This window comes from Triticum aestivum, chromosome 6B (genome assembly GCF_018294505.1).
Source record: "Triticum aestivum cultivar Chinese Spring chromosome 6B, IWGSC CS RefSeq v2.1, whole genome shotgun sequence".
Classification (NCBI taxonomy): Eukaryota; Viridiplantae; Streptophyta; class Magnoliopsida; order Poales; family Poaceae; genus Triticum; species Triticum aestivum.
In genome coordinates, this window is record NC_057810.1 from 211045952 (window position 1) to 211118040 (window position 72089).

At 48.8% G+C, this 72089-nt stretch overlaps 2 protein-coding genes across 2 annotated transcripts; one reads left to right on the forward strand and one right to left on the reverse strand.

Annotated features, from left to right (window-relative positions):
• The first annotated feature begins 23522 nt into the window (after positions 1-23522).
• LOC123136619 (serine/threonine-protein kinase STY13) lies at positions 23523-26489 on the forward strand. The gene is made up of 3 exons (XM_044556045.1): positions 23523-23737; positions 24163-25170; positions 25880-26489. Exons 2-3 carry the CDS (start codon positions 24254-24256, stop codon positions 26217-26219), a joined length of 1257 nt encoding a protein of 418 aa, XP_044411980.1. The 5' UTR covers positions 23523-23737; positions 24163-24253; the 3' UTR covers positions 26220-26489.
• A 586-nt stretch (positions 26490-27075) lies between these two features.
• On the reverse strand, positions 27076-31342 carry LOC123136620 (squamosa promoter-binding-like protein 4). Its single transcript, XM_044556046.1, has 4 exons — positions 30869-31342; positions 30020-30159; positions 29499-29720; positions 27076-27647 (listed from the first exon to the last, which is right to left on the reverse strand). Exons 1-4 carry the CDS (start codon positions 31183-31185, stop codon positions 27343-27345), a joined length of 984 nt encoding a protein of 327 aa, XP_044411981.1. The 5' UTR covers positions 31186-31342; the 3' UTR covers positions 27076-27342.
• Positions 31343-72089: the final 40747 nt, after the last annotated feature.

Genomic DNA, 72089 nt, shown 5'->3' on the forward strand with positions numbered 1-72089 from the left:
TGACAGCTAGGACCCATCGCTTTATCTTCGGATGGAAGGAACTGCCTTCTTACCCCCTGACAACTAGGACCCACCAGGTTGAAGCGAAGGTAGCGTTATCTGTTCGGCCACGAACGTGTATGTACATAGCGATCGATTGGTCTCTCTACAGCGATGTACCATGGTCGAGTAAGGAGTAGCACGTGTTGAAGTAGAGGCGCCGACGTAGCATGTCATGCAGTCTCGTCTATATCGTGTACACATACGTACGGCCACGCTTCAAGATAGTAAATACGGCTACATACGTACGTATGGGCGGGGTCTCTAACGCGTACAACGACTAATCATGTTCATCGGCAGCCAACCGGCTGGGTTGGAACGGAGTAAACAGCGTCGTGTGTTCAATCGGGAGCCAACCAGCTTGGACGAAACAGCCGAAACGAGGTATGGCGTACCGCAGAACAGAGAAAACGGCCTTCTGTTCGGCCGTATACGGTCGATACGGGGTCATGTTCATCGGGAAGGGTCTGGCGTACCGCAAAACGGAGGAAACAGACTTCTGTTCGAGTGCCTACGGTCAAAACGGGGTGCTGTTGATCGGGAGGGGTGTGGCATACCGCAAAACAGATAAAACGGACTTGTGTTGGAGCGCCTACGGTCGAAACGGGGTCATGTTCATTGGGAGGGGTGTCGCGTACCGCAAAATGGGACTCCACGGGCTATTGTTCTTCCACCGTCGACTTCCTCCAACCTCCACCTATTACTGTTCATCCACCATTGACTTCCTCCAGCCTCCACCAGCTAACGTTCATGCACAGGATCTAGTTCATCTAGCCTCCACTGGCTACTATTCATCCAGCCCTCCACAGGGTCCTATTCAACCAGCCCTCCACGGGGTCCCTCCACCGGCTACTATTCATCCACCCCCACCTCCTCGATCGGGGTCCTGTTCATACAGCGGCAACGGCCTCTACTACCACAGGATCCTGTTTATCCAATCCCCACCGGGAACTGTTCATCCAACCCCCACCGGGAACTGTTCATCAAGAGGCAGCTTCGACCAGCTTCAGTTAGCAGCAGTAGCTAAGGAATCACTCGGGTTCAGTTAACAGCAAGGGATCGATCAGGGTTCAGTAACATAGCTAGTGCAATCGCTTGGGTTAAATTAGAGCCCAACGCCTCGCTCGGGTTCAGTTAGAGTGCAACACCTCGCACACATGTGCGCACGTGTACGAGAGAAATGCACAATCCTCCGTGCATCGCTCGGCCCCGACCACCCACCGTAACCGCGAACTCCCCGAAATTTTCCTCGCCCTTGCTTCTACCATGATTTTTTCCGTCATGGATGGCCCAAGGAATGCCATGCAGGTGCGTCTCCGGCCCGCCCAGGACAAAAAGCCCATTTTCTATCATGATTTTTTGTCACAAAAGTAGGAGGCCACCACATCTATGATGATATCGGGTTTTGTCACTATTATCGTCATAGAAGTGTCATAAGCATGACAGGAAAAAAATTCGTTCGGCCCAAAATGTCACGGATGTGTCTTTTTTTCTAGTGGTGATCAGGTCCAAGAAAGGTTCTGACCTGTTGACTGACCTCGCCGAGACTTTCACAAACCTGCGGCGATAAGACATCAAGATGAATCCAATGAAGTGCACTTTCGAGGTGTTGGGGGGTAAATTACTCAGATTCCTAATTTCTGAACAGGGAATAGATGCCAACCCTGAAAAGATTATCGCGATAGTCCGAATGAAGCGTCCCGCATGCCTTCATGACTGATTGCTTGTATCTGTGTTGGGTTTTCCCTAGAATAGGAAAGGGTGATGCAGCACAACAACGGTAAGAATTTCATCAATTATGAAACCAAGATTATCAATCCAGTAGGAGAACCAAGCAACACAATGTAAACGGTACCTACACACAAAGAACAAATACTTGCAACCCAATGGATAAGAGAGGTTGTCAATCCCTCCACAGTAAAAAAGATAGATTAAATTGTATAATATTGGATAAATAGATCTTGCAAAAACACAAAATAAAATAAATAAATAAAAAGTGCAGAAAGGTATTTTTGTTTCTTTGGAATAATAGCTCTGAAAAAATATGATAAAAAATAGACTAGGGGCCATAGGTTTCACTAGTGGCTTCTCTCAAGAAATAGCAAACGGTGGGTAAACAAACTACTATTGGGCAATTGATAGAAGAGCAAATAATTATGACGATATCCAAGGCAATGATCGTGTACATAGGCATCACGTCCAAGATTAGTAGACCGACTCCTGCCGGCATCTACTACTATTACTCCACACATCAACCACTATCCAGCATGCATCTAGTGTATTAAGTTCATGGAGAAACAGAGTAATGCAATAAGAATGATGACATTATGTAGGCAAGATCTATTCATATAGGAATAGACCCCATCTTGTTATCCTTAATAGCAATGATACATGTGTGCCTCGCTACCCCTTCTGTCATTAGGTGAGGACACCGCAAGATCGAACCCATCACAAAGCACCTATTCCCATTGCAAGAAAAATCAATCTAGTTGGCCAAACCAAACCAAAGTTTCGGACAGGAAATATGAGGCTATAATAATCATGCATATAAGAGATCAAAGAAGACTCAAATAATATTCATGGATAGATCTGATCATAAACTCACAATTCATCGGATCCCAACAAACACACTGCAAAAATTCATTACATCAAATAGATCTCCAAGAACATCGAGGAGAACATTGTATTGAGAATCAAAAAGAGAGAAGAATCCATGTAGCTACTGCCTACAAACCCGTAGGTCTGTGGTGAACTACTCATGCATCATCGAAAGAGCACCAATGAGGATGATGAACCCTCTGTGATCGTGTTCCCCTCCGAGAAGGTGCCGGAATAGGGCTCTAGATTGGATCTCATGGTTCTGGAACTTGCGGCGGTTGGAATTGTGTTTTGTTGACTCCCCTAGGGTTTCTGGAATATTTGGGGATTTATAGAGCTGAGAGACGGTGGAGGAGATTCCCATGGGCCCCACCACCCATCTAGGCGCGTCAGGGGCCTCTGGCACGCCCTGGTGGGTGGTGGGGCCCACGGGCCTCCCCCTGGTACTTCCTTTTGGCTTCCAAGTTTTCTTCTGGTCCAAAAAATCACCCAAAAGTTTTGTGGCATTTGGACTTCATTTGGTACTGATATTCTGAAAAAACAAGCAAAAAACAACAACTGGCACTAGGCACTATGTCAATAGGTTAGTCCCAAAAAATGATATGAGTTGCTATAAAATGATTGTAAAACAAACATCCCAGAATGATAATATAACAACATGGAACAATCAAAAATTATAGATACGTTGGAGACCTATCAATGATGTGCAGAAGCTCACAAGTTGCCTTGCAGCCTTGAGTCAGTTCATCTCCCGCCTCGGTGAGAAGGCACTGCCCCTGTATGATTGATGAAGAAGTATGATTCGTTTGAGTGGACTCTTAAAGTCCAGGCAGTGTTTGTTGAACTCAAAGCCCTGTTTTCCACCCAGCCAGTGCTTGCTGCTCCGAACAGCAAACAACCATTTCTCTTGCAAATTGTGGCCACAAGTCAAGTTGTCAGCATCGTCCTCACCGTGGAGCGGGAAGAAGAGGGCAAAGCTTACAAAGTTCAGTGTCCAGTTTACTACATTACTGAAGTTCTGGCTCCGCCCAAGTAGAGATATCCTCATTAACAGAAGCTCGTCTATGTTATCTACCTGCCTGCGAAGGAAATAGCTCGTTACTTCCAAGAGCACACTGTATCAGTCATCAGTGATGCCTCACTGTCTGAGATCATGAACAATCGGGATGCAACTGGTCGAGTGGCGAAGTGGGCTATCGAGCTCTTGCCCCTAGCCATAAAAAATTCGAGGCAAAAAAGCAATCAAGTCCCAAGCATTAGCAGATTTCCTGGCCGAATGGACAAAGCAGCAGCAACCGACTCAAAGTCACCCGGAACACTGGACCATGTTCATTGACGGTTCCAAGATGCTGAATGGTTCAGGTGCTGGAGTAGTCTTGGTGTCTCCAAAAGGAGATCGGCTTAGTTATGTCCTATAGATCCACTTCTGTGCATCCAACAATGAGGCCGAGTATGAAGCACTCCTCTATGGATTACGTATGGCCATCTCACTCGGTGTCCATCGCTTGATGGTCTACGGTGATTTGGATCTCATTGTGAATCAAGTGATGAAAGAATGGGACATCAGAAGCCCTGCCATGACGGGATATTGCAACACCGTGAGAAAGTTGGAGAAGAAATTTGAGGGCCTGGAGCTTCATCACATCCCTTGAACCAAGAACCAAGTAGCTGACGATCTGGCAAAGATCGGCTCCACTCGGCAGTTCATACCCAGCAACATGTTCCTCGAGCGTCTTCATTCCCTGATGGTGAAAGAAGACCCTTTCACCGAAGAGCCCCCGTAGGTAGTCGGTCCCTCCGATTCGACTGAAATTGGGGTCCCTGTAGTTATTAACCTGGTCATGGAGATTTTGGTGATCACGCCCGATTGGACAGTGATGTTGCTACTTCTTGAGCTTGCGTTGGTTTTTCCCTTGAAGAGGAAAGAGTGATGCAGCAAAGTAGAGATAAGTATTTCCCTCAGTTTGAGAACCAAGGTATCAATCCAGTAGGAGACAACACATAAATTACCGAATACCTGCACAAAGAATCAAACAAACTTGCATCCAATGCGATAAAGGGGTTCTCAATCCCTTCACGGTTACTTGCAAAAATGAGATCTGTTAGAGATAGATAAACGATAAAGTAAATATTTTTGGTATTTTTAGTTTATAGATCGGAAAGTAAAAGATTGCAAGAATAGTATATCGGAAACTAAAATTGTAGATCAAATACTTATATGATGGAAAATAGACTCAGGGGCCACATGTTTCACTAGATGCTTCTCTCAAGATAGAAAATAATACAGTGGGTGAACAAATTACTGTTGAGCAATTGATATAAAAGTGCAAAGTTATGACAATATCTAAGGCAATGATCATGAATATAGGCATCACGTCCGTATCAAGTAGACCGAAATGATTATGCATCTACTACTATTACTCCACACATCGACCGCTATCCAGCAAGCATATAGAGTACTAAGTTCATAAAGAACGGAGTAATGCATTAAGTAAGATGACATGATGTAGAGGAATTAACTCAAGCAATATGATGAAAACCCCATCTTTTTATCCTTGATGGCAACAATACAATACTAGCCTTGCTGCCCCTACTGTCACTGGGAAAGGACACCGCAAGATTGAACCCAAAGCTAAGCACTTCTCCCATTGCAAGAAAAACCAATCTAGTTGGCCAAACCAAACTGATAGTTCGAAGAGACTTGCAAAGATATCAAATAATGCATATAAGAATTCAGAGAAGATTCAAATAATATTCATAAATAAGCTGATCATAAATCCACAATTCATCGGATCTCGGCAAACACACCGCAAAAAAGTTTTACATCGAATAGATCTCCAAGAACATCTAGAATAACATGGTATTGAGAATCAAAGAGAGAGAAGAAGCCATCTAGCTACTAGCTATGGACCCGTAGGTCTGTAGTAAACTACTCACGCTTCATCAGAAGGGCAATGGTGTTGATGTAGGAGCCCTCCGTGATCGAATCCCCCTCTGGCAGGACGCCGAAAATGGTCCCTAGATGGGATCTCATGGGTACAGAAGGTTGCGGCAGCGGAAAATTGTTTTCGTGGATGCCTCTGTCGGTTTGGGGATATGTGGGAATATGTAGGCGAAAGAATTAGGTCAGCAGGTGCACGAGGGGCCTACAAGGGTGGGGGTGTGCCCTACCCCCCTTGGGCGCGCCCTTCGTCCTGGTGGCCGCCTCGTGGCTCCTCCGACTTCATCTCCAAGTCTCCTGATTGTCTTCTAGTCCAAGAAAAATCATCGCGAAGGTTTCATTCCATTTGGACTCCTTTGGTATTCCTTTTCTGTGAAACTCAAAAACAGGGGAAAACAGGAACTGGAACTAGGCTCTAGGTTAATAGGTTAGTCCCAAAAATAATATAAAATAGCATATTAATGCATATAAAATATCCAAAATAGATAATATAATAGCATGGAACAAAAGTTTAATATTCACATAAAAACAATAATACTTCAAGCATACTAACAAGGCAATTATGTCTTCTCAAAATAGCATGGCCAAAGAAAGTTATCCCTACAAAATCATATAGTCTGGCTATGCTCCATCTTCATCACACAAAATATTCAAATCATGCACAACGTCGATGACAAGCCAACCAATTGTTTCATAGTTTTTGTGTTCTCAAACTTTTTCAACTTTCACGCAATACATGAGCGTGAGCCATGGACATAGCACTATAGGTGGAATAGAATATGGTGGTTGTGGAGAAGACAAAAAAAGAGGGAGATAGCCTCACATCAACTAGGTGTATCAACGGGCTATGGAGATGCCCATCAATAGATATGAATGTGAGTGAGTAGGGATTGCCATGCAACAGATGCACTAGAGCTATAAGTTTATGAAATCTCAAAATAAAACTAAGTGGGTGTGCATCCAACTTGCTTGCTCACGAAGACCTAGGGCAATTTGAGGAAGCCCATCATTGGAATATATAAGCCAAGTTCTATAATCAAAAATTCCCACTAGTGCATACCCTTCCATATCTTATATGGTGTCATTTCAGCAGATTTAATTGCGCTCCTTTTTAGTGTAAAAGCCATAGTCTCTAAAGCATTACATCAAAAAGTATTTGGCAAATTGATTAATGTCACCTTTGATCTCACCATGTCATCTACTCAAAACATTCTATTTAGTAATGTTCTAGGAAGTGCAAGCTATAAAATTCTTTACACAGCTCAGCGGACATTCGCTAAATTTGTAACTCAAATATTTCTTTCTACAATCAACTACAGAAACACAATTTTTGTTACAGTAAATTCTACTTCATTCTGAAAACCTTTTGAAATATTTAAAAATATCCAGATTTATGTCTCATTAATTATGGATATCTACTTGAGTCATCTTTAAATATATATAAATCCATTGCTTGCACCACTTATTGCTCTACACACATCAATATGCATGTTTCCAATTATTTTGTTGCTCTTTCTTTATGACATGTGAACGGTATTTTAGTTACTTCACAATTTTGACGAACTTTGGAAATGTTAGATGATTCATAATCATATGGCTTCATAATCCATTACTTTGGAAGTTCTCCATGCGGGTTTCTCCAATATGACTAAATGCAATGCCACACATATGTGGTATTCTTTTAGTCTAGCGGCATTTACCATAAGTGTTTATAGATGTTTAATTTTATCATCAATATTCATAACATACATTCTATTCACAATAGGAGTATGACCTTTTAGTCATTCATAACAACGAAAAAATCTCTTATGAACAACCCTTTTGCAATGCATGTGCAATAGGCTAGTGTATACAAAACTCTAATGAATTATGAAAATAAACATAGAAGTAATACACTGATGGGAAGTATTATAACTTTCACAAATTTTCCATTATGTATTTCAACCTCATAATTTATTTGTCATTTAGGCCGCGGTAGTTCTTGCATTGATTTGCAACAACATGCAATCAAGTCGGTATCCTTGTGATTAAATTTTAACTACAATACCGGAAAAATTAGTGATCAGCAATTTAATCATCATTCCCAAGAACTACACTTACTTGACCAACTTCCTCTACATCTTATAACTTGTATGACATTCATACCTGAGCTGGACATTCCACTCTTTCTTTCTTTCTTTCTGCCTTTTACTTTTTATAGTTTTACTTCAATATTTCAATCATCTGGGCACGTCGTGCTGCCTTGCCGTCTCATCATCTGTCGTCTGGACTCCCCCCGAAGCTTCCAGGGTCTCTCTTGGTCCATAAAAAATTGTCAATTTTTTTTTGCACATTTGGAATTTGTTTGGTATGTGTCGTGGTTTTATCATGGCAGATGTCCTTGCGAGAAAACTAAGTGATGAGGCCATCGCAACAGGTGGTGACTTGAACGGGGTTGATCGGAAGCGAGGGACGCAAGTTTAGCCAGGTTCGGCCCCTCGCGGTGGAGGTAAAGACCTACTCGTACTTGATTTATATTGATGATTATCTTGATTACAATGATCTTCTTTCGCTACCTAGCTTTCGAGAGTTCTCAACCTTTACTTTGACGTCCCAGGAACCCCCCCCCTTATATAATAGGTTGGGCTCCTGGGTTACACATGATTCTGGGCCGTGCTCACACTCATGCCATACTCTAACTCTTACTAACTTTTCTTATCGCCCAAGTCATCTTCGGGTCTTTCTGGGAGCAGGCCCTGCACAACCATTTGTAAGCTGATGGCCATGGTTCAGGTCTCCTTCCTAGGCCCATGTCCCTTTTTCATTTGGCAAACTCCCTTGAGGCTTGGATTGTGTGAAACTCCTAACGCTGGGTCAGAACAACCAGGCTTATGGCCGGGTCACACCATGCCGGGTAACAATTACAAATTTTAATTATTGCTTAGCAATTTTAGGCAATATTGCAGAATATGAAAGTGAATCTAACAACTATGAAGATGATTCTAGTGCTAAGCAACTACAACAAGAGTAAGGTAAGCATGAACAATAGGATGAAAGTAAAGGTAAGACACAGGTGACCACAAGTAGGAAGCTATGGTTCGAGATAACCGCAACTCCGAGAGACGAGGATGTATGTTGATGTTCACTTCCTTGGAGGGAAGCTAGTCACTATTAGAGAGGTGGATGTTACCACGAAGGCACATGAACACCGCGAAGGCTCACCCCATTCTCCCTTTGAGACAACACCACGAACGCATTTCTCAACCACTAGTGGTAGACCTTGAGGTGGTCTCTAGACCTTCACAAACTTTCTGGGGGTAATCACAATCCTTGATTCCTCACTGAAGAACTCCTACTGCCTAGGGTCTCCAACCTCCAAGAGTAATAAGATCAAGGGGAAACACTCAATGTCGGTGTCAAAACCGGCGGATCTCGGGTAGGGGGTCCCAAACTGTGCGTCTAGGCGGATGGTAACAGGAGACAAGGGACACGATGTTTTTACCCATGTTCGGGCCCTCTCGGTGGAGGTAAAACCCTACTCCTGCTTAATTAATATTGATGATATGGGTAGTACAAGAGTAGATATACCATGAGATCAAGGAGGCTAAACCCTAGAAGCTAGCCTATGGTATGATTGTTGTTCGTCCAACGGACTAAAACCCTCCGGTTTATATAGACACCGGAGAGGGCTAGGGTTACACAGAGTCGGTTACAATGGTAGGAGATCTTCATATCCATATCGCCAAGCTTGCCTTCCACGCCAAGGAAAGTCCCATCCGGACACAGGACGGAGTCTTCAATCTTGTATCTTCATAGTCTTGGAGTCCGGCCAAAGATGATAGTTCGGCTATCCGGACACCCCCTAGTCCAGGACTCCCTCAGTAGCCCCTGAACCAGGCTTCAATGACGACGAGTCCGGCGCGCATATTGTCTTCGGCATTGCAAGGCGGGTTCCTCCTCCGAATAATTCATAGAAGATTTTGAACACCAGGATAGTGTCTGGCTCTGCAAAATAAGTTCCACATACTACTGTAGAGAGAATAATATTTACACAAGTTCAATCTGCTGATGTATTTCGTGGCATGATGTCACACCACGGCCAAGCCTTTATTCGAATTTTTTTATTGTGCCACCTCAGCGCGTTTAGCGAAGCGGTTTCCTTGGCATGTCTTGTCAAAGCAGAGATCGTGTCCCCTTATTCTGGGATTGTCATCAATACGGGCGTGGGTAACCCAACCGCGCCCATTGGCACGCCCCCTCTACCGAAGGCGAGTCCCAAACGGTCACGGGGAGGGCTCTTGGTATCCAACCTCTTTATAACGAGACCAAGGCCTGCTCCTTTCTTTCAATCTCAATCGAATCCGCCCCTCGCCTCGAGTTCCAACACCCAAGGCTCCAAATTCAGGCGCTTCGGACCATCGACAATGTCTGGCTCCGACCTGCGAGGCCGGTGGATGCCTTCCTCCGTCACGGAAGAAGACGTGCTAAAGCTGAGAGACGCCAGGTATCTAACCGGCGAAATTTCGCATAGGCTGCCTGCCCAAGGGCAAGTTATTCCTACTCCCGAGCCTGGTGAGAGCGTGGTGTTCGTGTCTCACTTCCGTCGGGGTTTAGGCTTCCCGACGGACCCCTTCATGAGGGGGCTCATGTTTTATTATGGGCTGGAATTCCACGACTTGGATCCGGAGTCCATCCTCCACATCTCATCGTTCATTGTTGTATGTGAAGCCTTCCTCCGCACTACCCCTCACTTCGGATTGTGGCTCAAGACCTTCAATGTGGAGCCGAAGATGATCGAGGGGCAGCAGGCAGAGTGCGGAGGGGCTGTTATAAGCAAGAGTGCTGACGCTCCCTGGCCCGAGGGCTCTTTTCAAGAGGAGCTTGGTTTGTGGCAACAAGAGTGGTTCTACATCACCGCTCCCAGGGGCACCAGATGGGTGGCGCCACCTGCCTTTCGCTCGGGCCCTCCACAACGGCTGGCGTCATGGGTCAACAAAGGGCTTGACTGGGGCGCGTCCAAGGACGTACCACTGTTGCAGGGCCGTATTCGAGACCTCCAAGAGAGGGAGATCAATCTGGTTGTAGTGGCGCAGGTCATGCTAATTCGGCGCCTTCTGCCCTGCAAATATCGCCCCCTCCGCCTGTGGGAATTCAATCCGGAGGGACCGCGAGCTCTCCAACACTTCATGGGTGTGACGCCCTTGGAGATGTATAAACTGTTCTTCGGATCACAAGAGATGTGTCCGAACTTGACCAAGGACGCAGGTCTGAGCTGCAATCGCCCGGATACTCAAGTAAGTAGTCATGTGCCTGGACACACTGTCCGTACATTTATCATAAACTTGCCCTTTAAAGAGTTGTCCCTTGAACAGGAGTGGATAGCAAAAGCAAAACTAATAAGGTGTCCGGCCCCCCTTCCTGAGACCACGCCGGATCCTGTGTTAACCAAGATGCTGGAGGCCGCGCCTTTGGAAGAGGGCGAAGGGGGAAACAGGAAAGCTACTGCCTCCGCTAAGGAGGCTCTCAAGAAAGAGGGGATCAAGAATCCCTCCCTCCAGGGGGGAAGAGGACCGCTTCTAAAGATCCGGAGGCCAAGGCCTCAAAGCGGGGGAAGAAATCGTCACCAGAGGGTCCGGCGCCGAGAGAAGCCCCGGCCGCACTATTTCCCCAAGGAAATCAGCCCTCTAGCGAGCCGTAAGTAGAAAGGGGAGTTTTGTAATAAGGGACATCCCTGTTTTTATTTCTGAAGATAAACGAAGTTTTACTTTGTAGTTCGGATCTCAGCCCTTCTCAATAGAGCTCATCTTCGGGGGATCTTCGTATGGAGATGATGGAGAGCGAAACGCCTCCATCTGCCGCACCGTCAGGCGGGGCGGACGACCCTGAGGTGTCGTCGCGGAGGGTTTCCCCGAGTCCGGCGGGGCCAGAAGGTTCAGCACCAACTGGTGTACGGTCGGCGGAGCTGAAGGATCTGCTCGGGCAAGCGTCTATCTCAGAAGATCACCGTACGTTAATGGGTACGGTGATTGAAAGGATTTCATCCGCTGAGAGCGGATTGCATGAAGCCGTCAGAAGTTTACTGACGGGGTTTGAGGTACGCAAAAATGATATACCTTCTGACAGTTTTGCATATAGAATGCGCCCTGTATAGATAATAGCCCCTGAGACTCGGTACGTTGTCAAAGGTGACAGCGTGCCGAGGATCATAATCTCAGTTGTAAGATGTCGCCCTTCCTATATAGGTGGCGGAGCGTTCGGTGGCCAGCCAGACTGATGGATTTGCCAAACTTAAGTGGCAACTTGACGTTGCGGATGCGGACATCACGCTAGTCAATAAGCGACTTGACGAGTCACAAGGTATGTGGCTTCTCCGCGGACACCTGGTAAGGGAGCTTGACGCCCGTGCCTTACAACATGTATGCTTAATGCAGATGGTGCTGCTGCTATGGAGGACCTTCGGGTGGAGCTCGCCCGAGCCAAGGAGCAAGCCAGAAAAAGTAATGCGGCTGCCTTGAAGGCGGCCGAAGAGCTAAGAGCCGAACAGGCTGCTCACTGCCGGAGCAGGGAGGAAATGGCCGAGATGGCCGTGAAGCTGAAGAATGCTACCGACCGCTGCGAGTTTCTTGAAAAAGAACACCGAGCGGAGCAAGAGGACCTGAAGAAGGCCACCGCCGAAGCCAAGGATGCCCGCTCCACGATGAGAGCTATAAAGGAGGAGCTACGTCAAGCCGGGGATATCGCGGCTGGAAAGCCCTTTCTGCTGCGGAGGAAGTTCACGGATCCGAAGTATGCTCAGTTGGGCCAGCTGTGGGGTGCGGAGGATGCTCATCTGGATTTGGCGGCAAGTGCCGCAGACGCGGTCGCACACTTCCGAGGCCAAAAGGATCACGGAATGGAAGAGCTTTTTTGGTCGCAGTTCCATAGTCCAGAGCGTCCACTTCCATTAACTGATCGGTTGGCGAATGGGCTGAGCTGAATAGGTTGTCCGGACTTGCCATGAAGGATGTCGTGACTCATTTGTGGCCGAAAAGGCCCGAGCCGAAGAGTTATTTTGGCTTGGTGCAGCAGTTCCTTGATGCGGTGCCGCATATCGATGCAATGAAACGGTCGGCATGCATAGAGGGTGCACGGATGGCTCTTGCCCGTGTCAAAACATACTGGGCAGAGATGAAGGCCATCGACGTTGCGTCCCGAGATTTGGACAGAAGCCGAGTACCTGCCGAGCACTATTTTGAGGAAGTCCTGCAGGGCGCTCGTTTAATAGAGACGCAGTGCTCGAAAATGTTATGTTCAAATGACATGTATGATTTGTGAAACCATGTTTCAAATATAATATAAGGCTTTTTATACTTGTGCGTTCAAGTATTGAAATACCTCCTGTGCGGCCGTTAATGTATATGTGTATATAACCTGAAAGATGGCAGTCTTCGGCTTCAGCCCCCACGCACATAGTGCGGGGGTGTTTGCAAAAAAAGCGCATTTTCACACTTAATCCAACGTCTTGGTCCTGTGAAGGAGGTGATAGCGTAGCAAACTAGGCAACCGGACTATAATGCTTTATCACTTTCACTTAGCCATAGGAGTTCGATGGTGGGGCTACTATATAGCCCCTAGGGGCACCGCGCTCTCCGAATTCGGGGCGCGTATGTGCCTGACCGGGAAACGGTCCTTCGTTAAAGCGGAGGAATTCTAAACATTCCGGTGGTCGATCGAGTGGTTGACCAGTCTCTCGCTATATCATGACAGTCAGTTTTCGGCTTTCTCTACTGAGGTGCTCACCTGGACGAACCGGGGCACAATCGCAGTAGTTCTCCTGGTGCCGCGTTAGCCGATAGAGCGGAACGTAAGGCAGCAAAACACAGGAGCCGGGCAAACCCAACATTTGACCAAAGACATGATTCGGAGATGATGCATATAAGGCCTAACTCGAGACGCCGAACACTCCCTAAGGTATTCGGTCTTTATGAAAATGGGCAGAACAATGCCCTAAGCCCCTAATGTCCAGGTACGCGCAAAAATTTCTGACGCGGCCGATGCCAAAACGCCAGCCTCCTCCTCGGTTATAGTAAGAAACCGGGGGATGTGTATCAACAAGAGACAGTAAGAAAGGTTTACGCAGGGTCTTAATCTGAAAAGAATCCTTACAACGGGTCCGTACTGCACGTCTGCGCCTGTGTCTCCGTTGTGCCGTATCCTGGACGGGTGTAGCACGGTGTTCATCTATAAAAGAGAAGAACTTAGTTGGAAAAAAGGATCGTGCGAAAAATGTATAAACAGAGTATAATTCAAAAAATGAATAAAATTGAGCTTTATTGTCTCTTATTGTACATGCGTGCAGCCCCTTGTAAGGGGGTACGCGGCTAGTAAGCTCCTTGTTTATTTATGCCGGCCTCGCCTAACCGTGTCCGGGATCTGAATGACCTGTTTAGGTGCTTTGATCAGCAAAGCCGGATTAGTGTGTGGCTGTCAAGGCAGTCTCACTTTCTTCTCTATTCAAGGAACACTCGAAGTTTCCCTTTAATAAGATGATGTCGCGTGGACCGGGCATTTTAAGTGTAAGAGATGCATAATGTGGTATTTCGTTAAAGCGGGCGAAAGCTTCGCGTCCCAATAGTGCTTGATAGCTACTTTTGAATGGGGCGATGTGGAAGATTAACTTTTCGCGACGGAAGTTGTCGGATGAGCCGAACACGACTTCTAGTGGTAGAGAGCCTGTACAATGGGCATATGGGCCTGGCATCACTCCTTTAAAGGAAGTGTTGCTATGGCGCATTTTGGTTGGGTCTATCCCCATTCTGCGGATTGTATCTTGATATAGCAGGTTTAGATCACTGCCGCCGTCCATTAGGACTTGTGTAAATTGTAGTCCGTCGATTATAGGATCTAATATCAAAGTAGTCCATCCTGCATTCCGGATACTTCCGGAGTAATCCTGATGGTCGAAAGTGATTGGTTTTGACATCCAGTGTCGGGACTCCGCTGGGGTGGACCGTGTGGCGCGTACTTTAATGGGCGCCGCTCTATTTTTTCCTGTTGTCACTTGAAGTGAGTTTACTGTTTTGACCCCTTGTGGGAAATTCCTTTGTTTTCCGATGCTCTGCTTGTGGGGTTCGTCATCGTCCTCACTTGGTGTGTTGAGCCCCTTGTGTTCGGCATTAAGTCGGCCGGACTGTTTGAAGACCCAACAATCTCTGTGGGTGTTGTTTGCAGGCTTCCCGGAGGTACTGTGGATTTGGCATATCTTGTCCAAGATTTTGTTTAGGTTGGATAGCTCGTCGCTGTTGTCCTTGAGAGGCAGTTTTTTGTTGTTCCACCGAGAGCTTTTGAATCCGGCGTTGACTGCCGTGCTCTTTGGACCATTCCCCTTAGTCCGGCGCTGGTCCTTGTTGTGTCGTGGTTTCCCACTTCCATCCCTGACCTCGGATGTACTTGGGTCGCTGGTGCTGCATCTTGCCAGCAAGCTATCCTCTCCTGCGCAAAAGCGGGTCATGAGGCTTGTTAGTGCGGCCATTGTTCTTGGCTTTTCCTGGCCGAGGTGTCTGGCGAGCCATTCGTCTCGGACGTTATGTTTGAAGGCTGCTAAGGCTTCGGCGTCCGGACAGTCGACTATTTGGTTCTTTTTGGTGAGGAACCTGTTCCAGAATTTGCGGGCTGACTCTCCGGGCTGTTGAGTTATGTGACTTAAATCGTCTGCATCAGGGGGGCAGACATAAGTCCCCTGAAAATTTGCCCGAAACGCATCCTCGAGCTCTTCCCAACTTCCAATGGTATTTTCTGGGAGGCTTTTGAGCCAATGCCGGGCTGGCCCTTTGAGCTTGAGGGGTAAGTATTTTATGGCGTGGAGGTCATCTCCTCTAGCCATATGTATGTGCAGGATGTAATCCTCAATCCAGACTCCAGGGTCTGTTGTTCCATCATATGCCTCTATGTTTACGGGTTTGAATCCCGCTGGAAATTCATGATCCAGCACCTCATCGGTGAAACATAGGGGGTGTGCGACGCCCATGTATTTGGGTGTACCGTGATGTTCAAATACTCGACGTGTTGTATTGCTTTCTAGAGCTTGCTTTCTTGGCCCATAGATGGTCCTGACCGGGCCATCCTTTTGGTGAGGATCCTTATGCGGATCGCGTGCCAGCTTGTGTGCGGCGCCGCTTGCCGCTCTTTGTTTGTCATGTGGTCGTCTATCCGACCGGGCGGCCTCTTTGTTCTTTGATTGTGGGGGCTCTACGGCCTCTTCATCGAATTCGGGCAGTAGTTTGCGCTTCGGGTAGCTCTTTGTTTGGTGACTATCGCCGTATTTGTCTGCGGTCTTGAGTACTTTGCTCCATCTCATTCTGAGTATGTCTTCCGCTGTTTTGAGCTTCCGCTTCTGCTTCTTCAGACTTCGTGCAGTGGCGACGAGCCTTTTGTGGAGGTTCTTCTGCTCCAACGATGTGTCAGGCGTGAGATTGTCCGGACTGTTGTTTTCGCTGGGGACGGATTGTTTATCCAAGTTATCCTGTTCGGATGGTTGCTCGAGGGCATGTTCATCGTCCACCGGTTCTCCCTGCTCTATGGCTGGGTCTGTATGGGTGCTATCGTTGTCGAGGCGGGACTTCGAGCGGCGCTTACGTCGCCGTTTTGACTGTTTTTCGAGGGAATTATCCTTCACAGTGTCCCGTTGTTCCTCGTTATCGCTTCCTTTAGGTGTATCCACCATGTATACATCATGAGTTGAGATGGCCTTCCAGTGCCCTGTAGGCGCTGGTTCTTGGTCGTCTCCGACATCATCGTCCATACCGTCGATGTCTTCGGAGTTGAAGTCTAGCATATTGGTTAAGTCATCGACAGTGGCTACAAAGTGGGTGGTGGGTGGGCGTTGAATTTCTTCGTCGTCCGCATCCCAACCTACCTGACCATAGTCCGGCCAGGGCTCTCCTGATAAAGAGAGACACTTTAGCGAATTCAGGATGTCGCCAAAAGGCGAGTGCTGAAAGATGTCCGCAGCGGTGAACTCCATGATCGGCGCCCAATCGGATTCGATTGGCAGGGGCGCGGAAGGTTCGGGGTCCGGAAAGGATTCCAGCACCTTGGAGTCACGAGCTTCACAAAGGACAGGGTCAGTATTCGGCTCTATCGCCGTAGAGGTAGCAGCCCCTGAGGCGGTGTCCAGCCACCCATCCTCGATCGGTGCAGTCAGCTCCGAGCTAAGGGTCGGAGCGGACTCTTGTGCGGACTCCAGGGAACTGTCCGGCAGCAGAGCTAAATCATGCCCATCGTGACAGTGCGGCGCGCTCGGCTGTGGCTCGAATCCGTCGAAGATCAAGTCTCCACGGATGTTAGCCGTATAGTTCAAACTTCCAAATCTGACCTGATGGCCAGGGGCGTAGCTTTCGATCTGCTCCAGATGGCCAAGTGAATTGGCCCGCAGTGCAAAGCCACCGAATACGAAGATCTGTCCGGGGAGGAAAGTCTCACCCTGGACCGTGTTGTCGTTGATGATCCAAGGAGCCATCGGGCCTATAGGTGACGACACAGAGGAACTCTCAATGAAAGCACCAATGTCGGTGTCAAAACCGGCGGATCTCGGGTAGGGGGTCCCAAACTGTGCGTCTAGGCGGATGGTAACAGGAGACAAGGGACACGATGTTTTTACCCAGGTTCGGGCCCTCTCGGTGGAGGTAAAACCCTACTCCTGCTTGATTAATATTGATGATATGGGTAGTACAAGAGTAGATCTACCACGAAATCAAGGAGGCTAAACCCTAGAAGCTAGCCTATGGTATGATTGTTGTTCGTCCTACGGACTAAAACCCTCCAGTTTATATAGACACCGGAGAGGGCTAGGGTTACACAGAGTCGGTTACAATGGTAGGAGATCTTCATATTCGTATCGCCAAGCTTGCCTTCCACGCCAAGGAAAGTCCCATCCAGACACGGGACGGAGTCTTCAATCTTGTATCTTCATAGTCTTGGAGTCCGGCCAAAGATGATAGTTTGACTATCCGGACACCCCCTAGTCTAGGACTCCCTCACTCAAGACTTGCTCAAATCACAAATTCCTTTGGTCGAGAGAAGGGGAAGAAGTGGATCTATCACTTGGTTGGAGAAGCTCTAAAGATCTCTCACAAATCCCTCCAAGATCAAAGATTTGGTGTATGAGGATGTGAGAGAGTGTAGAGTGTGTACTAGGTTTATCTCAAAGTGAATTTTCAACCTTCTCCCCGAATGGAAGGAAGCTATTTATAGTGGAAGTGCTAAAATGGCAGTTGAGTCACTTAACTTGAGATCTTACTGGACGTCTAGAGGCAAAAAAGCATCAGACATCTGACAGAGCTACCGGTTACGACTGCTAGAACATGCACACACAAGGGTGGAGTGCAAAGATTCCACAAATGGGGTATTGCTGGACGTCTGGTACTTGCCTGTCATCCGGTGTCTCGAGAGGCACCAGACGACTAATGAGTACCGGAAATCCGATAATAAGGTTATGTTGGGAGACAAACCAGATTTCCAGACGGAGCCGGTCGTCCGTTGGAAGGGGGGACTGAACATCCGCTTGGGACCGTACATCTGACATTTTGACTCTGCAGGGATAGACCGGATGTCCGACCTAGACCGGAAATCCGTCGATTTGGTTCTGTGGTGAGATACCGGATTTCCGGAGGGTTACCGGACGCCAGACGTCCGGTAACTACAAGTCGTCCATTGAACCAAAGACAAAGCAAAACAAACCCTAGGGGACAGTATGATGGAGAGTTTAGGGCAGTATTATTTGTGAAGAATGAGATATCTATGGGTTTTGGAGCAAGTCAATCATGAGTATCGATGATCCCCTCTTAATATTGCGAGATCCCTATACTCATGAGCCAATAGAAAAGGCCTAAGCTATTTGTCTTATATCTTTGTTCTTGAACAATACACACTTGGTAGTCATGATCCACACATCATTCCTTGGGGACTAAACCTGAGATATACTTGACAAACATGATTAGTCCCCTATATGTATATTGTCATCAACATAAAAATATGATTAAGGTCATGATTTCACTTTTAGCCCCAAACTACTATGAGTGCCAAGGGTTGAGCTATGGATGCTAGGAGTTCTGTGATAAGAGTGTATCGACACACACACACATACGCAGGCACACACACACGCGCGCGCGCACACACGTACAAAGTAGTACTAGGCCTTATGAAGGTTGAATGCTTTTGCTTTGCATTGGTTGTTTACTACTTAGGCTACAAGTCCCTTTTATAGGACAAAACAAACCGAATACATGAGGATGACCTCATTGCTTACCTATGTACTAATTGACCTGACATGCTCATTAAATGCATGTTATCTTATCATATCATATCCTGCCATGAGCAGGTTATCTTATCCTATCCTATCCTGCTATGAGCAGGTTATTTTATCCTATCATGTCATATCCTGCCATGAACAATTATCTTATCCTTGTCGGTTGCAGGCTATCCCTTGAATCCCTTTTTGACTTGTGCTATAGCTTGTTCACACTAGCTGTGAATTTATCTAGACAGAGTTTAATCCCAGCAATCTCCCCTCAACCCCGTCGAAGAGGTTTGACATTGTTGAACCCCACCCTGCTATGCACCTCCTGGAAGCGAACACGACCAAGGGGCTTGGTCAAGATGTCTGTGTTCTGCTCGCATGTCCCAATGAACTCCACGGTCATCGTGCCCTTCTCGATGCAATCATGTATGAAGTGGTAGCGGAGATCGATGTGCTTGTTGCGATTGTGAAGAATCGGATTCTTGCAGAATTAGATCGCGGACTTGTTGTCGACGTAGGGGATCACAGGGGCGACATCTTTATTCGGCATCTTGCTAAGAAGCCGAGCCATCCAGATCCCCTGACACACTATTGTTGCCATTGTGATGTACTCCACCTTGCACGAAGAGGTGGTGACAATATTTTGCTTCAGTGATTGCCGGCTGATTGGACTGCTTCCAAGGGAAAAACATGCTCGAGGTGCTTTTCCTAGAGTCCACGTCGACGGTGTGGTCAGAGTCACTGTAGCCGACCAAGGTCTTGCCATTGCCATGGTGTTACACACATTCGTGCGTGAGTGTGTCGATGATGTAGTGGACCATGGGTTTGACAACTCAAGAATCATCGTTTGGCTGGAGCCTGCTCAGGAACCTGACGATGAATGAGATCTTCGGCCGAGTGTGCATGAGATACATTAGGTTTCCAATGACGCTCCAATAGAAGGTAGCGTCCACCGGCTTCTCCTTGATGAGCTTGCACTATGCCTAATTGGGAGTGCATGATGTGGCAGTCCGCCATGCCCGCTTCCTTGAGCAGCTTGGATGTTTAGGTCACTTGAGTGATCGTGGTACGACCATGCTCCTGGTTCACCTCCAGTCTGAGTAGTACAAGAGCATCCCAAGATCGCTCTTGTTAAAGAGCATTTTTCATATCTTCCTTGAAGTAGCGCACCTCGTGCGGCTCGGCTCCGGTGATGAAGAGGTCGTCGACATAGATGCCAATGATGAGCATCATGTCCCCAATTCCATGTGCATACACACCATTCTCGGAGGCTCTATGGGTGAAGCCAAGTGATGTCAAGCTTGTGTCCTTCTTGGCATTCCACGCCCTTGGTGCTTGCCGGAGTCCATATAGTGCCTTGTGTAGCCTGTATACTCAGTGCTTGCGTCCATCAGCTATGAAGCTATACGACTGGGGCACGTTGACCTTCTCCTTGAGGTTGTTGTTGAGGAAAACCAACTAGACTTACTTGTGATGGACCTTCCAGACCCGATGTGCCGCCAAGGCAAGGATCAGTTGCACGGCCTCGAGCCTTTCCACGGGTGCAAAGACTTCCTCAAAGTCCACCCTCGCGTGTTGTACATACCCTTTTTCTACAAGTTGGGCTTTGTGCTTGATGATGGTGTCGTCCTCGTTCTTCTTCACCATGAACACCCACTTGAGCCCAATAGCTCATGCCCTGGAAGCAATGTGGTGAGTGTCTAAGTGGCTTTGTCGTTGATTGATGACAGCTCATCCAACATCACGTGGTGCCAATAGTCCTCACGCTCTCCCTCAATGAATGTGGTTGGCTCCTTGGTAGCCATCATCAAATGCAACACCTCATTGTCATCAAGGCTCTCCGCCAACTATGGCAGCTCGGTGAGAAGGTCATCGATGCTTCGGTACTGGTGTTAGGCACCGGTGCTGTGGACGGCATCGCTCAAGTCTGACCTCGCGATCAGTGGAGTTGTGAAGTGAACTGGCTCGACCTCACTTGGTGTGTCCGCGGTCGCTAAGCATGGGGCTATTGTGCCCACTGTGCTCCGAACCACTGGGCTTGGGGTCGCAGTGCTCGGAGTTGCTTTACCCGGGGCCGCTGTTGTGCTCGGGGTTGCTTCCTGAGCACTAATGTTGGTCGCACAATGTACTCCACAGTGAAGGAGCTGCTCACTGGCACCTCTCCCGGCACCTCCCAGCTCCAAAGTGCCTCCTCATCAAAGACAACATAACGGGAGATGTGCACGCGCTTTGGGACGAGGTCATACATCTTATATGCCTTGGAGCCTGTCTCATAGCCAAAGAACACCATTGGGTTGCTTCGGTCACTGAGCTTATTCAGGTGTGGTGTGTCATCTTGACATGCCCAACACACCCGAAGAATCGGAGGGAGCGCACGTCTAGCTTCTTCATGTACCACGACTCGTAAGGCATCTAGCATTCGACACTCCTTGTGGCGGTTGAGGATAATGACGATCATGAGCATGACCTTCCCCCAATACGTGCTCGACATCGGGTTGGCCTTGAGCATGCTGCGTGCCATTCCTAGCATGGTCTGATTCCGTCGCTCAAATATCTTTCGCTCTTTGCAAGATCAATGCGGTTGTCAGGTGCGGAGCAACTATGGTCTTCTTGGGCAGTTCCTAGACTGATGTTCTTCGGTTGGCTAGTCCTCACATTTCGGTGTTGGACTTCATATCGTCTTCAATCATTGGGGAATGTCGCACCACGGGCCTACTCGCTTTGCCTTCAGGAGCCCAAATGCATTCACCGCCTCATTGTCCAGTGCTCAAGAACAATATGGTTTCAGGTCTTCAACCACTTGGATTGGGGAACATGTTGAGACTGGTGGACACACATCATCACCTTGACTGGTGGCGTGAAGTGCAAAGAGCTAAATCCTCTCACCATTTTCACAATGAATTGCATTTGGCATGAATGGAATCAATGCACATTCAAGAACATATATTCGTCAACCTTCATGGTTACCAGTCGTCTTTGTAATAAGTGGAGACTATGGCTTGTGGTGTGGCAACAAAAACATAGGGTAGGTTCTCTACTAGACGAGCGTGAGTAGTCCAAGTGGTTCTCTGGTGGCAATGTGGCATAAACTAGAGTAGTCACCCCCTAATCATTGTTTTTTGTAACTAATTATGCATTTCCTAATGAACGTTGCACAAAGCCCTTGTGTATCCGATGAAAGGGTGAATGGATCATATCTGCATCTACCAATGCCAACAAAGATCTTGCTTATTCTAGGGAAGACACAATGAACGGGTCTCAATGTAAGTACAAAATGGCGCATCGAGCTCTTACATATTCCGACAAAAATAATGATGAAACGAACCACACAATGCCACTACAAGTAAAATGTGTTGTTTAGCAAATTCCTACTCACAAGTTATCCATGCCATTGATGGTTGTGGGCGCTCAACGGTAGTCCATCCCTCGCTCCTCAGACGGATTCAAACGGACCTACGCAATACATAATGGAGTCGATAGATTATGCCTTCTCTCTGAGATCGATGTGGATGTTAGGTGCAGAGAACTATAGTCTTCTCGGGTACCTCCTAGATTGAATTTATTTGATTGGTTGTTCCTCAAAAATCAGGGTTGGACTTTAAATGGTCTCCAAGCATGGGGTGTATGCTACACCAATCGACCTGCTAGATTTGCCTTCATAAGCCGAAATATACTAACCAACTCATGGTCGAGTGTTCTTTCTCACCGACGGTCTATTCTTAGGTTCTTCAACCGCATGGATTGGAAGAAATAGCCCACTCCTTTGATGAACTTGGTCAATAGATGGATAGTCGTTAGCGCCTCCACTGGTGGTATGAAGCATAAAGAGCTAAATTCTCTCACCATCCTCACCATGAACTTCATTTGGCGGGAATGGAGTCAACACACCTTCAACAACGTCACTTCATCGACTTTCACGGTTATCAAGCACATTTGTCATGAGTGGACACTAAGGCTTGTGGTGTGGCAATAAACATGTAGGGTAGGGAGTCTAACAGCCAAGTGCGAGTAGTCCGTGTCGGTCTTCGATGGCAATGTGGCGCGGACTGCGGATGGTCACCCCCAATCACGCTTTCTTATAATCAATTCTACATTTCTTAACGATAGGACACACGAAGCTCCTGCATTCTCCAAGGGGAAAAAGATGAACATACCATCAATGCAACTTCAAACACCACAGCCGGTGTATTCTAAGAAAGGGTGAACATACCATCCATGCAACTACAAAACGATGAGTGAAACGCTCGTGTATTCCAGAAGAAGAAAGAAGAGGAACCTCCCACCAATACATCGCCATTCTTGCTCTAAGTTTCGTCATGTCGTATATTGGTGCAAATTTAACTTTTCGCGCCATTGAGTTGAAGAACAAAGGAGGATACTACAATACAAGCATCTCTTAGGGTGCAAAAGCAGAAAAAAATCAACATGGACCATCGGATCTCGGACGGATGAACCAGATTCGGGCGGGAGAGCAGTCGAACAGTTTTGATCGTTTTGTCGAAAGCCGCCTGGCTAACCTATATTGAAAGCAGGCCCTTCCGGTGGCTCCCACATGACAAATCCAGGTTATCCATCCCAGATCCAACGGCCTACGTTCTATTCTTTTTTTTTCTATTTTGCAGCAAAGGGGGTGAGGGAAGGACTGAACCAAGAAAACCCGGAAGCTCGGGGTGTAAACCATAAACGGCAGCCACACTAACGACTTCCTTCCTCCGCCCCCTCTCTCTCCACCCCTCCCCCCACTTTCCCACTCTGGAGTCGTCGTCTCTGCTCCGGTCTCCGGAGAAAAGCAAAGCCAGCGCCGAGCAGCAAGCCCCACACGCCAATTCGGAATCCTTCTCCTCCCCTCCAGCCCCGCGATCCCGCCCCTCGCCGCCTGCCCGATCGGCCTGCTTCCTGCCGGGGTAAGAAGTTCCGCCTCTCCTCACGCCTAATTCGGTCCCCAATCGCGCGGTTGTTGGTTTTTCGGGTGATCGATTGCTGTTTTTTCGCGCGATTTGGAGGCGGATGGGTCGTCTGCGCGTCACCGTCTGCTGGGTTGTTGCGCCTGGTTGACGGATTTTGGAGGGATGGACGATTGAGCTGGGAAGGGTCTGGAGATTTTTTTTTTTCTTGTTTTCTAGGTTGAGGGGCTTAAAGTTCGTGTGTAGACGTGTAGTATAGATGTAATTTTGGTATTTACAGAAAATGAGCACAAAAAAATTATGTCTGTCATTTACAGAAAATGTTCTTGGTTGTAAGATAAGCAATTTTGGTATTTTCAAACTAAAATTACGTGTTGTGTATGCTTGATAGCTCATTTCTAATGTTCAGCTTGCTATAACTGTAGGTCTGGTGGGTGTACGGAAGAGGGCATTTCTTAGTTGAGGATGTACAGTTAATCTGCAGCAGCTCGAATTGTAGCATTTGGTTCTTCTGACATGGCTGAAGGGGCAAGGTTTCATGGCATGGTTGGCGGTGGCGGCAAGGGGATGCAAGAGAACGAGTTCAATGGCTTCTTCAGCATGCCCTACTATCAGAAAATTGGGGAGGGCTCCCACATGTCTGTCGACAGCACTGACAACTACAACCTCGCCGGTGGCTCCGTTACCATGTCAGTGGACAACAGCAGCGTGGGCTCGAACGAGTCCCGTACCGTCATACTAAAGCACCCGGGCCTCCGTGATGCCCCAACCGCAAGCTATTCGGTTGGCAACAGTGTCTTTCGTCCCAACCGTGTGGCTGCGCACACCCTAAATGAAGATGCATTGGCCAGGGTTCTGATGGACCCGAATCATCCAACAGAGATACTTAGCAAGTACCAGCAGTGGGCCATTGATCTGGGGAGGTTGGATATGGGGGTTCCCTTTGCACAGGGAGCCTTTGGGAAGCTGTACCGGGGAACATATATTGGAGAAGATGTTGCCATTAAGCTGCTGGAGAAGCCTGAGAATGATATGGAGAGAGCACAATCGTTGGAACAGCAGTTTGTGCAAGAAGTTATGATGTTATCTACCCTAAGGCACCCAAATATAGTAAGATTTATAGGGGCTTGCAGGAAGTCAATTGTGTGGTGCATTATTACTGAGTATGCAAAAGGTGGCTCAGTCAGGCAGTTCCTGGCAAAAAGGCAGAACAAGTCGGTACCTTTGAGGCTGGCTGTCAAACAAGCATTGGATGTAGCGAGGGGAATGGCGTATGTGCATGCTTTGGGATTTATCCACAGGGACCTGAAGTCGGATAATCTTCTAATTGCAGCAGACAGATCCATTAAGATTGCTGACTTTGGTGTTGCTCGAATTGAAGTGAAAACAGAGGGGATGACACCAGAGACAGGAACCTACCGCTGGATGGCACCGTAAGTTCAATTGATGTTTGGTTTTGTATGTAGATAGCTATCTTCAACATTTGAAATCTATGGTGTTTGTCATTTAATTTATTTGCACATGCCAAATCCTGTATCCGCTCATACAGTTGCCAAACCTTCACCGTAGAAAATTCAACTGCTTGTCAGTAATCTATTACTGTAGAGTGTTATTTACAAACTGTACATAGAGATTGTATGCACCAGGTTCGCATATAACTCAAACTGTACATGTTGTTGCCTTGTGTTAGACAGAAGTATCATCCACCTAGTGCCATCTTAATTTTGCATCTGATTAACAGCCTTCTGCTGCACCCCTGAAACGATTGAAGGTTGGACTAACCTTATAATTATTAACGAAGCAAGTCTATTATACCACAGTTCCAACTTTTTGTCCATACAAAGCATGGTCCATCGTAATCCAAATTGAAATATTGCAGAGTTGGCAACTATTTTCTCAACAGTAGAGTAGTAGGGTACTGGCGGGCTATTATACCAGTAACATAACTAACAGATAATGTTCCCTTTTCTGTTTGCATATATTAAATTCTCTTTGCATACATGGAGAAATGGTAGAGAAGCGTTTCACTTCGATTGTCTCATAGTAACAAGCTGCTTCTATTTGTTCCTCTCTCGCCAAAATTTCAGCGTTATGCTTTGTATATAATTGATGATGTAGTGGTTGGTCTTTTTGTGTGTGCAGGGAAATGATCCAGCACAGGCCTTATGATCATAAAGTTGATGTCTATAGCTTCGGGATCGTTTTGTGGGAGCTTATAACTGGCATGCTTCCTTTCACAAACATGACAGCTGTTCAGGCGGCTTTTGCTGTTGTAAATAAGGGTGCTCGTCCAGCAATCCCACATGACTGCCTGCCTTCCCTAACCCACATCATGACGCGCTGTTGGGATGCAAACCCTGAAGTTCGCCCACCATTCACCGAGATCGTCTGCATGCTTGAGAACGCCGAGATGGAGGTCGTGAGCCATGTCCGTAAAGCACGCTTCCGCTGCTGCGTCGCTGAACCCATGACCACCGACTGAAACTAAAGCAGGTTAGACTATCGCAGCGGGCATTAGGGAAGAAAACAGGTAAGGATGAAGAAAAGAGGCAATGCCATTGTGTTCATCGTTGCCGGTGCGTGGGGTCTGTGTGCCTTTACCAGTGCGCATTCTGTCTTGTGTAAGTTGCACACCTCAAGTAAAAGTAATGTCGTATAGATGTTGCCTTGTATGCTAACAAGGACCTAATGGAGCTTTTCCGTGTTAATAATATCCGCTTGCTCTTGTACTTGTGCAAGTTTGTGCTTCGCATTTGCGTGCTCTTGTTCATCATTATGTTGATTTCTGTGGTGTCGGTTGCCTGGACACTATATTGCGGTTCATAATATTTTTGCTTTTTTTTTGCACCAATTCTTGCTTGGTTGGTAACCTGTCAATTGGATCAATCACTGTCACTTGATCCAAAGGTTATGCTAATCATGGTGACACTTCAACATATGAACAATCCAGCTGGTGATTTCATTTTGAAAATCACAACTTGTTGAGCTGTATATTTTAGTGGCTGTTCTGCCTCTATATTGAAGACAGCCGTGATGGTGACCCGGTTCTACATCTTGTGTGTCCTAACGCGAGCTGTTTGGATGGTTTGCTTTGAGGAGACAGGATCGCTTTCTTTACCTGGAATTATATGATTATAGTCTGTTCTTTGATATATGTGTGTGCACGTTCTACAGAACAAAATTGTAATTTAAATTGTGGACAAGTCAAATTAGACTGTTCCCTTCTGCCTGCGCAATGAAACAAATTAGTGTTATCTGCATAACAAATATGAAATCATATCGTCTATGATACCCCTCTTCTGGTGTAGCAAATGGTAAAAAAGATCGCCGCGAATCAGTAATGGAGATTACTAGTGCAATGGCTTGTCAGGGAGAAGAAATATACAAGTCATCACTTCATGAAACAAATCATGTCCAGATTCATCAACAATGGTTTCAAAAGAGCCAACAAATGGCAGCAGGGTTGTACAATGGAAAAATAACAAGGTGACCAATGAGTATGTAGGTAACATGAACAGTGAGATTTTCTTGACAGGAGCAGTTCTTGCATAAGCTCTTCCTGGCTGTAGATCCAAAATCGTACAGAAGCTTGTGTGTCTCGCGCATCAATTCATCCGGTTTACGCCGAAGAAAGTGGATTCATAGCCACTGCTGGCGCCGTCCATGGTGAAACGGACAAACTGAGGCGATGGCGCCATGGGCTGTCCTTCGGCACAGGACACCGACGGAGGGCTACCTCCATGTGGTGAAGGGCCCCGGCTGTTTTGGCTAGCACCAGTGAATTGGACGAGACAAGATGCTTGCTGTACAGGATCAGGTAATCCACAAGAACTAGCTGACAGAAGAGAGAGAGCACGCTGAAGATCCGGTGCTCCACCTAATTTCGAAGCGGTTACAGATGCGTCCGGACCTACAGGAGTTCATCAATCGGTCAATCAAAAGGATTCCCTCACCAAAGTATGGACACTCAAGAACATCCAAAGTGTTGGGAGCAGAGATATCTGCAAAGGTGAATGAACATCATGTGGCTCATATGCATTCGAGATATATTCCGATCAAAAACAATTGAGCAGTATTGCTGACAAGCAAACTGCAGTATATCTGGTTATATATAACTAGTCCTTCATGTTGAATTATGAGTATATTGCCCACCTCTCCTCGTCCGCTTAACCTTTTGGTTTTAACTGTTTTGAGGCATGAAACTCAACAGTCTATTATTCACTATTAAGGACTTTAATGAATGGACATACCAAAGTGAATTGGGAGTTCCTAATAAGCTTACTTATGCATATTACCAAAAGCATTGCCATGACACCATTCTAACCACAAGATCACTATTGATTGTAGTTCTAAATGTGTGATGTTGGTTTTTATCAAAACTTGGTATCATTATAATTGCTATTTCAGCTATACCTGAAGCCCAATTAATCCAGTGCAATGTAGGTGCAAGCTGTTCCAACGGAAATTCATAGTAGTGATTAACTGATTAATCATGTTGTAAGTAGAACATTTGATAATAACTACATATATCCAAGTGTTGCATACTAGCGTTTCTATGTAGGTGCAGGAAAACTAGTCATATATCTCAATACTGAAAAACAACTTGAGTCAAATCACCTCAGGCTGAAAAACTACACAAAACATAAATTTTGCCACACAATCTAGCATAAAACCTCCTTTTTCTCTAACAGTCCAGTTCATTTAATCTACAACGATTTTTTTTTCCTGATTCCTAAATGTAGAGCCATCAGGGCTTTGGAACCAAAGAGCAAAGACTAACAACTACTCCCTCTGTTCACAGATGTAAGACATTTTTGCAGTTTAAACTGCCAAAACGTTTTACATTTGTGAACAGAGGGAGTATATACATCAATGATGACAATTTTTTTCATGGGGAAACATTTCCACTTGTTGGGAACTATAAATGCTTGTGAACAGCAGGAGTTCAAAGTAAAAAAAAAATGAATGTTGGCAGGAGAGCTGCCAAATCTATCGATTAGAAAGGGGCCTTACAAGAACATGCCAGGAGGAATGCACCGCATAAAGGCGATTCCAAAAAAGAAGTGAAAACGCGGGCTGCTCGGCTTATCAAGGAAAACCAGGCGGAAACCTAAACAGCGCCTAGCTAGTTCAAATTAAGCTTTGTAGTGTAAGATTCACATATGTTAGAGATTGAGTGAAGGCCAAAAAAGCATCCCCCTCAGTCTGAGTGGGTGGAGTGGAAGTGGAACCACATTTTTACAGTGCCGACTTTTCCGAACAGAGAACCAGACTTTGCTCTCTCCGATTCAAGGATTTTCATAGGAATTTTTATACGTTTGTCATCCTCAAGATTTTTTCCCATGCTGGTTGTTCAATTTGTAGGATTGTAACCAGTAGGAATTTTTCCTACAGGTCTTCTGTACTCCATTCTAAAATAATCAATTGACTAAAATAATCAATTGACTCAAACCAGTTGGGATGATTCCTATATTATTATTTTCTATGTTTTTGAAAATAACAATTGAAAAGGTATTATTTTCTATGTACAACCAAACATCTTTCAATCCTGTGGGATTCAAGATGGCATGGTATTACAATCCAACTTTTCCCTGCTCTGATGTTTTTGGAATCCCACGAATCAAAGAGGCCTACATTACAAAGATGTAACATTTTTTGCCCGTAATAAATGTGCCAGACCACCTAGGAAAGAAGATAGCATGCAGCTTTTTTTTTCATCAATGTGAACTGCGATGGATACAAAATGACTGACAAATCATACCTTTCATTGGTAGCAGCTCAGGTATGTCATGACTCAGTGCTGGAACAGCATTGGGTAGATGAGATTTATCAAAATGAACTTGCCCATTGATTGATACTTCTCTTATTTCCTTCACTTGCGGGAGCTTGAAGTCAGATGGGCTGTCCCATGGAGAACATGGGAAAGGCCTTCCATGACTAAGTGGATCTTTATTCCAGACAAAACTTATTTGCCGTCTATCATCTGTAACATCAATGGCAAAAGCATTTATTATCGGTACAAAGGTACCATAAGAAAGTAAAAAAAATTCAACCGACTAGCTATCATCTCATATATCAACTATTGAAGATAATTTCTGACCAATCATGGCATTAGCGAAAGCCGAAACTCATACCTAGCTCAAACACAATTTACTGAAGAAGTTCAACTCACAACTAGCCAATTATAAGCTTAAGAGCAGTAGTTTCAGTACAATGTGGTGTGGAGAGCAAGGGAGAATATAAATCCTGCATAATTACCCACTTAAAGTATGGACATATTACCAAACATCAATGACGACGGGAGCCTTGCCGGTGCAAAGGAGAATGCGTCCGGCTGTGGCTTCCGGCGCCGAGCATTGTGATCGGACAGTCGCCTCCGGCAGCTCCTCTTCTTCTGGTCGAACTCCGACAGCCCATGGAACCTTGATCACCAAAAGCCAGGTAATCAGCAAAACCACAGACAGTACTACATATATAGACTACTTATGGAGAGTATGTACCAACTAAGATCTAAGAGTATGCATACACAGAAGAGAAATCTCGACACAGTAACTGAATCACAGTAGCCACATCACAACAGAATTTCAGCCCAAAAGTGCACATACACAGCACAGGGACAAGTGCCCTGCCAAAAGTCCAAAACTGGAAACAGGTGGTATTGCACAGCCGTTCAGCCATGCCATGCAGCACGATTCTCCACAGGTCGACAGTACTATAATTGTGGGGAAAAGGCATCTTCGCCTCCCAAATCGGGAAACAAGCCGTACTCGCACAGGATAACCACAGTTTCCGGGCACACAAGGTTCCCGGATTAATCAACTGACGACGAACGGAATTATAGCGCGGCGCGACGCAACGTGCTCTAAGGAAGTGCAGAGTTCGCAGTCGGAAAGACGGGGCCCGTTGAATCTCCTGCTTCCCGGAGTTCCAAGAACGAATAACGAGCAGGGAGTAGAGTAAGAGCAATCGCAGAAAAAGAAAAGAAAAGAAAAAAGCAATCGCAGAAAGGTCGAGCTTGCAGCTCTGCAGAGAGCAATCGCAGAAGTCAAAGAAAAGCACGGCTCGGGCGAGCAAACAGGGTGCAAGAACAAAACTCGGGCGAACAATCTGGGAGGGTCAAGAAACACCCACCGGCTGCACTGCTGGCAGAAGCGGCGCTCCTGGCCGGCGACGACGACGCGGGGGGACTTGGTGTGGGCCTCGCAGACCCGGTGCTTCCGGTGGTACTCCTTCGCGTCGCGGAGCTCGACCCCGCAGCCCTCCACCTGGCACCTCACGCCCCCTCCTCCTCCTCCTCCTCCTCCGCCGGCCCCCTCCCCCCTGGCCCGCTTCTCCTTCCCGCGCCTCCCCGCCGCCTCGCCGGAGGAGCCCGGCGCGGCGGCGTCGCCCCAGTCCCAGAGGAGGTGGGGCGGGGAGAGCGGGGTGGACTTCGGGGCCGTCCACTCCATGCGGGGCGGGGTCTTGGTTGGTCAGCTTGGGATTTGGGGATCGAAGAGGAGATGAACAGTGTGGACTGTGCAGGAGAAGAAGAGAAGCAGAGATGGGGGAAGAGAGACTTGGAATAGAAAAGGCCAAGTCTTTTTTAGTGTTCGGTCCCCTCTCTCTCTCATTTTTCCCTTTCTTGTTCTTTCCCACCATTTTTCTATGCTTGGCTTGCCATAAGTGGGTTGTGGATAGCTGGAAACAGATTGTGCATTTTTTTTTGAGGGGAACGTTGCTGCTTTATTCAATGTTTAAGGCACACTCGTCGGACACCGGCAGGCCAGCCACCAGGTATAAGGGAGGCGGGCGCCTCTTCTGGTCGGCTTCTTCGTCGATGCCCACAAGTTGTTCGAAGGTACAAAATGGACTCCGTCGACGAGTTCTTTTTTCACAATTTCTTTTGCGACTCCAACGATTTCTCGCCCGATGATGAGGAGGAGATCTTGGCTGCCGTGTTGGTCCATCACCACCTTAATAGTCAGTGGTCGTTGTTCCGTGAATCCATCCCAGGGCACCTTCCGGCGTTGAATCACAACCGAGAGAGCGGCCATTTTCTTCTTTGGAAGGACTATTTTGACTCAGCCAACCCGCTGTTCAACCATCAGAAGTTTCAGAGGCGTTTCCGTATAAGTAGGCATCTTTTCAACCTTATTAGAGAGGGGGTAGTCGGATAAGATGACTATTTTGAGTGCAAAGAGGATGCCGTTGGAAAGATTGGCTTATCATCTTATCAGAAATGCATTGCAGCCGTCCGAATGCTTGCATACGGAGTGCCCGATGATCTCGTTGATGAGTACGTCTGTATGAGCGAGTCTACATGTCTAGACTCCATGTACAAGTTCTACAAGGCTATGATTGTTGTGTTTGGCCCTGAGTACTTGAGAGAGCCAACTATTGAAGATACAGCCCCGCTTGTTGGCGATGAATGCCAGCAGAGGCTTCCCAGGGATGCTTGGCAGCATGGTCTGCATGCACTGGTAGTGGAAGAACTACCCTTCTGCTTGGCAAGGGCAGTATAAGGGCCATGTCAGGGCTTGCACTGTCATACTTGAGGCCGCGGCCTCACAAGATCTCTGGATCTGGCACTCTTTTTTTGGCATGGCCGGATCACATAATGATATCAATGTGCTTCAAAACTCGCCGGTATTTGCTAGGCTTGCCGAAGGCAACATCCCACCAGTGAATGTTACCATCAACGGCCACAACTACGACAAAGGATACTACCTAAGTGATGGTATCTATCCTCAGTGGACCATTATTGTGAAGACAATCCCCAACCCTGTCGGAGAGAAGAGGAAAAGATTTTCCCAAGAGTAAGAGAGTGCTAGGAAGGACGTCGAGCGTGCCTTTGGTGTTTTGCAATCTCAATGGGGCATCGTTCGGTATCCTACTAGGACTTGGAGCACGAAGAAGTTGTGGGAGGTGATGACTGCTTGTGTGATCATGCGCAATATGATCGTAGAAGATGAGCGCCCGAAACGTATCTATGATCAAGGGTTTTAGTTTCAGGGCCAGAAACATTGTGTCTGAGCATGGAGGAGCGGCAAAGTTTCAACGGTTCACCCAATTTCATCATGACATGCGTGATTGGAAAATTCACATGCAATTGCAAAATGATTTGGTTGAGCATACGTGGGCTCATGCTGGCAACCAATGAATGTATCTTTTTTATTCGGCTTTCAAAACTATGTGAGACTATTTTATTTTTATTCGGCTTGTAAAGCTATGCCTAATTTATTTGTTTGTGAAACTATGCTATGTATTTGGTCATGAAACTATATGTTTGCTTGTGAAATAATGTAAAAATGCGTGCATGTTTTTAGAAAGGGCGTCAGCCGGCCACGCCGGCAAATATGAGACGACGCGTTGGGTGTACTGCCGACCTAAATCTTAAAGAGGGCGGACGCGGAGCGGACGGCCGACCCAAACGGACAAAAGCACCGTCCGTTTGGGTCGGCGCGTTGGAGTTGCTCTAACTGCTATCGAATATTTTATTTTTTTCAAACGGAGGCAAAAGTTTTGCCTCATCTCATTAATAAAGAAGAAGATAATTGCCCGGTTATTAATGAAAAACTGGATGAAAACCGTTACAACATGCCCACGCAGGACACATAGGGCGACCTGGCAACCCACACAAGAACGCACACACGCCATCGAGGAGGGAAGCATCGTCGAGGTAGCAATCCGGTGTCATCGTCATCACACCATCGCCAGGGCGACTTTGAGTCCGCCATCAACGACCACCGAACAAGCCCCCTCCATAAACTAGCGTCGAGGCCTGCGCCGGACAACGCCAAACAGTCCACCGCACGCGCCGAAGACCAAGCAGCTCCGACTCTGGCGACGAGCATTACAAGGGGAAGCGCTGGACTTGCATCGAGCCAGCGCCGAAACCGACCACCTGTCTCGTGTCATCATCACTGCGGAAGCACTTCCTCTGCAGCTCCGACTTTAGGAAGACAAGTGAGGCTCGGCAACCCCTCGAACATGCCGGATGAGACCGACTACCAAAGCTCAGCAGCAGCCCAACTCCACCCGAAGCCGCCATCATTGCCACAAAAGAAGTCGCGCCACAACACCATTGTTGGACGCACACTTGCCGGCCGCAATGCCGCAAGCGTCCAGCCCATGGAGCGCGCAGATGGGATCCAAAGCTCTTCAAGACGACGCCCCAAAGAAGGAAGCGACGATGTCGATGCCGTCATCTGACCTGACTCGGCCTTAGGCTTCCACCCGAAGAGCTGGAACCGAGGGTGTGTAGGGGGTGGACTCCATGGCGGCGCCTCCAAGGAGGTGACACGACGTCCGCGGACGCCGACGCCGCTAGGCGGCAAGATCCGATAAGCTTTCGCCCGAAGCACCTTCCAACACCACACCCGCACGCGAAGCACTGCACCACTCACCCGCACGCCTCCATGAAGCCATTGCGCCATGACTAAGTAGAAGCCACCACATACCTCGCCGACGGGCAGAAAGACGCAGCCGAGCCCGATCCAGCAGAAAATGGCCAGATCTGGCATCCCACCGCCGCTGCAACACCACAGAGACCTTCAAAGGCCGGCACGCTGCCACCCATTGCGAAGACAAGCCCCTTATAGCAGGAAGGGGAGGGCCGCGCCCGCCCTGACTCGCCGGAGATGGGCGTCCAGCCGAAGAACCAAAGCCCACCGACGAAGCAAACCGCGACTGCCACCCGCGAGAGACGCTGCTACAGGCCGACAAAGCGGAGAAGAGCCACGGGGACGTGCCCCAAAGGCCTACCGTCGCTGCAGCCGAGGCCACCGTCCCACCTGGAGCCGCCGAGATGCAGCAGAAAGGGGATCGAGCCTCCCCCACCTCGAGCGGCTGCCGCCAGACGAGGAGAAGAACCCCGCCGCACGCCGGGCCTTGCGCGTCCACACCGCGTCACCCCCGACCGCGGCCACCCCCGCCAGATCCGCGCGAGCTCTGCGCCGAGCTCCTGCCGAAGCAGATGGCCCGCGCCGCCCCCGCCCAAGCTGGAGGTGGGGAAGACCCCGCCGCCGCCGAGCCGCGCGGGCTTTGCCCGGTGACATCCGCCGACGGCGGCAAGGGGAGGGGTGGACAGCCGAGACTGAGCAGCAGCGGCTAGGGTTCGCTCCCTGGCCGCCCGCGGGAGCGAGCTGGGGAGCGCGTCTCTATCATTGTATTAGTGCCACTTTTGTCTGGTCGAAGTTAACTGCTATCGATTATTATGTACGTAGATATCGAGAGTGGCGTTTTGGCTCCTAGGTGTACATACACCTATTATGAAATATGTATAAAAAACACATCTCAAAATGGTAAAAAAATGAGAAAAAAATCCCGCGTATACATCCAGTCATCCTATGTCCGCACAGAAAATTTCAGCGAAAAGGGATATTTTTTGTGGCACATATAAAAAGAAAAAAATGCCTCGTGAATAGCTATAATCAAACATCGAAAATTGTCTTTTTACACAAACCATAAAAAATGTCGTTTTTCATCGAAACTTGGTGTGCACACATATAATGTCCAGATTTACATGCGGGGTTTTTTCTTGATTTTTTTAACTATTTAAAATATGTATTTAGACAATGCGTGCATATACACCTATGAGCCAAAGTGCAAACTCCACCGCCGGAAAGACTGTAGAGATCCGCCCCATTGCATCATCTGCGAGCGCCCGGGGCATTTTGGCCGTGAGTGTCCACAAAATCCTCGCAATGGCCCGGGTGGCCCTGCTTCTGCTAGGCTAGGTCCGCTTGCTCCTCGTCCCCCGGTGCACTCCCGCCTTCACTTTCCCCCTCTGCCACCACCACCTCCCTCGCCTCCGTCACCGCGCCAGCCGCCCCTCGCACATCCGCCCGTTTCTGCGATGGCTGAGCTGAGCCTGGCTGACCCTGCACGCCGCCCCCGCACCAGCCACAAGGTGGGGGTATCCTCGGTGGAAGTGGAGCGGGCCGTCTTCTTCCTCACGCAGCATGCGGTCATGCAGCGCGCTTTGGACGGGGTGGCGACCACATCCTCGATGGCCGTCGGGAGGGCCTTCGAGGCCCAGCTCTGTGTCCCGCCCCATCAGCTGCGGGTCACAGCTCACCAGCCTGAAGACTTCCTCGTCGTCTTCACCCAGCCGGCGCACCATGCCAACACAGTGCGTCACGGCACTCTGCGCGTCGACGGCATCAACCTCGCCATCCAGCCATGGCGCGAGGACGATCATGCAGGCTTCGCCACCTTCAACCTGCATGTCCGTTGCGTCATCGAGCACATGCCCATGTAGTACTGGTCCATCGAGGGGGCGCAGGAGGTGTTTGGCGACAAGGTGTGCATCGACCGGCTCGACAGCCGCACGCTGGAGCGCGCCCACACCAAGACCTTTGCCTGCTGGGTCTGGGTATGGGACATGTCCTTCATCCCCACCAGGCACACCTACTGGAAGCTTCCGCGGGGCGCCGGTTGGGTGGAGGAGTTGGTTGGTTTCTCGCCGCCAGACCGCAGGGTGGCGCCTCCTTCGGGCGCGACGCGGTTCGACCTCCTCATCTGCGTAGACCTCATCGAAGACTGGTCGTCACGCTCCCCTCGCTCCTCCCACTCCGTGCAGAGCGGGCTGCCATCCTTCGGCACCAACAACGACGACGCGCTGCCGCGCACCTTCCCCGGCACCTGGACCATGCACGTCGAGGATGGCCAGCACGAGGAGCCGCACAGGCGCCAGGCCCATGCCCCGGTGGTGGACACCGGATGCTGGGGCCTGCCCCTCAGCGGCTCTAGGCGTGACCCCGACAACGACGGGGCCGGCAGAAGGTCCTGGAAGGACACGCTTCTGGGCCACGGGCGCGGCCACCAAGCTCAGGCTGAGGTCTCGTCCAGGGAGCACCGTGTCCGCAGCCGCTCGCCGTCGACGCGTCACCGCAATAGCAGTTCCAAGGGACAGGGCCGCAAGACCAATGGCTACGGGCGCAAGACCAGCAGCCACGGGCCCAAGAAGAGTGCAAGACAGGACGTGCCCACGGCCGCCCCGGCTCCACCCGCTCACCTCAGCTCCGAATCCCTCAACGACGACCTAGAGTAGTTCTTCGCCCAAGCAAAGAAGCCGATCATCGCCATGGAACCGGCCAAGGCTGACTCTACCCACCTCGAGGCAGAGATTGAAGCGGTGTTGGCCGCGCCGCTGGAGTTCGCTGACAGAGAAGAAGAGCAGCATGAAGAAGCCTAGAGGGATGGTCCAGATCATTTCGGGCCAACGTTGTCCGGGCCATCCCACAACCCTGCAAGCTTCAACTGCAAAACAGCCACAGCTGCAACAACAGTTCAGATGTAGCTCAGAGAAATAACCGAGCAAGTGTGCCACATGGAGATTCAAGACCCTGGCTCTGCTGCTCGAGATCTCTTCACCAGCCCCGCACCAACCCTGCTACCGCTGCCACCGTCCAGGAGATACTCGGCCCCGGCCAAGTCCAGAGCAACTTCCATGCTGCCCCCGCGCCAGAGTGCTCGTCAGGCTGCTCAGAACAACACCACACCTGTTGCCGAGCGTGCCATGCTACGCCTGGTGAAGGGACTAGGTCTGCTGGGTCCAAAGGAGAAGATGATTGCCAAGGCGGCCGAAGCCCTCATCCGCAGGTTCGACGAACCGCTCTCCGATGATGACATCAATTTCATCGCCAAGCTCACTAGGCTCAACAAGGAGGCGTTGCGCGTGGCTGTGGGCATGGCTGGGCGTGAAGCTAAAACCGAGAAGGCTGGAGTGTCACTCCTCTTCCTCTGTAGTAGTCTTCGACAACGGCCGGCAATAGGCCGGCTCAAGCTGGGTTTAGTCCATCTCTGTATCAGTAGTGGTAGGTGGTTTAGCTTTCGTCGTCGAAATTTGGGGCATATTGGTGGTCGACGACGCCCCCAAGCTAGAATGGTTGTGTATCAGTTGTATCTCCATTCCTCTTAATGAGTTTAGCTGTCGGAACTCGTCGATGGTGCTGCTATTCCTAGAGATGTTATATGTTCCTGATGGGTAGTACAAACTGTGCAATTTTAAGTTGGAACATCAGGGGTCTGAACATGCCAGCCAGGCAAACTGCTGTGCGACAGATAGCAGAAGCGCAGCGGGCAAGCATTCTCTGTCTGCAGGAGACTAAGCTAGAATCTTGGACACCTAGTGTTGTTAGAGAGCTGGGAGGAACCAAATTGGAAGGGTGTACCGTCCTACCAGCGATTGGAACTAGAGGAGGCATTGTTGTTCTTTGGGACAAGAGTACGGTCAGTTTTGTGACACACGCAGTCGGAAATTTCTCAATCACCGGAAAAGTGTCCCTGATCCTGGACATACTTGATTTCTGGCTCACAACTGTCTATGGGCCAGTGGACGACACGAGAAAAGATGACTTCCTTGCTGAAATGGCTCATGCTGCACCACCACAAGGAGAACCCTGACTGTTAAATGGAGATTTCAACATCATATATGAAGCCCGTGACAAAAACAATCTCAACCTGAACAGAAGGACCATGGGCATGTTCAGAACAGCGATTGGCAAAGCAGGCTTAAGAGAGATCAAATGCAAAAATAGAAGGTTCACATGGACAAATGAGAGCCAAAACCCAACGATGATCAGCATTGACAAAGTGTTCTGCAACTCCGAATGGGACGCCCTCTTCCCTTCGTTCATGCTGATGGCCACGGCAACAACATGTTCAAATCACTGCCCACTGCTACTTGCAAACACTGCGGCACCACGCAAGAGAGCAACATTCCGCTTTGAGTCTTTTTGGCCACGTTTCCCTCACTTTTAGGAAACAGTTGAAAGAGCTTAGCAGCGCCCAGTTAACCACACCTACCCAATCATCAGGATCAAGAAGAAGATGCAGAGGACAGCGCATGATCTCAAAATTTGGGCAAAGACTCTTTTTAGCGATGCAATGGTTCAGTTCCACCTGGCGTGTGAAGTAATCTTGAGACTTGATATAGCTCAAGAAAAAAGAGGCCTGACACAACAGGAATTCTGGCTAAGGAAGCAACTGAAACTTCGTACCCTTGGACTAGTGCAGTGGAAAGATCAAGGAAAAGACAGGCATCAAGGATAACCTGGCTCAAGGCGGGAGATGCAAGAACGGCCTTTTTCCAAGCAAAGATCAATTCCAGAAGGAGGAAGAACTTTATACACTCCTTGCAAACAGAAACGAGGACAGCCACTGCACACGAGGAGAAGAAAGCAATTGCCCACGTTCACTTTGCAAATCTGCTGGGGAAAAATGAGGAAAGGTGTTGCTCCATCAACTGGGAGGAGTTGGATATGCCAAGTATACAAAACGAGGGGCTGGACAATCCTTTCTCGGAACCTGAAATTTGGGCTGCTATCATGGCATCTCCATCAGAGAAAGCGCCAGACCCCGACGGTTTCTTAGGAACCTTCTTCAGAGCTTGCTGGGGCACCATAAAGAATGACGTCATGGCAGTTTTCGATCACTTCTATAACCTAGTTGATGGCAATTTTGCTGAAATCAACTCAGGAATGATCGCCCTCATTCCCAAGAAGGACGGGGCCACAAGAATGAATGACTACAGACCGATAAGCCTGATACACTCCATTGCCAAGCTGATCACTAAAGTGCTATCCATGGGACTGGCAGCTGTCATGGACAAGATTATCTCGCCTTCCCAAACGGCCTTTCAGCGCGGGCGATGCATCCACGACAGCTACCTTTACGTGCAGAATTCTGTCTGATCTCTTCATAGAAACAAAACCCCAGCACTCCTTCTTAAGCTAGACGTAGCTAGGGCCTTCGATAGCATATCATGGGAATACCTGTTAGAACTGCTTCAGAGGCTGGGTTTCTCGGCCCGATGGAGGGATTGGATCGCCCTGCTGCTATCTTCCTCCACCTTGTCCTGCATTCTCAATAGCGACCCAGGTGACATTGTCGTCCATCTTTGTGGGCTCCGACAAGGGGATCCCCTCTCGCCGCTTCTCTTCATCCTTTGCATAGATCCACTTCATCGCCTCCTGAATGCGGCCACTAGGGCGGGCGTGCTGAATCCCATCCCGGGTACGGCGGCAAGGATGCGCACGAGCTTATACGCCGACGACGCCGTCATCTTCATCAACCCTGCGCGTCAAGAAGTAGATAGTCTTGTTGAGCTGCTGGGGTTTTTGGCGACGCTGCGGGACTCCGGGTCAACCTTGCAAAATCTCTCGCGGCCCCCATTAGGTGCGAAGACATAGACATCGCTGATGTTCTTCAAAACTTTGGTGGCAACGATGGCGTTCCCGACTAGATATCTAGGCCTCCCAATCACGACGGGGCGTATTAGACTAGCACATGTTCAGGCCATTCTGGACAGGATCCGAGCTCGCCTCGCCGGCTGGAAAGGCAAACTAATGCCGTTGACTGGTCGGCGGGTACTAGTACATTGCGTACTTTCGGCCATGCCCACCTTTGCACTCACTGCCCTTCGAGTGCCAAAGAAATTTTATAAAGATGTAGACAAATTACGGCGGCGTTTCCTCTGGGCGGGAGATGAGGAGGTGTCCGGTGGAAAGTGCAAGGTGGGCTGGAGCACGGTGACCACGCCAGAGCAGTATGGTGGTCTCGGCATTCACGATCTTCCTAGTTTCGCCAGGGCTCTACATCTGCGCTGGCTATGGCAATCCTGGAAGAACCCAGAAAGGCCCTGGGTCGGAACGGGCACGCCCTGTGATGCCTCGGACAGGGCCCTGTTTGCTGCATCCATAGTGGTGACCATCGCGACGGAGCGACGGCGTCCTTCTAGTTCTGCTCATGGCTAGGTGGACGACAACTCTGCCAAGCCTTCCCCACTCTTTTTGCAAGATCAACCAGGAAGAGCCGTTTGGTCAAGGACGTGCTGCACGACGATAGGTGGATCCTGGACTTGAGGCGAGGTGACCCGAATGCCATTGCACTGCAGGTGGTGCAGCCTGCGAGGGAGATCAGGCAGGCTGCCCTCACGCAAACCCTAGCACCCAAGACTCTATTACCTGGAAGCTCAGCGCCTCAGGCTGCTACACAACAAGCTCAGCGTACAATGCCCAATTCAGCAATAGACAGGTTACCTCCATCAAATCCATCATCTCGAAAGTCTGGGCGCCAGGCAAGATCAAGATATTCCTCTGGTTGCTGCACCTGGATAGACTATGGTGCAATGATCGTCTGCAAAGGAGAGGTTGGGACAATGGATACTTTTGCCCGATGTGCATGCGCAGCCTCGAGACCTCAGTTCATCTATGTTGGGAGTGCCTGGTTGCGTTGCAAGTCTGGCAAGCGGGGGCAACCTGGAACGGCTGTGCCTCTCTGAATCAGGCCTTCTCGCGCAATGGAACAACAACAGCGGACCGAGTACAAAGGATTATAGCGGCAGCCGCCCCAGGCCACAGGAAGGGTGTAAAAACTGTTGTAGCACTCATATCCTGGCACATATGATTAGAACGCAACGCTTGCACTTTCAGAGGGAAGCAGCCAAACGCAAAGCACGTCATTGAAGCCTGCAAGCGCGACATGGAGCAATGGAGAATGGCTGGGGCAAAGTGCATTGAGCTACCCTTCGGAAAAGTGACGTGAAAATATTGCCCTACGACCTTGGCCCAGCAGTCCCCTTCCACTTGCGGGGCAGTTGTAATTTTCCCCTTCTTGATCACTTGATCACCCTTGTCACTCTCCTTCTGCTTAAATCAATGAAATGCAGGCAATGCTGGCCGCTTCAAAATATATATATTTCCGGTAGATACCGGCCAACATGGGTTGTGAGTTCTTAATTGAATAGCATTATCATGAATGAAATGACATTTTGTGCGTAGAATTGTTATGTGCAACGGGTGTGTGGACAGGAATGCGCTAAGAAAGAGGGGGAAAAGGTGCAATATCATCCAGAAGAGTAGTGATTAATCCTCATTTGGCCCCCAAAAAATGATTCGCGACCATCACCAACCAATGTAGTGTGAATAGAATATTTCTTAACGTTTGGTCGATGCATACATACTGGTAGTAGTCTATTGCCGACATACCATACCGTGGGATCTCTTGTATACTTTTATTACATCGCATGGAATTTTGAAAGTTCAACACTTCACTAGTTCTCTTCTGCTCACCTGGTCAAAGTCTTTGGTGAACAGTGATGGCTTTAGCTGTAGCATTTTCCATATTGGGTGTTGCAAAAGGCTAGTTAGTACTTTCTCCGTTCCTAAATATTTGTCTTTCTAGAGATTTCAACAAGTAACTACTCCCTCCATTCCAAATTACTCGTCGCTGAAATGGATGTATCTAAAACTAAAATACATCTAGATACATCCATACGTGCGACAAGTAATTTGGAACGGAGGAAGTACATACGGAGCAAAATGAGTGAATCTATACTCTAAAATATGTCTATGTACATCCGTATGTGATAGTCCATTTGAAATCTTTTAAAAAGACAAATATTTAGGAACGGAGGGAGTAGTACAAAGTACAGAAATTCACCACGGCGAAAAGGTGTTTACAAACTGTTCTTACTTGGGTCAACATGTGAAATAATCTGGAGAAGTTGCAAAGTAACAGTATGAAATATATTTTTCTTCATCTGGAGTAGTATGACTGCATGCCAAAGTCATACCATTTTCATCTCTCAACAGGCCATGCCCTCCTTTGATGAAGAAAAGAACAGTCTTCCCAGGAAAAATATATATCGACTATGTGGGCTAAAAAATCCAAGGAAAAAACACTAAAATGAAAACATCCAACGATGATCACTGGATTGACTGGCTGGGCTAATAACTCAATAATTATTTCAGATATATTAACTATGAGTCGATTGTGTGACTACTAGGTTACCAGGGTGCAAACTACAAAGAGCTCACCAGATAGGCTTAAGTACCTTCTTGGCTAAACAGGGGGCACAAACCTTTTTATGTGGCTAGTTTATCAACATACTTGACTAATAGAGTTATCTATTTACTCACTTATGCACAACAAATTTGGAATGCATCTCACCCATGTTGAGAGACCCGTACACGCATGCTCAATTTGGGGCCTGCCCCTATTAGTTAAGAACAACAGCAAAAATGGAATGAATCCACTTTTTGTAAAAATTACGTAGAGATCATATGTTCCTAAGTATTTAAGACTACGAAAGAAGTGACCCACCCCAGTGATGAACAGTGAGGGAGTACAAACTTCCAAACAAAAGTACACATATAAACGGAAGAACATTTTTATGCCCACAGAGGAAAAGTAAATTCCACTGCTCTAAAAAAGTGCAAATTTTGGCTTTTTGCAAAGGGTGCAAAATTTATCCCTTCTCCAAGAAAATATACATGATTCAGATATTTACATACCGAATATGTTTTACAATTTTGTGTCATAAGGGAAATCACTTTTTGCACCGAGTGCACCTATTGGTTTCAGCCACAAGAAACAACTCAACAACTATGCAACTTGCGAAAAAGGAACAAGTCATACCATTTTCTTCTGTCAACAGGCCATGCCCTCTTTTGAAGAAGAAAAAGACAGTAATCCCAGGAAAAATATCACTGCATTTTGTCTATGTGGGGTAAAATATCCAAGGAAAAAACACTAGAATGAAAACATCCAACGATAATCACTGGATTGACTGGCTGGGATAAACAATTCAAGAATTATCTTAGATATATTAACTACGAATCCATTGTGTAGGCTCCCGGAGTGCAAACTGCAAAGAGCTCGCCAGTTAGGCTTAAGTACCTTCTTGGCTAAACAGGGGGCATAATTTTTTTATGAGGCTAGTTTATTAACATACATAACTAAGAGCATCTCTAGCAGATCTCTTAAAAGCTCACCGGCCCGTTAATCCGACGGATATACAGGACGCGTGAAAAAACCGGCCCATTCAGATACCCAAAAAACAGCCCGACCCGCTTTATGCGGGGTCCGTAAAACGCCCGCATTTTCGCTATATATACCAAAGCAGACGCGATTTAGAGTTCCCATCCGCTATTTCCCCTTTCCCCCTCAGGCGCAAATCGTTAGCTCCGGCGAGAAATCCTCCTTCCTTCGGCCGCAGTTTGCCGCGTGCACAGGCACCCAAAGCTCGCCCCAATGTCGAGCGTTGGTCGCTGGAGGGTTGGTAGAGGGGGCCGTGGCGGCTCGCCGCCGCACAAGCGCCGCCATGACGATGAGGCGGGAGCTCCTCCCACCGCCCGCCGGTGGAGGAGTGGCACAAAGTGTAGGTGCGGGAGCGCGGCGCGCACTCCCGCAGTGGTGGCTCGCGGGTGTGGCGCAACTTCGACCGCCTCGACAAGATCTTCTGTCCCGCGCTCAAGCGCCTCCAGGAGGCGGAGCGCACGTGGTACGAGGCGAAGGAGGGGGCCAGCGCCGGAGAAGAAGGTGCCACGGCGTGGGTGGAGGCGATGAAGGAGTACGACCTGGCGCTCGTCCTCTCCAACTCCTTGATGGAGTACCACCTCCACGTCAAGAAGGGTGCTGATGATGAGTATATTTAGGGTTTTTATTGAGCTAGTATGTATGTTTTAAGTTTGTCGTATGAACCCTGTTGAACTCCGGCAATGTATGTGGCGCGAATTAGTAGTTTAAATTATGTGGTATATGTTTACCGGATCTGATCTTTCGTGCTGTCCGCGGTATCGCTAATTCGGTTTACAGTATCCTGTAAATGAAATTTGCGGCACCGTGGTTAATCTGCTAAAGATGCTCTAATAGAGTTACTCACTTGTTCAACGAATTTGGAGTGCATCTGGCCCATGTTGAGAGACCTGTACACCCATGCTCAATTTGGAGTACATAAAAAGATACCCCCTCTAATCCATTTTATACTAAATCAGCGAAAATTAATATAAATCAGAGGGAGTACAAAACTTCCAAACAAAAGTACACATATAAATGTTCGTGTCTACTCTGAGTTTGCAAGCTTTTGTAGAAGAACAATTTTATGCCCACAGAGGAAATGTAAATTCCACTGCTCTAAAAAAGTGCAATTTTTGGCTTCTTACAAAGGGTGCAAATTTTTTCCCTTCTCCAGAAAAATATACATGATTCAGATGTTTACATACCGAATATGTTTTAGAATTTTGTGTTGTAAGGGAAATTACTTTTTTGCACCGGGTGCACCTTTTGGTTTCAGCCACAAGAAACAACTCAACAACTATGCAATTTGTGAGGGCCCAAGTGAAAGAAGAGCATGTAGTACTGCATAATACATTCCACTTTAGCCTACATAATCTTCCAACAAAGAAAACTCTATGTGAATCACACAACGTGCAATTATCTATACAAAGTTGAGAGAGGCTGGTGAGTGTGCTGGAATTTTGTCTATTTTGGGCCTAGCCCAATAGCAGTTTCAGAAATTCCTAATAAATCCTAGAGGCCCACGCAGCCCATTCGTGCAAGGCAAGAGGTGTAACTAAAGTTTAGTCTCACATTGCTAGTTTAGAGGAAGTTGGACCTCTTTATTAGGGAGGCTCTTTCCCCACTTGTATGAGCATGAGAACAAGAGGGACATCCACACACGCTCCTCCTCCGTCGCCCGCCTCACCTCGCCACGACGCGCGCCGCGGGTTGCGGGAATGAGCCGATGTAAATTTTTGTCACGCACTACGGGTATACGAAAGGTCACGCGAAAGCTAAAATGTTTTGTTGTAGTGGAAATTGAATACGAACGACGCACCTCTTCGTTTGCTGCCTGTTCGTTTCGTCTCCCTCATTCTCTTCAGCTCCCAGTGCAGCCTCTCGCCTCCTTCTCTTGCGCCTATAAAAGGAAGGTCGCTCCTCTCAAAGAGACGCACCGGAACTTCTCCTTCCTCTTGCCACCGGTTCCAATCTCTGTGCTGCTGCTGTCTTCCTCATCCCGGCTTGCAGCCTGCACCGCGAGTCGGGACAGTAGGCCTCCAAAACCGCACCTTGAGTCCTGTACGGGAGAAGGGTGATAAGATTTTTGGGGAGCGCTCTGCGCGACTACTGACTTCTACGTCACGGACGCCCCGGACTCCGACGACTACTTCCCCGACGTCGACAACCTCCTCGATGACATGGAGGACACCGACCCCAAGTCCAGTGCCTCTGCTCCTGCTGCTGTCACGTACGTGTTTCTCCCCTTTCTATTGGAGGTTCTGCTACAGTTCCTTGTTCTAGTATTTGCCCTAGATATGTTAGACTCTATTTCATATATGCAACTTGCTATACTGTCTGCTCAAGATATGTTTGGTTACGGTTCATATATGAAGATGTTGTTTACCTTCTCTTTGTCAAATCGCATGGCTTGTTCTATCACTGCTACACTAGTCATGCTTTATCTAGTATTTCTGTTAGTAAAATCACTCGGTAAATTGCTCATATTTCCAACAGGCACACCCTTGGCAAACCTGAAGGAGAGCAAGATGCCCAACAGGCACAAGCTTTTCAGAAAATGGATACCTTGTTTAAGGCTGCTCTCTTGAGTGTTCTTGGTGAGAATATAGTTGATGCTTATGCGTCAATTGACAATGGAAAAGATATGTGGGACGCACTTGAGGCCAAGTTTGGGGTCTCGGATGCCGACACTGAGCTGTACATCATGGAGCAATTCTATGATTATAGGATGACTGAAGAGCGCTCCGTGGTTGAGCAGGCTCATGAGATACAGTCATTTGCTAGAGAATTTGAGCACTTCAATTGCATGCTACCGGACAAGTTTGTTGCCGGGGGTATCATCACTAAGCTTCCTCCTTCATGGAGGAACTTTGCTACCTTACTGAAGCATAAGAGACATGAGTTTTCCATTCCGGATCTCATTGGTACTCTTGATGTGGAAGAAAAGGCGAGAGCAAAGGATACACGTGCTCGAGGTATTGAGGGAGGATCTAGTGCCAATCTGGTACAGAAGAAAAGCTTCCAGTCCCACAAGTTCAAGAACAAGGGCAAGCTTGATGGTAAAGCAAAGTTTGATGGGAAGAACAAGGCTGTACAACACATGAACTTCAAGAAGAAGAGTGACAAGAAGAAAGGTGCTTGTCATGTGTGTGGAGATCCTGATCATTGGGCTCCTAGTTGCCCCAATCGCTATGACAAGCATCATCCTCGGAAAGGCGGCAAGACCGCTAATGTTGTCATTGGAGACACTGGCATGAAGGATGCTGGGTATGGTATATTTCCCACTATTCTTTCAGTATGTCATTCTCCTGATTGGTTGATTAACACGGGTGCTAATGTGCATGTATGCGGTGATATTTCCATGTTTTCGTCTTGTCAGACCGCAGGGACTTCAACCGTGCTGATGGGAAACGGTTCAAGTGCTTCTGTTCGTGGTGTTGGCACGGTCTATCTGAAGTTTACTTCGGGGAAGATCGTGCGGCTGAAGAACGTGCATTATGTCCCCTCCGTCAATAAAAATCTTGTTAGCGGATCTCTTCTGTGTAGAGATGGCTACAAGCTTGTGTTTGAGTCGAATACATTTGTAATCTCCAAGTATGGAACCTTTGTTGGTAAAGGCTATGAGTCAGGAGGCCTGTTTCTTTTATCCTTATCAGACGTTTGCAATAAAGTTGTTAATCATATTTGCAACAATAGTGAATCAAATGTGTGTACTATCGCCATGGTGGGGGTGAGGGAGTTATGCTTTGCTTGTATGTTGATGACATACTGATTTTCGAAACAAATCTGAATGTTATTAAGGAGGTCAAGGATTTCTTATCTCGCTGCTTTGAGATGAAGGATTTAGGAGTGGCTGATGTCATTCTGAACATCAAGTTGTTGAGAGATGATGATGGTGGGATTACATTGCTTCAATCTCACTATGTGGAAAAGATCTTGAGTCGCTTTGGCTATAGTGACTGCAAGCCCTCTCCAACACCATATGATGCTAGCGTGCTGCTTTGAAAGAATCGAAGAATTGCTAGAGATCAATTGAAGTACTCTCAGATTATTGGCTCGCTTATGTACTTAGCCAGTGCCACAAGACCTGACATCTCTTTTGCTGTTAGCAAACTGAGTCGGTTTGTCTCAAAACCAGGAGATGTGCATTGGAAAGCTCTAGAGAGAGTTTTGCGTTATTTGAAAGGCACTGCGAATTATGGAATTCACTACATCGGGCACCCAAAGGTGCTTGAAGGGTATAGTGACTCAAACTGGATCTCAGATGCTGATGAGATAAAGGGCACGAGCGGATATGTATTCACTCATGGAGGTGGCGCTGTTTCTTGGAAGTCTTGCAAGCAGACCATCTTAACGAGGTCAACAATGGAAGCAAAACTCACAACACTAGATACAGCTACGGTCGAAGCAGATTGGCTTCGCCGGCTCTTGAATGACTTGCCGGTTGTTGAGAAACCTGTACCGGGTATCCTTATGAACTGCGACAATCAAACTGTGATCACGAAAGTGAACAGCTCAAAGGATAATATGAAGTCATCAAGACATATTTAGAGAAGGTTAAAGTCTGTCAGAAAAATGAGAAACTCCGGAGTTATTGCATTGGATTATATCCAAACATCTAAAAATCTGGCAGATCCTTTCACTAAGGGTCTATCACGTAATGTGATAGATAATGCATCGAGGGAGATGGGTATGAGACCCACAATATGAGTTGTTCACAGTGGTAACCTATTCTTTGTGATTGGAGATCCCGTGAATTAGATGTGGAAGACAAGTTGTTGGTCAACTGAGAGGAGAGTACCCTTACTATTAAAAATACCACTCCATGAAGATGCAATACTCTCCTAATCTACATGGCAGGTTGATGTATATCTTAATGTGTTCTAAGTGGCTCTTTGAAGCAGAGATGTTGTCCTGCAGAACATCTTTTGAAGAACACACTTATATGAGTCTGATTGTTAAACGTGGCAATCTATGTGAGTAGGGTTCTCTCTAGTAAACTCATGAAAGGTCTCGGAGTATGACGCATAAGCTCCACCCGCGGGGAAGACCCATTGTAGCCACGTATCGGTCAAGGCTTTATGTGAAGCTAGATTCGCAGAAAACTTGCAGTTCAAGGCCCAGTCCACTGTTCAAGTTGCTTACTAGTGTAGCATAGAGTTCTAGTTGGAAGTTCAACTTAACAGTCTCCACTGCAGTACCGGTATATAAAACAGTGTTTTGGAACCAAAGGCAAATTTTGTGTGCCTCTGGGATCTGGTGGGGGATTGCTGGAATTTTGTCTATTTTGGGCCTAGCCCAATAGCAGTTTCAGAAATTCCTAATAAATCCTAGAGGCCCACACAGCCCATTCGTGCAAGGCAAGAGGTGGAACTAAAGTTTAGTCCCACATTGCTAGTTTAGAGGGAGTTGGACCTCTTTATAAGGGAGGCTCCTTCCCCACTTGTATGAGCATGAGAACAAGAGGGACATCCACGCGCGCTCCTCCTCCGTCGCCCGCCTCGCCACGCCACGCCTCGTCACGACATGCCGCGGGTTGCGGGAATGATCCGAGCCAATGTAAATTTTTGCCACGCACTACGGGTATACGAAAGGTCACACGAAAGCTGAAACGTTTTGCTGTAGTGGAGATTAAATACAAACGACGCACCTCTTCGCCTGCTGCCTGTTCGTTTCATCTCCCTTGTTCTCTTCAGCTCCCAGCGCAGCCTCTCCCCTCCTTCTCTTGCGCCTATAAAAGGGACGTCGCTCCTCTCAGAGAGACGCACCAGAACTTCTCCTTCCTCTTGCCACCGGTTCCAATCTCTGCGCTGCTGCTGTCTTCCTCATCCCGGCTTGCGGCGTGCACCGCGAGTCGGGACAGTACGCCTCCGAAACCGCACCTTTTGAGTCCTATATGGGAGAAGGGTGATAAGGTTTTTGGGGAGCACTCTGCGCGACTACTGACTTCTACGTCACGGACGCCCCGGACTCCGACGACTACTTCCCCGACGTCGACAACCTCCTCGACGACATGGAGGACACCGACCCCAAGTCCAGTGCCTCTGCTCCTGCTGCTGTCACGTACGTGTTTCTCCCCTTTCTATTGGAGGTTCTGCTACAGTTCCTTGTTCTAGTATTTTCCCTAGATATGTTAGACTCTATTTCATATATGCAACTTGCTATACTGTCTGCTCAAGATATGTTTGGTTACGGTTCATATATGAAGATGTTGTTTACCTTCTCTTTGTCAAATCGCATGGCTTGTTCTATCACTGCTACACTAGTCATGCTTTATCTAGTATTTCTGTTAGTAAAATCACTCGGTAAATTGCTCATATTTCCAACAGAGTGTGAACGCTAGCTACATCTCCTTCTGCATAAAGAATGGAGGTCAGGGGTTGTTTTCCTGCCTCACTCGTCTCTATTTTTTCTTCTCCTCTCGGTTGATGGAGAAGGAGCGATGGATGGATAATGACATGTGTGATGCCATATGGAGGTTTCTGTGACTCAGATTGGACTCGAATCTGGCCCAGTTTTATTCACAAGAGTCATTGCCTTATCTTGTAATACATGTTCTTTTCACTTGAAATTTATCAAAGGTCAATGTGGGATTCTGATTTTTGATTTTTTTCCTAATAAAGAGCGGATTTTATTGACTTATAATGTTGCATCAAGAGAATACAACCACTATGAGCACATGCCCGGCCTCTGCATGACTAGGATGCATACAGCCAACACCAACACACGCACACACAAAGACAAAAAAACACAACCCTTAAAAGTCCTATCGAAGCAAACTTACGCATACACCACCACCATCAACATCAATTACCACCGATGACATCACCTGAACTTTGAGAATAGTGCTTCAAAAACGACGCCTTCAGGAAGGAAACGACACACAAGTGTCGTTGTCGCCATATCCACCCATGAAGGTTAGATCTTGGGTTTTCACCCCGAGAGTCTCAGCAAGCTCCAACCAATGCCTCCAACAAGGGTATGATGTATAACACCACCATTGACAACTAAAACCTATGCAGGTCAGACCTTGAGTTTTCACTCCGGAGTTCGAGACCTTGTGCCGAATAGCACCACCAAACTTGAGTCATCATGTACCGCCGCTTCCACTTTCAATGAAGAAGACACTGTTGTAAGCTAGATCATCTCGCCTCATAGTTGTACACGTTTAGAGTCTTGACATGGTCATCAACATGCAATCAAACATGATGTGTATACGAGGAGCAAATCAGAGCATGCTCGCGGGTATCAACAAGGTCGCCAAGGCTGCAAAGAGCCCATCTAAAAGGCCAGCCAGCTGCCCCAAGGCGTCCAAGTGTTTGGACGTAGCCTGCAGAAATAAAGTCGTGGGAGCCGCCAAGAACCCACATAGGGCAATCCAACAACCTGCCACGTCTTCACTGAAGTAAGTCGGTGGTGGCTCAGGACGAGACATCGAGCATTCTAGTTGGCGGAACTAGTAGGGAGGCCTCACTGGGACCCAACCACCCGCCCTTCGCTGCCAAGTGTGATTCTTGCGTCATTCGGTCATTATTGTACGCAGTGCGCCTCTTGTCTCCATCATCGTGCAGGAGGCCGGGCGTCCATGTACTCGTGTTGATCCTGTTGGAAATATGCCCTAGAGGCAATAATAAATTGGTTATTATCATATTTCCCTATTCATGATACCCATGCTAGAATTGTATTGATCGGAAACTCAGATACATGTATAGATACATAGACAACACTGTGTCCCTAGTGAGCCTCTACTAGACTAGCTCGTTGATCAAAGATGGTTAAGGTTTCCTAACCATAGACATGAGTTTTCATTTGATAATGGGATCACATCATTAGGAGAATGATGTGATGGACGAGGCCCAAACTATAAACGTAGCATATGATCATGCCAAGTTTATTGCTATCGTTTTATGCATGTCAAGTATATGTTCTTATGACCATGAGATCATGCAACTTACTGACACCGGAGGAATACCTTGTGTGTACCAAACATGGCAATGTAACTGGGTGACTATAAAGGTGCTCTATAGGTATCTCCGAGGGTGTCTGTTGAGTTGGCATGGATCAAGACTGGCATTTGTCACTCCGTATGATGGAGAGGTATCGCAGGGCCCACTCAGTAATGTTGGAGATACACCCTAGAGGCAATCATGTATGATGATATTTCCTATGTGTTTATGAATAAAGATAGTCCTTGGATGTAATCAATGATACTTGTTGGCAAGTACGTGACTTGTCTGTGAGAACTTGTTTTGTATGATACATCCTAAATTGTCCCTAGTCGCAAGTGACGTGTGGGCACACGTCGGACTAGACTAGCATATGACACAGTGGATGGCTCGATATCACTAGCCATGGAGCATTGGATGCTTACCGGATAATATGGACTCGGAAGGATCTGGTCAGATTCGACGTAGTCGAATCCGAGTCGAGATAAGGTCCGAGTTGGACAGACCCAACTATGAGACGCAGCGATATGTCATCTGTGAGTCTCTAGTACAACATACGTTCAATGTCCTAAGACCTGAGCTGGCGCATGTACTCGAGATGGTGACAGACTTGCTTTGGGCCAACCAAATGCTACTCCGTGACTGGGTAGTTACAAAGGTAGGTTTCGGGTTTGTCCAGTCCCATGCTGCGAGACGTGGTCGATCAAGATGGGATTTGCCCCTCCGATAAGGAGAGATATACTCTAGGCCCCTCATGTGATCTGACCAGGATAAGCATGGCCATGCGGTAAGGATTATGAGATAATCCGGTTTGTGGTCGGAATCACTGGAACGAGAAAGAGGTCAGGCTAGCACAAGGATGACAATCTCGCCTTGAGCCCGACAACATATATCATGAGGCAAAGGAACAGAAGTGTGACATGTTGTACAGGTTTGCCTGACTAGCTTCATAGTCTGCTTGGTGTTCGGCATGCCTTGCTAGAGGCCGCTACCAACTGTGCAGTTCGGAGGTGATCCGAACTACGACCAAGCCGACTTGAACCTAAGGGGTCGCGCGCTTAAGGGAAGGAACCTACGAGGTTGGATCCGAGGACACTGGTCGGATGTGATCCGAGCTGTATTCGGATTGTAGCCGAGTAGACTTGTGGGCTTTAGGGTCCATGCGAGGCCCAAGTGTTGAGCCCGTGATGGATGCCTATATAAAGTGGAGGTGCAGCACACTCATGAGGTTGATCGCTTCAATGCTGTCACTAGGGTTTGCATGTGTTGTGAATAGCCACCTCCACTCGCTGCCGGTTGTGTGATCGGACCTAGCAATCCGCTGCACGACGTTCCTCCTGCACGCGCGGATACCGTTAGAGGCGGTGCACTTGCGCCGCTCCGGCGAACCTGTTCACGGGATCCGATCTGCTACGTGGGAGACCGGCAAGGAGGAGACGACTCTAAGGACGCGAGGTGACTCCGGAAACGCGCTGCCTCAACTCTACTTCCGCTGCACGGCACTGCGCGTCTAGTGGTACCAATCTGTGATCCATCTCCCGTAGCATGTTCTTGGTTGTTCTGCGCGTAGGAAATTTTAATTTGCAGTCGACGCACCCTACCATAGAACCCAACAGGTAATACAACATCATAGTAAGCTTGCAAGCAATGTGACTAATGGGTTAGCCACAAGATCTTACATTACGGACGAGTAAAGAGACTTTCCTGTAATGAGATTGAACTAGGTATGGGGATACCGATGATAGAATCTCGGACAAGTAACATACCGATAGACAAAGGGAACTACATACAGGATTAGGTGAATCCTTGACATCGAGGTTCGTCCGATAAGATCTTCGTAGAATATGTAGGAACCACTATGGGCATCCATGTCCCGCTATTGGTTATTGGCCGTAGAGGTGTCTCGGCCATGTCTGCATAGTTCTCGAACCCGCAGGGTCTACACACTTAACGTTTGGTGACGATATAAGTATAGTTCAATCGTTATGGTGGTTACCGAAGGTTGTTTGGAGTCCCGGATGAGATCTCGGACGTGACGAGGAACTTCAAAATGGTCCGGAGGTGAAGATTGATATATTGGATGAAGGCTATTGGAGTCCGAAATTGTTCCGGTGGTACCGGATGATGACCAGCATCACCGAAAGGGGTTTCGGGGGGCCCCGACAAGTGTTGGGGGGCCCCATGGGCCAAGGGGAGGGGGCAACCAGCCTACTAAGGGGTTGTGCGCTCCCAGCACCCTTTCCCACGTAACCAGAAGGGGTGGGGGCGCTCCCCTAGGGCAGATACCCCCTTTGCCTTGGGGGACAAGGCTCCCGGTGGGGGGGGGGGAGTGATACGTCCATTTTGCATCATGCTTTTATATCGATATTTATTGCATTATGGGCTGTTATTACACGCTATGTCACAATACTTATGGCTATTCTCTCTTATTTTACAAGGTTTACATGAAGAGGGAGAATGCCGGCAGCTGGGATTCTGGGCTAGAAAAGGAGCAAATATTAGAGACCTATTCTGCACAGCTCCAAAAGTCCTGAAACTCCACGAAAGTTATTTTTGGATTTAATAAAAAATACTGAGTGGAAGAAATACCAGAGGGGGCCCACACCCTGGCCACGAGGGTGGGGGCGTGCCCTACCCCCTGGGCGCGCCCCCCTGCCTCGTGGGACACCTGCAGCCCTCCGGTACCCATCTTCTGCTATATGAAGTCTTTTACCCTGGAAAAAATCATAAGCAAGCTTTCGGGAGAAACTCCATAGCCACGAGGCAGAACCTTGGCAGAACCAATCTAGGGCTCCGGCGGAGCTGTTCTGCCGGGGAAACTTCCCTCCGGGAGGGGGAAATCATCGCCATCGTCATCACCAACGATCCTCTCATCGGGAGGGGGTCAAGCTCCATCAACATCTTCACCAGCACCATCTCCTCTCAAACCCTACTTCATCTCTTGTATCTAATCTTTGTCCCCAAACCTCAGATTGGTACCTGTGGGTTGCTAGTAGTGTTGATTACTCCTTGTAGTTGATGCTAGTTGGTTTATTCCGTGGAAGATCATTTGTTCAGATCCTTAATGCATATTAATACCCCTCTGATCATGAACATGAATATGCTTTGTGAGTAGTTACGTTTGTTCCTGAGGACATGGGTGAAGTCTTGCTATAAGTAGTCATGTGAATTTGGTATTCGTTCGGTATTTTGATGAGATGTATGTTGTCTCTCCTCTAGTGGTGTTATGTGAATGTCAACTACATGACACTTCACCATTATTTGGGCCTAGAGGAAGGCATTGGAAAGTAATAAGTAGATGATGGGTTGCTAGAGTGACAGAAGCTTAAACCCTAGTTTATGCGTTGCTCCGTAAGGGGCTGATTTGGATCCATATGTTTCATGCTATGGCTAGGTTTACCTTAATACTTATTTTGTAGTTGCAGATGCTCGTAATAGGGGTTAATAATAAGTGGGATGCTTGTCCAAGAAAGGGCAGTACCCAAGCACCGGTCCACCCACATATCAAATTATCAAAGTAACAAACGCAAATCATATGAACGTGATGAAAACTAGTTTGACGATAATGCCCATGTGTCCTTGGGAGCGCTTTTCTCTATATAAGAACTTCTCCAGGCTTGTCCTTTGCTACAAAAAGGATTGGGCCATCTTGCTGCACCTTATTTACTTTCATTGCTTATTACCCGTTACAAATTACCTTATCACAAAACTATCTATTACCGATAATTTCAGTGCTTGCAGAGAATACCTTACTGAAAACCGCTTGTCATTTCCTTCTGCTCCTTGTTGGGTTCGACACTCTTACTTATCGAAAGGACTACGATAGATCCCCTACACTTTTGGGTCATCAGGACTCTTTTCTGGCGCCGTTGCCGGGGAGTGAAGCGCCTTTGGTAAGTGGAACTTGGTAAGGAAAAATTTATGTAGTGTGCTGAAATTTACTGTCACTTGTTAGTATGGAACATAATCCTTTTAGGGGCTTGTTTGGGGTATCTTCACCCCGACCAAAAGAGCAAAGAGTTGCTCCTCAACCTACTGAACCTATTGAAAATGTTTACTTTGAAATTCCTTCGGGTATGGTAGAGAAACTGCTAGCTAATCCCTTTATAGGAGATGGAACATTGCATCCCGATTTACACCTAATCTATGTGGATGAAGTTTGTGGATTATTTAAGCTTGCAGGTATGCCCGATGATGTTATCAAGAAGAAGGTCTTCCCTTTATCTTTGAAGGGAGAGGCATTGACATGGTATAGGCAATGTGATGATATGGGATCATGGAACTATAAACGATTGAAATTGGAATTTCATCAGAAGTTTTATCCTATGCATCTTGTTCATCGTGATCGTAATTATATATATAATTTTTGGCCTCGCGAAGGAGAAAGCATCGCTCAAGCTTGGGGGAGGCTTAATTCAATGTTATATTCATGCCCCAATCATGATCTCTCAAGAGAAACGATTATTGAAAAATTTTATGCTCGGTTTTCTCTCAACAATCGCTCCATGCTAGATACTTCTTGTGCTGGTTCTTTTATGATGAAGACTATTGAATTCAAATGGGATTTATTGGAAAGAATTAAATGCAACTCTGAAGATTGGGATATCAACGAAGGTAAGGAGTCAGGTATGACACCTAAGTTTGATTGTGTTAAATCTTTTATGGATACCGATGATTTTCATGGATTTAGCACTAAATATGGACTTGACTCTGAGATAGTAGCTTCCTTCTGTGAATCATTTGCTACTCATGTTGACTTCCGTAAGGAGAAGTGGTTTAAATATAATCCTCCCACTGAAGTAAAAGTAGTAGCACCTATTAAAGTTGAATAAAAGACTATCACTTATAATGATCTCATTATTCCTACTACTTATATTGAGAAACCACCTTTCCATGTTAGGATAAAGGATCATGCTAAGGCTTCAACTGTGGTTCGTAAGAGTAATACTAGAACATATACACCACCTGAGCAAATTAAAGTTGAACCTAGTATTGATATGGTTAAAGATATCTTGGCTGATAATATTGATGGGCATGTTATTTATTTCTTTGATGCAGCTGCTAGAATTGCTAGACCCGATGCTAAGAAACATAGACCTGTTGTAGGCATGCCTGTGATTTTTGTAAAAATAGGAGATCATTGTTATCATGGCTTATGTGATATGGGTGCTAGTGCTAGTGCAATACCTCATTCCTTATACAAAGAAATTATGCATGATATTGCACCTGCTGAGATAGAAGAAATAGATGTTACAATTAAGCTTGCCAATAGTGATACTATTTCACCAATTGGGATTGTTAGAGATATTGAAGTATTATGTGGGGAAGTTTAATATCCTGCTGATTTTTCTTGTTCTTGGTTCCCCACAAGATGACTTTTGTCCCATTATATTTGGTAGACCCTTCTTGAACACTGTTAATGCTAAGATAGACTGCGAAAAGGATGTTGTTATGATTGGCTTAGGGGATATGTCTCATGAGTTTAATTTTGCTAAATTTCGTAGACAACCCCATGATAAAGAATTGCCTAGTAAGGATGAAATTATTGGTCTTGCTTCTATTGCTGTGCCTCCTAATGATCCTTTAGAACAATATTTGCTAGACCATGAAAATGATATGTTTATGAATGAAAGAAGGGAGATAGATGAAGTATTCTTTAAACAAGGACCTATTTTGAAACACAACTTGCATGTTGAAATTCTAGGGGATCCTCCTCCACCCAAGGGCGATCCCGTGTTTGAGCTTAAACCATTACCTGATACTCTCAAATATGCTTATCTTGATGAAAAGAAGATATATCCTGTTATTATTAGTGCTAACCTTTCAGAGCAGTAAATGGAAAGATTATTGAAAACTCTGAAGAAGCACCATGTTGCTATTGGATATACTCTTGATGATCTTAAGGGCATTAGTCCCACTTTATGTCAACACAAGATAAATTTGGAGAAAGATGCCAAACCAGTTATTGATCACCAACGATGGTGAAATCCTAAGATGAAAGAAGTGGTAAGAAAGGAAATACTAAAGCTCCTGGAGGCAAGTATAATATATCCCGTTGCTGATAGTCAGTGGGTAAGCCCTGTCGATTGTGTCCCTAAGAAGCGAGGTATTACTGTTGTTCCTAATGATAAAGATGAATTGGCCCTGCAAAGAATTATTACAGGTTATAGAATGGTAATTGATTTCCGTAAGTTAAATAAAGCTACTAAAAAGGATCATTACCCTCTACCTTTTATTGATCAAATGCTAGAAAGATTATCTAAACATACACATTTTTGCTTTCTAGATGGTTACTCTGATTTTTCTCAAATACTTGTGTCAGCAGAGGATCAAGAAAAGACCACTTTTACTTGCCCTTTCGGTAATTTTGCTTATAGATGTATGCCTTTTGGTTTATGTAATGCACCTGCTACCTTTCAAAGATGCATGATGGCTATATTCTCTGAATTTTGTGAAAAGATTTGTGAGGTTTCCATGGATGATTTCTCCATTTATGGGTCTTCTTTTGATGATTGCTTGAGCAACCTTGAGCGAGTTTTGCAGAGATGTGAAGATACTAGTCTCGTCTTGAATTGGGAGAAGTGCCACTTTATGGTTAATGAAGGTATTGTCTTGGGGCATAAAATTTCTGAAAGAGGTATTGAAGTTGATAAAGCTAAGGTTGATTCTATTGAAAAGATGTCGTGTCCCAAGGACATTAAAGGTATAAGAAGTGTCGTGGTGGGCGCACGGCAGATGCCATGGGATGGCTAAAGAGAGGAGGAGGCTCGAGGGCACTGGTGGGCTCCAGAGGCGGGGTTGGTATGAGCGAGCGCGGGACGCCAGACATACCCATGTTCGGGGCTCTCCAGAGAGAAAACACCCCTAGTCCTACCGAGTGTAGTTTGATGTTTGATAGTACAAGGTTGCTCCTAGAGCTGTGTGGAGGAGGAAGGAAAGCTGGCCAAGGCTTAGGCTGCTCCTTCTCCCCGGGTGGATGTTGCTATCTACGTTATTTGTCTCTCGCTCTCTACTTCACTTGCCCGTGTATGCGTGGGCTCCTGGGGGGTTTTATAGGCCAACCCCCCAGGGGTACAATGGTAATGTAACGAGCTAGTGGGTCCGGGTTGTCGATGTTCGGGGACCCAGGCTGGGACCGCTGGTGGCCTGTGGTTCACCGGGTTCCCCTAGGTGCGGGCCCCGTGTGCCTAGGGGGACTGTGCGCCGTCTTGTGGATCATTAGGGCGTGGCCGAGTCGAGTCGTGTACAGTGGCGCTCCGTCAGGTCGCCGCTTGCTGTCATCAGTGGTGATGGCGGGGGCACTGTAGCCACGCCAGCCCTGGTCAGCGGGTAGGTGAGGGGCACTGTGGCCACGCTTCGGCTGACCAGAGGCATGGGCGGGGCACTGTCTTGGTCATCAGTGGCTGAAGACTCGTCCCATTGTACGACCTGGATGGGACGGGAGCTGGCCCGTGGCTGGATTGCGGAGCACGCCACGGGTGGAGCCGGCTTGTTGAGGAAGCCTTGGTTGTGCCGGGTTCGGCTGTCTTGTGCTAGTTGTTGAGGCCGAGTCGACGCGTCTTGCCGGGTCGGAGAGCTCGGTCGGGTTGCAGGGTTTGGCCGGGTCGAGCGACCCAGCCAAGCACGTGCCGGCTTGAGGGGCGATGCTGGCCCCGTTGTTTTTGAAAAGGATCCGGGTTCCGTTGCCTGCCCGGGGTTCATCCCCTCGACAGTAGCCCCCGAAGCTGTGAAGGTCCGCCGTCTTCGAATGAGTGGGCCTTCGCAATTTTCCCCTTAAGCAAGGCGGGTTCTGCGAGCGCCGGTTCTGGCAACACCCACTGTGTGCCGGTTTTTTCAGAAACCGGATCGCAGCGTCCCGGCGGGGGCGGGAACCGAGGAGTCCATCGAATCTTTGGGGCGATCCCTCGGGCTTCGCGCGGGCGCCACGTGGTGCCCGGAAGTTGGAGGGGCCTGAAAGGCCACGCGCATGACGGGACTGGACGACGTGCTGGGGCCCGCTGCCGCGCGCCCTTGGCCCACGCGCGCAGATTTATTGCAGCCTCCGGGGGTCAATTGCTCTTCCCCGGGCAGTTATTGCGTGTGTATGTGCGCACTTATTGCGGGGTAGTGGAAAGGGCGAGTGCAGATGATCCCACTCCCCCACATTCAAACCGAGGTTATAAATTGGGAGCAAGGGGGGCGGCGGACATTATTCTCGCTCGCGCCCTCCTGCCCCTTTGCTCTTGCTCTGCTTCTTGCAACCGACGCACTGCGACGCCCGTTGCCCCGAGCAGAACTTCGTCGTCGTCCATCTTCTTTCTCCCTTTCCTGCTTTCATCGATGGCGCTGCCGTCGGGCTCTTGGATGGGCTCGAATGTCACCATCGAGGACATTGCTCATCTTCGCGCGTCGCGGCGCTTGCCGCGGGAGACAGATGTCGCCGTCCGTCTGCGGCACGGCGAGCAGAGGCCACAACCCGAGGAGTCGGAGCGTGTGGTATTCCTCACGCACTTTGAGCGTGGATTTGGGCTGCCGGCGAGCACCTTCTTCCGCACGTTCTTGGAGTTCTTTGGGCTCTAGCCGCACCATCTCAGCGCCGGCGCCGGCGTCCAGCTCTCGGGCTTCGTCGCCCTCTACGAGGGGTATCTGGGGGTCGAGCCTACGATCGACCTCTGGGCACGCTTCTTCTCCCTGAAGCAGTAGGGCCCGACGGCCGGAGAGTTCGCCGACTGCGGCGCCGCCGTCATCTCGAAGCGGTCGGGGGCGGACTGCCCCAAGATCTCGCTGGAGGATTCCGTCAAGAAATGGCAGAACTCCTTCTTCTACATCTGCAACTTGGGTGCGGACCGCATCAATCTTCCGGCCTTCGCCATCACGCCATCACGAGCGAAGATGAACCGGGGCTACTCCCGCAGGCGCACATCGTAGGAGATACTCAACCTCTGCGAGCGGGTGATAGTGATGAGGACGTGGGAGGGGCTCACCAACAACGACCTCATCGCTGTGTTCATCATGCGTCGGGTTCTCCCGCTACAGAGGCGCTCCTGCCTCATCGGCGAGATGGACGGTCTTCAAGATCCTAACCGCATGTGATCAACGCGCTTGATGGCGGAGCAGATCGCGCGCCGAGTGAACGACATCTCCAAGGCCAATCTTGGGGAGGACTGGCGGTTCGGCAAGGTGCCGTACAACGAGTCAAATCCGGCACCACAGGTGAGTGTCTGGTCGCCTTACTTTGCTGCTGCGCATCTCCTTGCCCATCCTGATGCAACGTGGGAGGTGCTTCTGAATGCGATCCGGCATCCTTACGCCCGGGCTTCATCGCAGGTGGTGCCGGTGGCTCCGGAGGGGCCCGCGGCCCACGGCAGGGAGGAGGAAGCTGAGGCCGACGCCAGCGCTGGGTGTCGCGCGGGTAAGTCTTGTCTTTCTCTTTGTGTTTCTTGAATTGTTAACCGCGACACGACACGGGTGGTGCTGACGCCAGTTGTTGGTGTAGTGGCGTTGGGCGATGGAGGCGGCGACGCGGGCGAAGCTGGGTCGTCGCGTGGGGCGGCGCCGAGCCGCCAGCACAGAAAATACAGCGTCGTGCCGCGGCCTCAGGCCCCGAAGCGCGCGGCAGACCCGACCGGGAGCGGGAGGCCGGCCAAGAGGAAGCGTGGCGCTGGGCATGGGAGGCCAGCCCCCGTCCCGGTCCTGACAGGGTAAGCTTGTTCTCCTGGATGCGTCCGGACTGTCGAGCTAGCCTTGTTTTTTGCTCATTCTGTCTTCTTCTTCTTCAGGTCGCCGATCACGCTGGCAAGGGTGGCGGCGGTGGACGCCGCGGCCGCCGAGGGGGCCGCGTTCCGTAGGAGCCGGTCCGACCCTGTCAACCGGGTCGAGGAGGAGGGGCGGGTCGACCCGGACCTCGGCCTGGACCCGACCGACGCCGAGGGCCTGGCTTGGCGGGACAGGAATAAGGCCGAGGCGGAGCTGGAGGCGGCGTCGATACGGGCTTGGACCGATGCGGCCGTGGCATGGGCGCGAGCCGGTGCGGAGCCGGCCTGGCGCGAGATGCCGGAGGGCTCGGTGGTGGAGGCGACGGTCTTCGAGCCATCATTGGTGAGGGAGCGCGGCCGTCAAGGCCGTGCTGAGGTGGTGATCCTCGACCAGGAGGTCGTGGAGGTGGAGGACGATAACCCACCACGGGTCGACGTTGTTGAGCAGGCGGGGGCCCATGGGGGCGGTGGTGGCGCCGTCTTGGAGGCGGAGCTGCGAGCGGCGGCATGCGAGATGCCGCCGGTGTTGGAGGAGGCACCACGGGCAGCGGTGCCAGAGGCTGCCCTGGTAGCAGGGCCGGTGGTGGCGTAGCAGGCCGTCCCGATGTCCGGACCGGTGGCAGCGATGTAGGACGTCCCAGCATCCGGGTCGTCGATGGCACTGGAGAGGGCGTTGGAGGAGGTGCTGGCCGCGTCAGGAGCGGTCAGCGAGGAGCATGCCTTGGTGCCCCGGCAGGGAGGGCGTCGGGCCACCGCGCCGTAGCCGGCGCAGAGCGGGGGCGCCGTGGTCTTCGGACCTCAGACCCAGGAGGAGGCATCGATGGACGCCGTCAGCCGCCGTCTGCGCAGCCGGACGGACCGGCTCGAGGCCTTCGCCCAGGTCGAGGTGGAGCGGATGCGGGACCTGGAGCACGCCGTGTTGGTGAGCTTCTTTCTGCAACTTCTTCTTTGTGGGGGCGCGCCAGCGCACCCACTGGGTGTAGCCCCCGAGGTTCGGGCCAACTATGTAGTAGTTGGGTCGAATCTTTAGAATGCTTCTTTTTCCTGATTTCTACTTTCTTCAGTAACTCGGCGCCTACCGGGTCGGCACCTACCGGGTCGGCACCTTCAACCATCTCCTGGGCAAATACCGGGAGCTCAAGGAGCAGCTCGCTGCCAAGGAGGAGGAGCTCCGCATTGCAGCAGGTATGTTCATGCTCTTTTCTAGTGGGTGCGCGCTAGCGCACCCACTGGGTGTAGCCCCCGAGATTCGGGCCAACTGTGTAACAGTTGGGCCAAATCTTAAGTCTTGCTTTCTTCTTCCCTGAATCTTATTTTTTGTAGCCGAGGTGCTGTCCCGGCAGACCCGGCTGCTCCGGGCTGGTCATCACTATGACCGGCTTGTCGCCGACACCGACCGTCTTGGCGCGGAGGTGGCACAGGCGAGGGCGGAGGCAGCCGCGGCCCGGCGGTCGCTTGACAAGGCCAACCAGCTGCAGGAGCAGCTGGCGGGTCACAAGAGCCGCCTCAAGGCCGAGGTGGAGCTCCTTAAGGAGGAGGCCACCAAGGTGGTGGAGGCGCAGCAGGCCCTGGTTGAGGCGGACCAGCAGCGCGGCAGGCTGGCTGACGACAAGGGCCAGCTCTAGGCCGAGGTGGAGCGCCTGCGGGGGCAGGCTGCCACGGCTGAGGGGGCCCACCAGGACGAGGCCCGTCATCTCAAGGCGGCCGAGAAGGCGGTCGATGACAAGGACGCCGAGTTGAAGGCGGTCCTTGCCAAGACGGTCGATCTGGAGAAGGCGCTCCATTGACCGGGAGCGGCATGGTACGTTGCTCGAAGCTCAGCACCTGGAAGAGTCCTTCTCCAGTAAGTGCTTTTCTTGTGTTTTGCCGGGTCGGGATCCGGCCTTTCGTCCTTGTTGTCTTTTTCCTGATATTGTTCGCTTTTCTGGCAGGAGCCTTCCCGGAGGCGCATCGGCTGGCGGAGGAATCCGTCCGCTTTCAACGCGACCCGACCGGAGTCATTGGATCCGGGACGGACCCGCAGGTGGTGTGGACCTTCCCGGAAATCATTACCGCCGCCGAGGCCTGCCTGCAGGTCTTGGGGGAGCAGATGGGGCGGCTGTCCCAGGCCGGCACCGCGATGACGGCGGCCCTTTGGCCGGGCTCCGTCGAGCCGAACTGCTTCACGCGCCTAGCGCGTTGGCTGGAGATGGGACCGGACCGGCTTCACGAGTGGCGCGTCTCCGCCGCTCGTGCCGGTGCTGAGATGGCGCTCCAGTTCGTGCTGTCTTGGCATCCGGACCTATAGCTGGACACGCTGATGGGCCAGCGGGCCGGCTCAGAGTAGCTGTTGCAGGAGCAAGCCGGCCGGATTGCTTCCTGAGCCAGCTACATCACTGAGTTCACCTTCCACGACGAGTTCCACCCTGAGCGGGCGGAGAACGGCGGGGTCGTGGCTGGTGACGACTTCGGCCTGCTTCTTCATGATCTGGAGGGGAGCTCCGAGGAGACGGGCGTCTACCGCGACAGGGGTGCCGAGGAGGACACCGGTGCCTCGCTGGACTCGGAGGCCTCCAGGGGAGCGTCTTCGATGTTGCGACGCGGTGCTAGAGATGCCTGATATATCTTAGTGGAATTTGTTAGGTAGCAGGTCCACCCACCCACTAGGGGTTCAGGGTGTAATGAACTCGGGCCGTGGGCCTTTTATATATTTATGTGTATATGTCGTGAATGTTTCTACTCTTGCTTTTCGTTTTTTGGACCGATTTCTTGCGCTTTTCCTTTCTCAAACCTCCCCCCTGCGAGTCAGACGGCCGAGGCTCCGGTCCACAAGGAGTTCGGTTCTTCGAGAGGAGCGCACAGGACTTGGGTTCTTCAAAATGTTGTGCGCGAGCGAAACACCCACTGGGCCGGCTGGCGGCAACCCGGCGGAGCCGGTTGGCGAGCAGTCGGTCGTGCGGCTGTCTATTTTTATTTTCTGAGCGGCGGACCGGGTTGGTCGACCCAACGGCCTTTGACTTGGTGTTTGAGGCGCGAAGGAGCTCTGGCCCGTTGTGCTTGCCAGCCAACAGCCAAAGCCGGGTCTGTGGCTTAGGGCGAAGTGGGGGACCGCGGCATCCTTAGTGCATCAGGAATCATCAAGTAAGGCGACGGGGTGGCGATTGAGCCGGCCAGCCCCCGAGCCCCCGGGTCAAGCGGGTCGGACCGGTGGCGGGGTTCAGGAGCATGGTGATGCAAAAAAGTAGGGACACAATAAGTTGGTCGATAAAAGGCAGCCCCCTAGTCTCGTTCGGGGACCCCATAGTTTCATGCATTTACAAAAGGCGACGATACATACAGTCGTGCGGCTAACTGTAAAACGGGCGGAGGAGTTCCGCGTTCCACGGCCGGGTCGTTTCTTCACCGCCGGTGTCTCTCTTGCGCTTGTTTGACTTGCGTGCGTCGATGAGGTAGTAGGCATTGTGATCGCGCAAGGCCCTGCTCACGATGAATGGGCCCTCCCATGGAGGAGACAACTTGTGCTGGCCGGCTTGCTCTTGGACGAGTTGGAGGACGAGGTCATCCTCGTGGAACGCGAGGGGCTTGATATTCTTGCTGTGGTAGTGCCTCAGGCCTTGCTAGTAGATGGCCGAACGGCTGAGGGCCAGGAGGCGGGCTTCTTTGAGTAGGTCGACGCCGTCTTCGCAGGCTTCTCTAGCTTAGGCTTTGATGTACATTGCAACGCGCGGCGAGTCGAACTCGACGTCGATCAGGATGATGGCTTCGGCTCCATAGACGAGGAAGAATGGAGTGAACCCGGTCGACCAATTCGGCGTGGTTCGGAGGCTCCAGAGAATGGCCGGCAACTCATCAAACCAGCTGCCGAGTGAGCGGATGAGTGGCTCAACAAGTTGCGGCTTGATGCCGGACAGGATGAGTCCGTTGGCCCGCTCGACCTGCCCGTTGGACTGCGGATGTGCAACAGAGGCCAGGTCGAGGCGGATGCCAGAGATGGAGCAGTATTGTTCGAGCGCGCCGTTGGCGAAGTTGGTGCCATTGTCCGTGATGATGCTGTTCGGCATGCCGTAGCGAACCGCTATGTCCTTGATGAACCGGATGGCTGTTGGCCCGTCCAATTTCTTGATTGGCCGTGCTTCAATCCACTTGGTGAACTTGTCCACCGCCACCAGTAAGTGTGTCATGCCACCTCAAGCGGTTTTGAAGGGTCCCATCATGTCGAGTCCCAAGACCGCGAAGGGCCAGGCGATCGGAATGGTGCGGAGTGCTAACGCCGGCTGGTGGCTGCGCTTGCTGAAGCGCTGGCATCCCTCACACTTGAGAATGAGCGACTCGACATCTTGGAGGGATGTGGGCCAGTAGAAACCATGGCGGAATGCCTTGGCCACCAGGGATCGCGGCGCGGCGTGGTGCCCGGATTCGGCCTGGTGTATGTTGAGGAGGATGTCGATGCCCTGTTCCTGCTCGACGCAGCGCTGGAACATGCCGGTGGAGCTACGTTTGACGAGCTCATTGTTGATGATGCTATAGGCGGACGGCCGGCGCTGCAATTGCCGGGCTTCGATCTCATCCATGGGGAGAACCCCGTTCTCCAGGGCGGAGCCATCACCACGACAAAGATGGCCACTAGGGCGGGTTCCGAGTCGGCAGCCCCCGAGCCGGGTTGAGCAACCCCCGGGTCAGGGATGGCGATGGCCGGGTCTGGGGCGATGGCGGCCGGGTTGAGCTGAGCAGCCCCCGGGCCGGGTTCAGCAGCCCCCGGGCCGGGTTCATCAGTTCCCAGGCCGGGTTGAGATGCGACAGGGTCGTCTGGAACGCAGATGGACTCGGAGTCCGGCGACGGCTTGACGGACGGCTTGTGCAGGTGCGCGAGGGAGACGCCGGACGGGATGGACTACTGAGACGAGGCGATCTTGGCGAGCGTGTCGGCCGCTTCGTTCTCTGTGCGCGGGACATGGAGGAACTCGCAGCCCTCAAAGGACCCGGACAGCTTCTGGACGAGGAAGCGGTAGCTTGCCATGTTGGAGTCGCGGGCGTCCCACTCGCCGGAGCACTGCTGCACCACCAGGTCCGAGTCTCCATAGCACAGGATGCGCTGGATGCCGAGTTCCTTGGCAAGCCGGAGGCCGTGCACAAGGGCTTCGTACTCGGCGACGCTGTTGGAGGCGGCGAAGTGGATTTGGAGCGCGTAGCGGAGTCGGTCGCCCTTCGGGGACGACAGCACGATGCCGGCCCCCAGGCCGAGTCGCATCTTGGGTCCGTCGAAATGCACGCGCCAATGTGTCGAGTCGTGGCCGGGGCGGTGGCAAGTACTGGGTCTTGGTCCAATCGACGAGGCAGTCGGCCAGAGCCTGAGACTTGATCATTGCGCGGGGCTCGTAGAGGATGGTGTGGCCGGCTAGCTGGAGAGCCCACTTGGTGACCCGGCCAGAGGCATCCCGGCACCCGATGATTTCTCTGATAGGAGCCGTAAAGTACATGCCGTAACACATCTTCTAGTAATGCGGGTAGTTTTGCTTGGAGTTGGAGAGCACATTGCTCAGGTAGTAGACCGAGCGCTGGACAGCTTGGATCTTGCCCTTCTACGGTCGCTCAACCACCAGCACCGTGCTGACCGCCCACGAGGTCGTGGCTATGTAGAGCAACAGCGGCTCCTTGTCGGTCGACGCGGCCAGGACTGGTGCGGTGGAGAGCATACGCTTGAGGTCTTGGAAGGTCTTGTCTACCTGGTCGTTCCACTCGAATGACTTCGTCTTCTTCATCAGCTGGTACAGGGGTAGCACCCTCTCGCTCAGCCGGCTTAGAAACCGGCTGACCGAGGCCAAGCATCACTACAAAAAAATACACTTCCGTGATGATACGTGTTTGTCACAGTAGGTCGCGTTTTTTGTCATGCATGTACATCCATGACAAATTTATGACAGAATCAAGATAGTCATACCTGTGTTGTCGTAGAAGTGTTCCATGACATTACCAAAATTATCATCACGGAAGTGTCCACTTCCATGATGATAAATCGCGCGTCACAGAAGTGCTTTCGTCAAGGGTGACCGACACGTGGCATCCACCGTAACGGAACGTCGTTAAGCTATCGGGTTGGGTTTTGAATCCGATAACCCGTTAACAGCCCCGACAAATGGGGATTTTCCACGTGTAAAATCATCATTGGCTGGAGGAAACACGTGTCAGCTCATCGTTGGGATAGATGTCATCCACTCATTGGACGGAAGGCGCCTATGATACGTTGAGACGTGACACGGTCCAACAGAGGTCCATTCCTGTGAAAAGGCCGGCCCAGTAAAAATTAGCAGGCCAGCCCATATAAGGCCTACTTGTGTCAGGTCCATTTAAGCCCACGGCCCATACGAGATGTGCCAATTCGGCCCGTCAATGGCCCGTTAAAGATTTGACATCATTGCAGCCCATCGTCAGTTCGAGCCCGTTAACAGCCCGCTATATATTTGGGCTCAATATCGGCCCGATGAGATTCGGCCTGTTAACGGCCCATTTAATGGATGGGCCAATTTTCAGGATGTACATCTTTCGGCCTTTTAGCGACCCATTTAAATGTTGGGCTAATTTTTGGCCCGGTGTGTCTTTCAGCCTGTTGACGGCCCATAAATCTGATGGGCCATTTGTTGTCGGACATGAGTTTCGGCCTTTTAGCGGCCCATTTAAGTGTTGGGCCAATTTCTGGCCCGGTGTCACTTTCAAACCTGTTGACGGCCCATAAATCAATTGGGCCATTTGTAGTCGGACCTGAGTTTTGGCCTTTTAGTGACCCATTTAAGTGTTGGGCCAATTCCTGGCCCTGTGTGCCTTTCGGCCTGTTAACAGACCATAAATGAGTTGGACCATTTGCAGTCGGACCTTACTTTTGGCCTTTTAACGGCCCATGCCCTTCATGGTCCAATACCAGCCCGGTTTCTCTTTCGGCTTGCTAAAGGCCCACAACACAGTTGGGCTATTTACAATACGACCTGACTTTCGGCCTCTTAGCGGCCCATGGTCTTCATGGTCCAGTACAAGCCCGCTATCTCTTTCGGCCTACTAAAGGCCTACAGTATAGTTGGGCCATATGTAGCCCAAACTTAGTAATGGCGTGTTAACGGCCCGTGAAATAAATTGGGGCCACCTGTTGCCCACTTCGATGTTGGCCTGTTAACGACCCGGGAGGTAAGAGGGCCGACCATTAACTTTCGGCCTAGTAACAACCCATTAACTTAATGGGCCCACTAAAGTTCGTACATGTCTTTAGGCCAAATTAGATAATTTGAGCCCATTACGACGAGCAATTATGCACAGGACCAAAACCGATCAAGCAAAGGTACGACATACAGGGAATAACGTTGCACATCCAGCATATATTACAGGAAATTACATCCACTGGGCAATCAATGATTGATGCCAGTGCAAATAAATGAGCAGAACTTAACCATCTACAACGTCACAATCTGCAACCTCAGCACAGATGACGCCCATAAGCATGTGGGCATGTTCTTTCTGCTTTGCTACACTGTCTCTGAAAACATTGATCAGCTGTTGTGTCGCACGACTCTGCACCTCTGATTCATCCACCATTTCCATCATTGCTTCAGCCATTAATTGGTTCACAAACATACATTTATTCCGTTGCATTCGAGACAGAGGATACTGAACAGATTCATATGGTGATTTTGGCAGGCTTGTATTATTGATAGTGGAGAGTGTCTCGACCACTGCATCATAACATAAATTAGGACGGGAACCAAACAGATTAATCATGAGTTATTGCCATATTACCTGGACTAGATTTACTGGAAAGAAACAATGGGGTTGCCTTGCTGTTTTCAGAGTTTGTCTTCTTATCTTCAGCAGCCTGCACAAAATTAACACACTAGCATTGCTATCATTGGCCAAGTCAGATAATAGGAAAGCAACATTGACACAACGAACGTTTGGGCAACTAGCCTACACAAAATTAACACAATATGGCACAGCTATCATCAGCCAGGTAAGGTAGCACAAAAGCAACATTGACACAATGAATGAATGGGCAACCAGGGAAGCACTACAATTCAGTAATGTGCGTGATATGAGATAGTACATTCATGCAACTCAGTATGCAAAACTACCAGGCAGTTTTCCTTACAAAAATCAACATTGGCGCCTTTAACATTTTGCTACAACTAATTTTAGATCAAATAAAGGTTAGATTCACGCTGATTAACAAAATACATGTTGATGTAAAAATATAGTGATATACAATAGGTACTTACATCAGCATTGGAGCACAGAGAATTCCCGCAAGATATTATCCTCGAATACGATCCCAATGGAGGAAGTCTTCTATCGTTTAACCTTATTTTCTAAAAGAGAGATGGGTAAGAAACATGTAGAAAATATGATCAGAATGCTATAAAATTTCATGATGCAAGAATACGCACACGCTTCTTAGAATGGAGTTGACATTCTTTTGCTGGACTGGAGCGGACTAGTTCTTTGGCCACTGGAATATGCTTATTATCAGTGGGAATTGGGTTTCTCTGTGCTGGAGCAGTATCTATGAAAAATGTAGTTGGTTTATTATCTCCTGGCGTTTGGATCTTTTGCAAAGACCTGGTTTGTAACCCTTCAGATTCTAACATAGCTGTCTTCCCCTTGCATGCCTTATATAGAAGAATGGTGATTCCGTTATAAAACATGCTACAGCAGAGATGGAATAGGTACTGAAGAATAGAAAGGCATGACATATTGACATGTATTCCCTCCATCCGGAAATAAATGGACGGGTCTAGGCGTATTTCAGTTCTAGATACATCCAATTTTATCCATTTCTACGACATTTAATCCGGACGGAGGGAGTATGATGTAAGAGCTAGGGATACGACAGGACAACACAGTAAAAAAACACTGAAAAACCCACTGCAGAACCAAAGTATTCAAACCCACTGATATGAGATAGTACACTCATGCAGCTCATCATGCAAAACTACCAGACAGTTTTCCTTACAAAAATTAACATTGTGGCCTTTAATCATACATTTTGCTACAACTAAATTTAAATCAGATAAAGGTTGGATTCACGCCGATTAACAAAATACATGCTGATGTAAAAATATAGTGATATACAACAGGTACTTACATCTACATTGGAGCACAGAGAATTCCTGCAAGAATCTTTCCTCATAAATGATACCATTGCAGAAATTCTTTTATCTGTTAAGCTTATTTTCTAAAAGAGAGATGGGTAAGAAACATGTAGAAAATATGATCAGCATGCTATAAAATTTCATGATGCAAGGATATGCACATGCTTCTTAGAATTGAGTTGACATATTTTTGCTGGACTGGAGCGGACTAGTTCTTTGGCCAGTGGAATCTGCTTATTATCAGTAGGAGTCTCTGTGCTAGAGCAGTATCTATAAAAACTGGAGTTGGTTTATTATCTCCTAGCGTTTGGATCTTTTGCAAAGGCCTTGTTTGTAACCCTTCAGATTCTAACATAGTCGTCTTCCCCTTGCATGCCTTGTAGAAGAATGGTGCTTTAATTATAAAACATGCGACAACAGATAGATGGAATAGATACTGAAGAATAGAAAGGCATGACATATTGACATGTATTCCCTCCATCCGGAAAAAAATGGATGGGTCTAGGCGTATTTCAGTTCTAGATACATCCTTTTTTATCCATTTCGGCAACATGTAATCCGGACGGAGGGAGTATGGTGTAAGAGCTAGGGATACGACAGGACAACACAGCAAAAAAACACTAGTTTAATGTAAAACTATATGCTAGCAAAATACGTATAGAAATAACTAAGGCAACATACACGTGTATGATTGGGAAAATAAGATGACATTGCAACAGAGCACTAGAACATCACTTCAATGTAAAAAAACATGGTATGGCAGACAGATGAAGTACATACTGATGAATAACAATGCATAAGATATTCAGAAGCATGATGTCCAAATTAAGCAGATGGCATTGCCATAGAGTAGAATGACAGTACTTGAATTTGAAAACATGTTATCATGAATGGAATAGGTACTGAAAAACAGGAAGGCATGACATATTTACATGCATGATCAGCATGCTAAGCACATGTCATTGCAACAGAGTAGATACACTCCAGGACATTATATGCATGTTGTACCCATATCACAGGCCAAGTTAGAGCAAGGACCTTGTGGGGTGAAGAGGATTCATCATCTTTCTGCAAGTCTTCTGAAGAACTGCCTTTACATGTTCCATCATATTGGGTATCATTGACATCAAGTTTATTGGCCTTTACATTGCTCCGTGTGGTTCTTGTGGATATATCAGTGTGTGCAATTATATCTGACATGCATGGAAGACAACTAGTAGTTAGATTTATGTAAATGAGTGCCTGTAGGAGACGACATAAATAGTAGGACTGGGGTTAACTAGCAACAACAGGTCTCATAAACTAAAGGGAGAACACAGATGAAAGCTACAGAATATGTATCGTTTGTACTTGAGATTAACTAGATGGCACACAAAAGTATTAGAGAACAACATAGCTAATGCTAGAAGTGGTATAATACTATAACCACCAGCCTGTGAGATAGCATTGGCTGATGGATGATAACTATGGAACAACGTTACCTAAAGAACAAGTATCTTAGCTGAACTATGGAACAACGTGAATTCCTGAACAAGACCCGTAAGCGATCAACATGAATATACAGTGAAATGTGATGATCTATTTTCCGTGCTTAGATGAATAACAAAGCCATAAATGTTGCACACAAGTAAGATGAGGGTACAACCTATCTGGCTGCCATCCATAGGAGTGAGCATCATGTGCTGACTTGTCGATGGCCCTGCAGTTGTTGTGGCTGTCCATGTCGGGCACGCGCATTCGATGCAGGGAACTGTTGAGTGGGGACTGTAGCTCCCTTCTG

What these genes read in the sequence shown, in the direction of transcription:
- LOC123136619 (XM_044556045.1), top strand. Translation starts at nt 24,254, where the DNA reads ATGGCTGAAGGGGCAAGGTTTCATGGCATGGTTGGCGGTGGCGGCAAG. An exon ending in ACCTACCGCTGGATGGCACC is followed by an intron (nt 25,171 to 25,879) that starts GTAAGTTCAATT and finishes TTGTGTGTGCAG; the next exon opens with GGAAATGATCCAGCACAGGC.
- LOC123136620 (XM_044556046.1), bottom strand. Translation starts at nt 31,185, where the DNA reads ATGGAGTGGACGGCCCCGAAGTCCACCCCGCTCTCCCCGCCCCACCTC. An exon ending in TTCTGCCAGCAGTGCAGCCG is followed by an intron (nt 30,160 to 30,868) that starts GTGGGTGTTTCT and finishes TTGGTGATCAAG; the next exon opens with GTTCCATGGGCTGTCGGAGT. An exon ending in CCCGTCGTCATTGATGTTTG is followed by an intron (nt 29,721 to 30,019) that starts GTAATATGTCCA and finishes TTGATGTTACAG; the next exon opens with ATGATAGACGGCAAATAAGT.